Below are 72,089 nucleotides of genomic sequence, written 5' to 3' on the forward strand. Positions count from 1 at the left end.
TATTATGAGTGGGACTCCTAACCAACTGGGTGAGTTTCAACGAAGCAAGATCAGAGAGGAGATTATTGGCTGCAGCATTATTAATATAATCAACATGAATGTTAAAATCCCCAAGAAGAGTGAAATGAGGTGTGCTAAGAACTAAATGAGGTGTGCTAAGAACTAGACATGCTACTAAATCAGGGAGAGCCTGAATAAAGTGATCCTAAGGGCCAGGTGGTCTGTATACGAGGATTCCAGACAATGTAAAGGTTTGATTTAATGTTACAGCAAAGGACATGCTTTCACAGCCTGGAATGTTAAAGAACTTGGAAGAACATTAGATTGCATCCTTATAGATAATGGCTATACCACCACCTCTTGCATCCACCCTATCTAGCCTAGTTATAAGATAGCTTGGGGGTAATGCTAGTGCAATGTCAGGGGCAGACTCCTTATAGAGCCAGGCTTCCGTTAGGAATAGAACCTCTGGTGCCAATTCGCTTAAGAGACATTGAATATCCAATTTATGAGTGGCTAAGGACCGGAAATTGACGAAGAACATCTGCCTTACTGACACTTTACAGATCTCCTGAGGCTGGCTGAAACCAAACACGGGAGACAACTTACAACTATTGCAACTACAACGTGATGTAGTAAGATCGATAGAATGGAAGCAGGCCTCCAATGGAGAGCTTCTAGGTGAGTGCAGTTGACTAGGGGTGTGTTGGAAAATGGGTTATTGGTAGGGCAGGTAGGTACCTACACCTAGCAACAAGCCACTAACCTCCACCTAGGTACAGTTAGGTCTCAGTAAATTAATCCCAGCTCAACCCTTGGTAGCTTGGCAACGAGCGTCAAGGCTTAACTTAGGAGACAAAGTGTAAAGCATTCAAATATCACAAAACAGTAATTAAATAAAACACAGGAAACAGCTTAAAAATCCAAAACCAATTTATAAAAATAGTTTATATCTTTAAAATGACACAAAAACGATTAAAATCGGTTCAGGGGAACCGGAGATATGAATTTTTAAAGTATTATTATTTTTCTAGCGCTTAGAAACAAAAAGCGCCAATCGGGTCATCTGGTTGCACCAGGACCGGGACAAAGTCAAAGTTTCAGGCCGACCGCGATGGAGCCCTGCTCGGCTACAAGTCGCGGGAGGCCTCGGTTAAAAAGTTACCTTCTGACTTAGTCTTTATTTTGAAGTTTTTCTTCACCGGGACGAACCTGCCAGTTGAATCCGACCTCCTGGAGCCCTTGTCCGGATACGCGATGTGGGTTTCCTCAGTGGAGACTTTTACCTTCGGACTTAGTCGTTTTTTCGAGATGAAAATCCTTCGACCGGGGTAAACCTGGATCTTGATCCAACGTCCATGGAGCCCTTCTCGGATACGATGGCTGGGAGGTCCCGGTCAACTTTTAACGTTCGGACTTAGTCTCTTTTTTGGATGTTTTTCTTTACCGGGACGAACCACGAAGTCAGGCCGGGTCGCGGTTGAGGCAAGCCGGCTAGAATTTCCACGGCGGGTCGGTCCCTCTCTGGAGCTTTTTTCCAAAAATTCTCAAATCTTTTCCAAACTTCTGGGGCTTCACCCAGATGTTCTTTTAAGGTTCTTTTGGGGTCCACAGCTCACCCCAAGGGTCCAGAAGTTCTGTGATGGTCCTTGGGGGGTGCGGAATTCAACTCCCAGAATGCACCTGGCGCAAACTCCTTTTTGGCCACTGGACAGTGGTCAGCTGGTCGCTTTCTTCAGGAGTTGGTGCAGGGGACTCTGGTTTAGCAATTTTTCACCTGTAGCAAACAGGGAGTCCCTCCTTGAACCAGTTGAAGCCAGGCAAAGTCCTTCTTGTGGTGAAGCCCAAGTGTGCAGCTGGTGCAGTCCTTCTGAGTGCAGGGTCCAGGTGCAGGCCAGGGGTCCAGCAGGGCAGTCCTTCTTCTTCTTTAGTTCCTTTCTTGTTGAATTCTGGAGGGGATCTGAGGTGTGGGGGCAGGTCTGCCAGTTTTATTCTTGCTCCTGGGTGAAAAGCAGGGGGGCCCTGGTTCTCCAATCAGGTACAGGGTCGTCCCCCTGTGATGACCACTTCCTGGGAAGTGTGGCAAAAATCCATCCCAAAAGGCAACAGTCTCTAAAAATCCAACATGGCTGAATCTGATTTTTGGAGGTTACATCTGGCTGAGCCCACCCACTGGTGTGGCTAAAAATCATAAACACACCCCTCTCCTGCCCTCTCCTAATCTAATCAAGGGGGCACCTAATTGTCTGGGGTTGCAGGATGTGGGGGTGTTGCTGGGTGCTCCAAATGTCCTTCTCTGCCTTTGAAGACCAGTTTGGCAGCCCTCCCCCTTCCTGCCTCACCATCTGCTGAGGGGAGATTCTCTCCCCAAGCACATTCCTTTGTGTGAAGCCTGGCCACTTCACACCTCATCAAGGCAGCCTGGCAGAAGCTGCTGCAGGCTGGCCAATCAGAGCACAGCAGCAAAAACGATGCAGAGCTGAAATTGGCAACTTTTTAGGTAAAGTCTAAACTTTTTACCTGAACAAGTTATATTAAATCCCACAACTGGAAGTTGTGGGATTTATTACAACAATTAATTTGATACCAAATTCTTGGTATGTAACATTTAAGGAGACTTTAAAATTTAAAATAAAGTCTGCCCATTCTAGCCTATGAAGGCCATTTACTTCAATGAGGGAAAAACGAATTTGGCTGTTTTTACCTCACCAGGGCTTATAAATCTATTTTTATAAAGTCCCTGCTTATAGTTACATGGCACCCAGCCCTAGGGGCACATAGGGCACACCTTAGGGGTGACTTATATGTAAAAATAAGGTAGTTTAAGACTTTGGAAGTACCTTTAATTCCAAAGTCGAATTTGCATATAACTTTAATTTAAAAGCAGCCAGCAAGGCAGGCTTGCTTTTAAAATGACACTGGGCACCTCAGCAATGCACCTAGGTGTGCACCACCTATGCTGTGGTCCCTAAACCTACATGCCCTACCATATACTAGGGACTTATAGGTAGGTTAACTTAGCCACTTATAATTAGCCTAATTTGCATATCCATTTTACACAGAGTATAGGCCCTGGGACTGGTTAGCAGTACCCAGGGCACCTTTAAAGTCAGGAAAACACCAGCAAAAAGTGGAAAATAGGGGCAAAAAGTTATGGGGCCTCTGCAATCAGCCCTGTTTTCTCACAGGGTGTAGTTTAACTTATTTTGGATGTGGTTGGCAAAATCTCTGGCCCCTGGTCCTGTCCCGGAGCAGAAGGGCACAGATGGGCTCATCATTTGTTAAGCTGTAATTTCCAAATGGGAACAGGTAGCCAGTTCGTGTTTGGTATCTTTGGAATTGTAATGAAAAAATCCCTGTCATATCAAAGTCGGATTTTAAATTATAATTTTGAAAATGCTACTTTAAGAAAGCTGCCATTTTCCTGCGTTATCCCTTTAGCGCCTTGGTCACATGACTGGGTATACCGGACAGTTGGGCTTTGTGTATTCCTCCTAGAGAGCCATACGCAATAGAGAGCTTAAGTGTGCCTGGATGGTCCATCACTTTCAGAATGGAAGGGTGGAGCATGGCACATTCTTACTTACACTTGAAACGGATGTGTCCTGCCTCCACCTAAAGGGCTGCATACCCTCTATAGTTAGTCTGGAGCCAGGACAGGGAAGGCAGGATGCCTGGGGACATCAAAGGGAAACTCCTAGAATCTTCTCCCACCTTGCAGAGGAAGGGCAACAGGTATGAATTTTGGATCTCAGACATCACCTCTTCACTACACTTCTGGACCTGTAAATACTATGCCAGAAAAGGGTCTGCTGAGCTTCTGAAATGACTGCCACTCTGCTGGACTGCTGCTTTGAAGGACTGCTGCCCTCCTGTGCTGACCTGCTACCTGCTGCCCTATTGCCTGGGTGATAAGGACTGAATCTGGAACTGTTGAACCCAGGATTTCAGAGTGACTCCAAGGGCTAGCTGGCTAGAGCCTCAGGGGCAGAAGACTCCCACAAGCTTGAACCCAGCACCTGGACTCTGTCACCTGAGTCTATCCTGCAAAGTAGTGCCACCCCCAGTCCTGAACCCTTAGAAGTGGGCCTGAGGGGCTCTGCCAGGCTCTGTGAATCCAGCAGAACTGGCACATCTCCTCCACTGCACGGCACAACCCCGAGCAGAACCGACGCATTGCTGTTGCTGCATGGATTGGCTCTGTTGCAAAGACCTGCATTGCATCGCAGCCTGTCGCCTCACCTGAACCACAACTGTGTGATGTGTCCTCGGTCCAGGCCTTCGAATCCCTCATTGATGGCAGCCTTGACGACGATGCCTGACTCTGCATCACAGCCTTGCAGCTCCTCAGAACCAACACATTTCCCTGTCTGCGCAAAGCCTCTTGGACTTCGCATTGCAAGTCCTTGCTGTGATCCTCTATGGTAATGAAGGATCCCACACCACAGCCTCAATTCATCTCGGAACAAACATATTGCTTTGGCTGCATGAGGCATCTTCGCTGCAGGCCCTCACAAAGCTCCACTAACCAGGATTTAAGGTACTTTGTTCAGTGGGCTTAACTGAGTCCCTGTAGCCGTTCCGCAATCTATTGTTGTCAGCCTGTACTTGTGGCTGTGTCCCAGTCCAGTGCAACCATATGTCTCCAGTTGGCGCTTTGTGCTATTGGACGCTATTTTTAATGAAATGTTTAAACCAGAATCTCGCCAGTTCTATTGATTGGATTTTTGTCTCTTTGGTCTTGTTTTATTTATTAAAAATTACTATATTTTTCAAAACTGTTGCGGAATCCTTTTGTGGTGTGCTTTCACTGTGTTGCTCTTTAAAGTGTTGCACAAATACTTTGCGCATTGCCGCTGAGTTAAGCCTGACTACTCTGTGCCAAGCTACCCGAGGGTTTAGCACAGGTTAATTTAGGGACTGCTTGTGACTTAACCCTGACATGGACCGTATTTCCTGCTTGAGTAGGGTTCAACTCCCCTCAATCAGTAACCCAATTTCTCACATATATTGCGATGTACTGAAGGCAAAACATAGATTAGACTCAAGATATTCGCAAAAAAATATATAATTTTGCAGTCTTTCTTTTGATACCAGTCAATGTATGTTGAGCAAAAATACATAAAAATAAAATATTGTCTGAATGTCTTTACTAATGGCAGGGAGAATAAATGATTGGAGCAAGGTCCACTGTCTGCTGGATGGTTTCTCATTGGCCTATGTGCAATTCTCCATGCCCATGCACTTTCAGGGTGCTATTTTAGTAGATACGGTGTGTTGCCTGGAGCTTCCAGTCAAAACTTCTTTTGATATTAAAGTTAGCAACATTTTCAAAAGCATTCAAGATGACATCAAATGCAGACCCCAGGTTACAATGTCTCACAGGGAGCCTGCAGCTCAGTGGACACGCAGATGGTTATTGCTTTTCATTCGGTTTCAATATCTTATAGGCAGGTTTTTCATGACAGATCAAATCTTTGAGTTGAATTTAGTGAGGCTTTCACAACGGCAAGCAATGCATCACGTCAGCACAAAGTTGTTTCCCTTCCTATGGGAAGCAATTAAACAGATAGAGGGGCTTCTTCTGAGAAAGATGGTGTCAACTAGCACATAGACTAACATGAAAGATTAGACATGGGGTTAAAGAGTGATTCTTTGATTTCAATGACTCTTCTATATTTTACAGCCGTAAGATATGAGCAAAAGGATCATACATCTAGACCTCAGTCACGACTGCTGTGCTCAATTATTGGAACTATACAACCTCCTGTTTGCAAGGTTTTCGTAATTACGATTGGTTCAGAGTTTTCCGATCCCTCAGAGTTTTCCCTAAGTAAATATCTGAAGGCTTAACCTACGGATGTCTATCAGGCGAAAAGGGTTTGTAAGTACCAGGTAATGTGGATTTGGGAGCTGGAAGTACCAATTTCCGAACCTTATTGTCACCTTAGATGAAGAAATTTGTAATATTTGTTATTTATCGCACATTACATTCCAAACCCCAGTGTATCGTTATTTATTGGGTGCAATAAATTGCTCCTGTTCCGTTCAAGCAAGGCCCTAGGGGCACATGTTCAAATTTCCTTATGTCGGGGCATAGGTAAATTGCACATTTGCACGTGCTTGCTAATCAGAATCATATGTGCCAAGATTTTGTGACCACACTATGTGAGAGGGTACGCCCACTAGCGTGGTTTTCAGTCTCCCTCGGATTGCTGGTTCCTCTTCTGTCTGCCGTCACTGTCTCCGCATATAACGCACTGTTTTTATGACAGCTCATCCTTTTCGGAACTATGGGTCTCAATAGTGGCCAAATTTACATCACAGAGGTGTGCAGGGAGTGAACGGCCATTGGAGCGAAAGATTAATTTGATGGGCCAATCTGATGGAATTGTTAATTGGAAGGTAGGATTTCAGTTCAGCAGAGTATTACACTTAAAAGTACTGCCACCTTCAAAAAAGTGTACATCAGGCGGAACTTAGGCAATAATAGAATGTTCTGACTCATGTTGCTGGAACAATTAAAGGGTCAAGGGCTGATGTGGGTATTCTAGGCTAGGATGCCCTACTGTACTTAAGTAAACCAACATGAACTTATTTCACCCTCCCATGGTGAGCATCCTTCTGGACGCTAGCAGAGCCTTGGATGGTATGTTCTTTTGTGCACTTACGATGGTAGCTGGTGTGCCACCAAACATTAAACACTAAAGAGGGGAAGGGTCAACCTCTAGATGTCGCCTACATACTATAAAATCTATGGTCCTAAGGGCCAAAGAGGATCCACACAGGGCCCGAGCTTGACATGCTGTACTGCATTTGGAAAGTAGCATAGTGTTTTCCAGCATGCATATAACAGCTGATCAGTAATTTTGTCGGCCATAAAAGAAGACACCCACAATACAATCCACGTGCATTTTTACACGTTGTGTTGCACTGCCCCTGTTGTGACAGCAACTCACGATCATCGTCTGTCGCAGTTCAAAACTAACTTGATAGTATGATATTTTAGTGTCAAACTAAGTGAGGTAATGCGAAACTAACCCAAAGTAGAAGCATGGGACCTTTAGGGATTTTGTACCAGTACTTTAAGCAAAGGAGCTACTTTAACGTAGTGTCCTGGGCACTTGTCCTTCTTCCAGAGGGCTTACCTTTACAGCAGGGCGTAGATTTCATTGGTGCAGCTTGTGCAGTGGCACTATGGCCTAGTTACACCCAGGACCTTGGTCTCTGTGTCTTTCCTTTTTTATGATGTAGGCCTGTTCGACCTGCCAAAACAACCCCTTTTGGCTGGTGTAGACCCTCCCTTTAAATATTAATAATTCTCTACTTAGCGGGCCTTAATGCCCGTAAGGCAGGGTCCATGGTATTTAAAAGTGGGGCAGGTAAACGTTTAATGTTAAACATGTCTTTGAAGTGAGAAGGCCCCAAACGTCATTTTCACTGTACTAGGGTTCGCTATTTCATAGGAAAGCATTTGGATACAAAATTAAATTTAATAATGTGTGCTCCAGTTAGGAAACAGCTAAAAAAGTAATTTTGGACTTTTCAAAATATTTATTAAAAGCCCAATTAACTGATGAAGTCGTACATGTGATAAATATTTTGGAAAAGGTACTTCTAGAAAGTAGCATTTTCCCTCCCTACTGCCTCGAGAAGCCCATTTACCTCTGCTTCATCTACCACCTGACAGCTGAATAGCCCCCTTGGTGAGGTGTGAACTTGCTCTCAGATCTGAGGCAAAAGCCTTGAATGTGGGGAGGGGAGTTATGTTCCTCTGGCAGGATGGGCTGTGCCCAGGAACATAATTAACTTCAAAGAAGCCTAACCTGTCACAGGCAAATGTTAGCTGATATCTAAGAAGGGCCCTCTTTTGTCCAGCTAGTGACAGAGGATCTGCCTCCAGAACTGGTCTGAAGTGACCAGAGAGTAGTGGTTGCTCATGTCTATGACCAAAGCTGTGGGGAAAGGAGCTCTGCTCCTGGGAAGACAGTTTCAGACATTTTGATTTTGGTAGAGAAGAGCACTGTGGGCCAGCAGTTTTCTTTGCTGCCGACATAAGAGCCGTCATCGCTCTTCACCCCTGCCTGCTCCATGTGGGTATGATGTTCCTTTTTGTTCGGTGGCCACTCTGCGTCCCTACACATAGGTACAGGGAGCGGGTGCAAGGCCACTGCAGTTAGGGCTCGGAGATGGGGTCAGGGCCCTTTCTAGTCTGCTGTCAGAGTACCTTGATTTGATTTCCTCAGAAGCATAAGATATATCCTCAGACCCAATCCAGACTACTCACAACAAATTAGAATCTCCGCATTGAGCACCTGGAAGGGGAAAGGGGAATGGGATTCAGAGAGACCACCTCAGAGATTATGTTTCGTCAAATACTCAGTCTTCCACCGCATGTCTTTTTTGACTGGATAACGGCACCTGAAAAATCACATTCGCCATTACTAGGGGTTAGAAATGGGGTCTTTGGTTGTCAGGTTACCCCCTGTTCAAGCAAGGACCCTCACTGTAGTCAGGGTAAAAGAGAATCACCGTCAGCTAACCCCTGCTTACCCCCTTGGTAGCTTGGCAGAGCGGTAGGCTTCACTTCAGAGTGCTAGGTGTAAAGTATCTGTACCAACACACACAGTAACTTAATGAAAACACTACAAAATGACACAACACCACTTTAGAAAAATAGGAAATATTTATCTAAACAAAACAAGACCAAAACGACAAAAATCAACAATACACAAGTCAAGTTATCAATTAAAAATTACAAAGAGTCTTTAAGTAGTTTTAAACACACACTAACGCTGTCAGCGTGAAAAAGTAAGTTAGGCGTGTCAAAAATAACCCTGCACGGGTGAGTGCGCATCAAAAAGGGCTTGCGAGGCATTGATTCCACTCATGAGCGGGACCGTGCGTCGTTTCTTCTCTCGACGGGTCGGGCGCATTGTTTCTTCTCTTTGCAGGAGAGCGTTACGTCGATCCGGTCAGCACTCTCAGGTCCGGGCAGGCCTTGATTTGTTTTTCCACGCACAGCGGTACCTAAGTCGGAAATCCAGCCGCACGATGATCCGAAAAACCCCGCAGCCCGGGTTGTGATCTCCCAGCCTCCGTCAGGGATGCTGCGCGTAGTTTCTCCTGCTCCGTGCATCGTTTCTTCAGTCGCGTTTCCTGCGAGCGCCATTTCTCAACTGCGGAGCTGGCGGCGTACCATTTCTTCAGCCGCAGATCAGAGTCACGTCAATCTTTTCCCCGCACGGTGCTCTGTGCGTGGATTTCCTTGTCTTTAGGCTGCCAGCTTCTCCTTTCAGGGTCCGAGGAACTGGATGGGCACCACAGGGCAGAGTTGGAGTCTCTCCAGAGACTCCAGGTGCTGGCAGAGAGAAGTCTCTGTTGTCCCTGAGACTTCAAACAACAGGAGGCAAGCTCTAAATCAAGCCCTTGGAGGTTTCTTCTCAAGATGGAAGGCACACAAGGTCCAGTCTTTGCCCTCTTACTCTGGCAGAAGCAGCAACGGCAGGATAGCTCCACAAAGCACAGTCACAGACAGGGCAGCTCTTCTTCCTCAGCTCTTCAGCTCTTCTCCAGGCAGAGGTTCTTCTTGTTTCCAGAAGTGTTCCAAAGTCTGTGGTTTTGGGTGCCCTTCTTATACCCAATTTCTCCTTTGACGTAGGCCTACTTCAAAGTAAAGTCTCTTTTGAATGTGAAATCCTGCTTTGCCCAGGCCAGGCCCCAGACACTCACCAGGGGTCGCAGACTGCATTGTCTGAGGACAGGCACAGCCCTTTCAGGTGTAAGGGACCACTCCTCCCCTCCCTCCTAGCACAGATGACTCATCAGGAAAGGCAGACTACACCCCAGCACCCTTTGTGTCATTGTCTAGTGTGAGGTGCAACCAGCCCAACTGTCAAACTGACCCAGACAGGGAATCCACAAACAGGCAGAGTCACAGAAATGGTATAAGCAAGAAAATGCTCACTTTCTAAAAGTGGCATTTTCAAACACACAATCTTAAAATCAACTTTATTAAAATATGTATTTTTAAATTGTGAGCTCAAAGACCCCAAACTCCACATGTCCATCTGCTCACAAACAGAATGTACACTTCAATCAGATTTAAAGGTAGCCCCCCATGTTAATCTATGAGAGGGAGAGACCTTGCAACAGTGAAAAACGATTTTAGCAATATGTCACTGTCAGGACATGTAAAACACATTTCTATATGTCCTACCTTAACCATACACTGCACCCTGCCGTTGGGGCTACCTAGGGCCTACCTTATGGGTGTCTGACATGTAAGAAAAGGGAAGGTATAGGCCTGACAAGTGGGTACACTTGCCAAGTCGAATTTACAGTTACAACTGCACACACAGACACTGCAGTGGCAGGTCTGAGACATGATTACAGAGCTACTTATGTGGGTGGCACAACCAGTGCTGCAGGCCCACTAGTAGCATTTGATTTCCAGGCCCTGGCACCTCTAGTGAACCTTACTAGGGACTTACTAGTAAATCAAATATGCCAATCATGGATAAACCAATTACATACAATCATACACAGAGAGCATATGCACTTTAGCACTGGTTAGCAGTGGTAAAGTGCTCAGAGTTCAAAAACCAACAGCAAAAGGTCAGAAAAAATAGGAGGCAGGAGGCAAAAAGATTGGGGATGACCCTGCATAAGCAAGAAAAGTCCAACACTAGGGACGCACTATTATCTGTTACTATACTTTCTTATTAATTAACATTTAATTCTCTCTGACATTTAATGTTATACTCACTCACCCTGAGCTCCCTGAGGTCTTGCTTCTCTCTGCCTGTGTAATTGATTATTATGAATAAGATAATGAACTTCGTGGAATAGTTCTCAAAATAACACAAAGAGTTGTTTGCTTCTTTACTCATGTGATGGGATTTTCAGTTCTGAATGCGTTTCTCTACATGTTCTAAATTATTCTGTTTGTTTCATTCATATATATATATATATGTATATATATATATATACAGTTATTTATGGTTGAATTAGGTGAGGTAACGATTTCCTCTTGACTGTCTTTTCAGTGCCTTTGTTATAAACTAATGACTGGTGTGCCTTGATAATAAGCAATGCGTTTTGAACTTCCAGTTGTAGTTTTTTCTTAAGTTTGTTATTGTATATTGGTAACTAAATAATTTGGTGTGTTGTTTAATTGTCTTTGTATTCTTTAAATGTTTTTAGTAGTTCATTCCTCCCGTCAACTCTTTAGAGCACTCAAAAAACGTTCTGTATCTATAACTGCTTGTTCTCCATGAATTATTATTATCTGCAGTTAACTCATTATCAATGAAAATACATGCAACGTCTAGTTTTCCTCACAAAAACGTTTACCTCAAAAGGCGCGCTCTCTCAGCACATCTGGACTCCTGTCAGACCACTGTTGAAGTGTAAAGCTCCCAAGTGGCGCACGCGCGTATCCTAGCAACTAAACTGAATGCAACACTAGAACTACAACTTAACCTTCCAGCTTCTTGTTGGCCATCTTGGATTCCTTTCTTTGGCCTCTTCTTTGTAACAAACGCAACACAACTCGACAAACCTTCTTCCAAATAGGCCGTCACTGTCTCCACTGTGGATACTTCTTTGCCTGCATTCTTATTGCTTTTCTTATACTTTTTACCGTTACAGCATGGCAGGTTTGAGGGGTCATGACATCTTCTTGGTGGGGTGCAGCTGCACTCCCCTTTCAACAGCATTGGGGGCCCAGGAATGGGGTCCTGAACCCCTTTCCTTGCTTCTTTGGGGGGTGGTTCCCCATTCTTTTTGCTGGTGGGGCCCAGATACAGTGTCCCAGACCCCTTTGTTCTTCCTTGGGGAGGGCACAATGGTGCTTCCCCAATTTCTTGGTGACAAGGACCCGGAGATGGGTCCCAGGCTCAAACAACATGAAGTGGCCTTGGGGATGGGATCCCTGGACCTCCAGAACTCTGGCCAGGGCCTCCCAAGGTTCTTAACTTCAATAAGCTTCCTGCAGTGGGCCCTGGCATCTGGCACACCCCAGAGGCGGTTTGCAAACTCAGGCAACAGGGCTCCACATGCTCCGATCATCAGCTTTGGGGGGGTCAAAGGTCATAAGCCCTAGCCACCTGGAGCCTTTTCCTTAGGCCGCCTGGCCTCTAAGGTGGTACACTCTGCAGGGAACTGGTTCCACTGGCTCCCATGCCAGCCTTTTTCCTTTTTTCCTCTGGTGCTTCTCTCCCCCTCAGTGCAGAAGTCAAATTCTTCCCCCAGCTGGTCCTTAGGGACCTAAGGGGATTGTTTCCCTAGCCCTGGAGTCAGAGACCCACTGGTACTGGGTCAACTGTAGTCAAAGTCCTTGGTCCAAGAGGGATCGGGGGGTTGCTCCTTCCAACAGTACATTGCTGTGACTGTCCACTGCAAGTGTCTAGCTCGAACAAAAAGCACTCCCTCCCCACCTGTGCACAAGTTTTTAAGTGGGTGTGGAAAGTTCTAGAAGCCAAGCCTGTCTGAGGGTGCCACAGTACCCCCCCACCCCTACACCAACCCTCCTGCACAGCATGCAGGCACAATTCAACACAGCACCACCCAGGAGTCACTGGTCACATCTCCTCTGGGAGCCTCAGCTTTGCCTCACACTAACATCAATGCCAGGGACTCTAATACCAAAACCTCAAAGAGGAGTCCCCTCCTTGGTTGGCTCCAGAGGTAATGGTTCCCTCTTTTGTTCAGTTGGCTGCCCCATTCCTAGAACAGTGTGATAGCTAATTTATGGATGCTTATTTTCTTACACACCACTTCCTCCTCATGAGCTGAGTGAAGCACTGTTAATTGGTCCCTTTGTGTGGGGAGGCCATTTTTCCTTCTGCTGGAAAGCAATGTAATTAATGTGGCCCAGCAGGGTGACAAAAGGCCTGGGCTGTGGCCATGAGCTAGCCAATGAAATATGACAATTCTAGATGACCCATTAAGTGCACAGATACTTTCTTTGAACTTGCAGATTTGATTGTGGAGCATATCTTTCATCCCACTTTAATACCACATTGTACTTTGTAGGCCAAAAGGAAACAAAACTGTATGCTAAGGCAGATTCCCCCCTATGTATATAATAAAGTGTATCTGCAGACAAAACAGTAAACCACACTGACTTTTCCAAAGAGCATCCCCTAATATTATAAGGCCTACCCAGGTCAATATCTAATGTTCAGAGTCCCTTCTGTGCCAGTCTACCTGTGCACAGTTATCGGGTTGTGCACAACAGTAGTCTCAAACATGGGCACCTCACACATGTAACCAGCCAAGTGCCCCTTACCTTTGCTGCGTCACACTGACCTTATCTTAAAAGACAGACACTAGCGGTAAACACAGGTTGTCCATTTACCATAAGTTTACCATGGGTGAGTGATAAGTTGTTAAGCTCACCCACAGTAAAATGTCTAAAACCAGGTGGTGCAAAAGTGAAAAGTCCAGGCAGATTAAATGAGCAGAATCCATTTGTTACACTCCTGTTTTAGTTATGTTTTTGTGGGCCTCTCTGAAGCACTTTGAGCATTTTATCTATACTGACACTTGTGGGGTGCCACAGCTGCAATAAAGCCACCACCAAAACCCTTATGCAGCAATATCATAGAGAGAGTCTGAAATTCAGTGCCAGAGACACTGTCATTAAGAGAAGACTACAAATGAGGAAAAGTGGGGAGATATAGGGAAAAACTGAGAGTTGCTGGGTTGCAGAGAGAGCTTTTGCAATGTGGAGTAGAGAGGTACAAGAGAGAATGGAAAGCAAATGAATTAGAATGGACAGATACAAGGGTACAAAAAGTATAGATTGTGGGATACAGGGCAGAAAATAGATAGAGGGTAAGCTAATTGGGTGAATGGAGATACATTGAGAGAGTGTAGATAATGAAGAGGAGCCTTAATGCAGGGGGTAAGGAAAATAGAAGGGTGGAGATACAAGGAAGGATAGAGAGAATACAGAGATACATCAGAGAATAAAAATCTACTGGGGGTATAGTACAATACAAGGGAAAGTAGGGAGTAAATCAAGAGGAGTAGAAAAATACAGGACAGAAACTGACAGAGTAGCATTCACATAAAGGGGAGAATGGAAAACAAGTAGAATAATGACTGAAACAGGGAGTAAGAAAAAGGGAGGGTAGAGAGATTCAAGGCAGAATAAAATGGAAAGATACAGGCAATAGTTAAAAGGGGAGGAAAAGGGGAAGTGAAATAGAAAAATATAGGATAAAAGGCAGTGAAGCGAAACAATATAGGATAAAAGGCAGTGAAGTGAAACAACAGTATAGAAAGATATGAGAGAATATGAAGAGCGGAAGAAGAATGGAGAGGTACGGGGAGTGAATGGAGGATGAAAAGTTGAAAGAAGCATCACAGAGAGGAAGTGAGAAGAAGGGAACGTAGAAATATACAAGAAAAGATGCAAAGATGCAGGGACGATGATGAGAGAACAACAGGATTCTAAAGCCATAAGGGGAGCTTGGGAGAGAGTGAAAGGTTGAAGGTAACTAGATGCATACAGATGCAGAGGCCCAAGGTTGAATGGAGGAAGTGGGAGAGACTAAAAGAAGGCGAGAAAGAAGATGGAAAAAAAGGACTGAAGTGACGCAAGAGTAAAAGTAGCAGAAGGACTAACACAGGGCTGACTGCGAACATCAGTGTAAAATAAAATGAGTGGAAGGGGAAAGTGGAGAGCTACAGGTGGGAATCACTTACATGCCAATAGACCCGAGTCAGGCGGGAGACTCACGAATTTTAATGCCAAGATTACTTTATTTTAGTTGTGTCCAGCCTGCAATAGACTCTGCTTCAACAGAATACAACTGTGAAAATACATACACTGGGTTTTCAAAATCACCCATTTTCCTGTTCTAAATTTTGGCATGTATGGAATTTTGAGACAGTTGAAGGTTGAAGTAAAGTTGCGAGATACAGAGAAAGCACAAGCAATGGAGCATGGACTTATACTAGGAAGGCTGTAGTGGAAGAAACAATATGAGTATGGAAAAATGAATATATATGGGGCAGACAAGAGAGTGTGAAAGATCTAAGAGAGGAGAAAAGGATAGAAGGCTATGGAGACATACGAGAGGATAGAAGCATTATCAGCGCATGCAGACGGGAAGAGAACTGTATAGGTAGAAAGGGCTTGGGGAGAGTGAATGTAGCGCAATATGAAGGAAAATTAGAAGAACGATGTTGAAATGTTAGGTACAGTGCAAAGAGGTACATGGAGGTAGGGACATAGCTATAATTAGTGCAACAGATCCAGCGGAACTATGGTGTGACAGGCCCACTTTATCCCAATTATGGCTGATTTTAGTACCGAACCAAAGTGGTAGGTGGCAATTTCTTTTTACCAGGGCACAAGTTCTAAACAAGCATTTGCAAAGCACTAGGGTCTCGCATTTGTCTGAGTTACAGCAATTACCAGTTGTAAACTCCCAACCGGATTTTTCTTATCAGATTGAAAGTAAAAAACAGCGTGATCATGCTGCTACAGTTCACTCGTAATGAAACCTATCGGCAAAAGTGCAATTATCTACGTAATCTGCAAAAGTGCAATTAACTATGTACCAGGGTCGATATTATGCAAAGCGCTCGACTTCTGCCATGCGAGATCGCGCTGCGAAAACAGAAAAAAGTACTCCACAAACCCAGCGAGCCTCGCATGTTTTCAGTACTTGGTCGCTGCGCTCGAGGAGGGCTAACCACCGGAAAAGGCATTACATATGAGTGCCTTCCACTAATGAAAGCAAGAAGATATTAACAGGCAAGACCATGAACCATTGAAAGACACTGACGTTACGTGGACGGGGCTCCGAGCCCTTTTCTAACTCCTAAAGCATCTTGCAATCGATACGCATGCGCAAGCGCATGCGACGCAGGCTCGACCCTAAAAAGAAATGGGGGGACTAACCAAGTTAGACAGTATACGAGTGACAACATGGCGTGTGATATCACAGCGTGTGACATCATGGCGTGTGACATCGTAAGTGACATCACAGGAAGTGGCATTACAACCCACAACGTCACAGGAAGTGACATCACAAGGAGTGACATCTGATCTTAAGACCTCAGACATATGTTTATCAGGTCTATACGGAGTACATTTGACAGAATTACCAGCTTTAACAAAGGAGGTTTTTGCATTTGGGGTTTTGCCAAAAAAGGGACACAACCATGATGCAAAATCTGGGCCACAATTTCAACATTTATTATTTAAAATCTCTGCCACAAAGATATTGACACAAGGATAAACTTTGCAATAAATCTGTTTGGCTTAATTAGTTGCAATGACTGCATTGCAGGAGAGCTTTGTATGTTCTGTAAATCTCAGAGCAATAAATATAACAATGGTAAGACAACTCTAGTGGTTAACACATTGGCTGGAAAGATGTGCGTTGTGTCTAGTCCCTGTTTTGAATCACAATAGCATAGAGTGTTAACGCATCTCCTGCAAAGCACATCATGACAGATTTTTATTTTATGTAGATAACTAAGAGGGATACTGCTTTTAACATGGAGATCCTTTTGTTAATTTCAGTTGATAAATTGTAATCCTTCTAATATAGCACAGTGAGCTATAAAGGAAATGTGACTCTTACACTGTGTAACCCTCTTATTCTATGTAACAAATCCTTTACATAGATTTACACTTTTATGATTTATTGTCAATGTATAATGTGCACATGTGACGTAAAGCGCTCTGACACCCTGCACTGGGATAAGTACCTCTATAAAAGAAATAAAACAAGTTTAGTGATATTTAAATTGCTGTTTGTGTAACTACAGGAACAGACCAGCATATCTGACAATCTTACTGTGCTTTCATGTCTCATATTTAGGCAGGTCCGGCTTTAGGGCAGTGCGCCCGCATCGGGTGCTGACCACAGGGGGGCGCTGTGTTTAGCAATAACTTATGAAACTTGCCATTTAAAAGCACCTGCTGAAAACTTTTTTGTGCGTCCAGCCTTCAGGAAATAATTATAGTGTCAAGATACCACTTGTGAGTTATGTTTCTGCTAGGAAGAGAGATGGAAGTTTTGTCTAGCAGCAGCTTTGACTCCATGTAACGTAGCATGGAGGGTTAATATGCCTGCTGCAAAGAACAGAACTATATTTTATATGGCTAGCTGAGTGGATTAGCAAAGCCAGCCTTTACAAGCGCTTTAAAACCAAGCATTGAACGCAAGAGTGGGGCTATGGAGAAAAGAGAGGTGCATTTGCAGGGTGGTAGTAAGTGAATCCGAGGAGGTGGTCATGAGGTGGGGCGGTACCAAAAAAGACTTTTGCACAGGGACTGACCAAAGTCAAAATCATGCCTCTCTTAAGTACCTGTGAAATCACAACAGTGTACCTTTGTTTTCCTTCCATTGTATTTGCAGGGAAGTGTGAAGATCCAGATAGCTTCAACGAGAACATAAGGAGGACTGTTGGCCACTTAACTTCCGACTTTTTTTTTTCCATGGATCGAATTTAAAATAAAAAAGCCCCCTCCTCGCCGCCTGCACATTGCTGTTCAGAAGGAAAGCAGACAACATGCAGGCGCAGCTGAATACGTCGATGAGTTCAGCATATTATAGGGCAGCACAAAAACTTGGCAGGGTCCACCTTGTAAAAATTGTGGGTCGACGCTGTGTACCCGCATGTATCCTCGACTTGTGCCCTGGTCTTTACTTGTATTAGTGAATGGCACCTTTGCTAGGCCACTGAGCCTTGAAAATCTCAAGAAACAGGAGAGAGGGCAGTTTTCGTATCATGCAGAAGCTAAGACTTGCTAAACGTTAACGCTACAAAATAAATTGTAGGCTCTTGAAGTTAAAGTAACAGCACAGGAAACGCAGTTACGAATGGTTGAAAAGAAAGTTAAGGGAGGGTGTACGTGCGTGCGTTTTTTTTATGTGTGCCTGTGTGTGCGTTTTCCTTTTAGGCTTTTAGGTGGAGGCGGTTTTCCAGAGTATTTAATCCTGCTCTTCTGTGGCCCAGCCAGCTTGGAATAGCTGGAATAGCTGGGGTTTCTTGCCTGTGATCACTAATGACTTGCTAAAACATGGCAAGTGTTAACAGTCTCATTAATGACATCATTAACAGATTCATTTTTAAGTCAAGCAATTTTACAAGGGTGTTTTGTCCAATCTGGGTTCTCTACTTGGATTGGAATGAGGATATCAATAGCGCAGTCATACAGACATCAGTCCATTGCTACACTCCTCAAAACCAGCCTGTAAAAAGGGTCAGATGGGCAGGAGTAGGTAGGAACAAAGCGGACTTCCGCCAACGTGTATTTTTCCATTCTTCCCAATGTTTCTTCCTCCCATTGCCTACATCGGTTCTTTTCTCCCTCTCCCAATTGTGGTCATTCTGACATCCGTACCTTTGAAAGAGTTCTTTTTTATTCAACTCATTTACAATCTCAGAGGCACGCTTTTGCCATTGCACTATTCACACCAATATGCAATCATCTCCAACAGTGCCTCGGTTAGGCATTTCTTAAAAATCCAATTGTTTCTGTCGGCAGACCAGCAATTTAGGAACCTAACTCCTTCAATTAATGACAATTCCAGCAGTATCAAAAGCCTCGGTCTGTCTTCTTACAGTAAACAGTTCGGCTGTTGAAATAAAAGGAAAATGCAATTTCTGAGCTTTGTGCATTGTAACAGAGAGATATGCCATCTATATTATCTACATTCATGATTGCATACGCATTTCATCAGAATGTAACTGAATTTAAATTTTTCTTAGAAAATGAATTCAGTAACTTTTGGTACCTCTTTGAACCATAGATATAGAAAAGGAAAGACAGCGACGCAACACTTTCAGTAACAGATTGTCTCCTTGCTCTTTCCCACTCTTCTTCATCTCCTGCCATCTCACAGGCAGGAGATTTGCTGTTCCAAACCTGAAATCTTTTACACAACTCTGTCCTCTGTGCTTGCTTCATCGCCCATACTGCCCTGCAGCTGTGACCTGGGAGAGAGAAGGCAGGAGGCTCCTCAGAGTGCCTGAGTGGTGCCCGGGCAAAGATCGGGCCCTTCTGCACCCATCAGAGCCCGGATGAGGCTGGTTGAGGCCTCCTTGCCTCGAGGCAGATGGGTAAGAATAACAAAAGTTTTTTCATGTAGATAGGCTTACCTTCCCCTCCAGAGTCATAATGGGCAAGAGAAAAGCTAGTAATTCCAATGGTGAAAGTAGTTCAAAGACTTTTGCTGCTCCTTTTAACACGAATTACCTTTGCCTGTAATGGTGGCAATTAACGAGCTTGGTTTGGTGCAGGGTCAACCTAAGGACTTAAATATAATATCCACCTGAGACTCGTTTATAACACATGGGTTCTTCAAAGAGCTTGCTTCACACTGAGGTACCACACTGTCAGTTTTATTAATAAAAGCGGTGTAGGAGGCTGGACTGGCTTGTAGTGAGTACCAAGGGGTACTTGCACTTTGCACCAGGCCCAGTTATCCCTTATTAGTGTATAGGGTGTCTAGCAGCTTAGGCTGATAGATAATGGTAGCTTAGCAGAGCAGCTTAGGCTGAACTAGGAGACGTGTGAAGCTACTACAGTACCACTTAGTGTCATATGTACAATATCATAAGAAAACACAATACACAGTTATACTAAAAATAAAGGTACTTTATTTTTATGACAATATGCCAAAGTATCTTAGAGTGTACCCTCAGTGAGAGGATAGGAAATATACACAAGATATATATACACAATAGCAAAAATATGCAGTATAGTCTTAGAAAACAGTGCAAACAATGTATAGTTACAATAGGATGCAATGGGGAAACATAGGGATAGGGGCAACACAAACCATATACTCCAGAAGTGGAATGCGAACCACGAATGGACCCCAAACCTATGTGACCTTGTAGAGGGTCGCTGGGACTATTAGAAAATAGTGAGAGTTAGCAAAATAACCCTCCCCAAGACCCTGAAAAGTGAGTGCAAAGTGCACCAAAGTTCCCCTAAGGACAAAATAGTCGTGTTAGAGGGAAAATGCAAGGAAAACACAAATCAGCAATGCAACAACGATGGATTCCTGACTGAGGGTACCTGTGGAACAAGGGGACCAAGTCCAAAAGTCACAAGCAGCTCGGAGATGGGCAGATGCCCAAGAAATGCCAGCGGTTGGTGCAAAGAAGCTCTTACTAGGCTGAAGAACTGTGAATACTGCAGGAACGACAAGAGCTAGAGACTTCCCCTTTGGAGGATGGATCCCCCACGCCTTGGAGAGTCGTGCAGAAGTGTTTTCCCACCGGATGGACGCCAACAAGCCTTGCTACACGCAAATCGTGCGTTTGGCATTTTTGGACCCTGCTGGGGCCCAGGAGGGACCAGGAGGTCGCAAATTGGACCTGCAGAGAGAGGGGACGTCGAGCAAGACAAAGAGCCCTCACTGGAGCAGGTAGCACCCGGCGAAGTGCCAGAAACAGGCACTACGAGGATGCATGAAACGGTGCTCACCGAAGTTGCACAAAGGAGTCCCACGTCGCCGGAGACCAACTTAGAAAGTCGTGCAATGCAGGTTAGAGTGCCGTGGACCCAGGCTTGGCTGTGCACGAAGGATTTCCGCCGGAAGTGCACAGGGGCCGGAGTAGCTTGCAAAGTCGCGGTTCCCAGCAATGCAGCCCAGCGAGGTGAGGCAAGGACTTACCTCCACCAAACTTGGGCTGAAGAGTCACTGGACTGTGGGGGTCACTTGGACGGTGTCGCTGGATTCGAGGGACCTCGCTCGTCGTGCTGAGAGGAGACCCAAGGGACCGGTAATGCAGCTTTTTGGTGCCTGCGGTTGCAGGGGGAAGATTCTGTCGACCCACGGGAGATTTCTTCGGAGCTTCTGGTGCAGAGAGGAGGCAGACTACCCCCACAGCATGCACAAGCAGGAAAACAGTCGAGAAGGCGGCAGGATCAGCGTTACAGAGTTGCAGTAGTCGTCTTTGCTACTATGTTGCAGGTTTGCAGGCTTCCAGCGCGGTCAGCGGTCGATTCCTTATCAGAAGGTGAAGAGGGAGATGCAGAGGAACTCGGCTGAGCTCATGCATTCGTTATCTGAAGTTTCCCCAGAGACAGAGACCCTAAATAGCCAGAAAAGAGGGTTTGGCTACCTAGGAGAGAGGAAAGGCTACTAACACCTGAAGGAGCCTATCAGCAGGAGTCTCTGACGTCACCTGGTGGCACTGGCCACTCAGAGCAGTCCAGTGTGCCAGCAGCACCTCTGTTTCCAAGATGGCAGAGGTCTGGAGCACACTGGAGGAGCTCTGGACACCTCCCAGGGGAGGTGCAGGTCAGGGGAGTGGTCACTCCCCTTTCCTTTGTCCAGTTTCGCGCCAGAGCAGGGGCTAAGGGGTCCCTGAACCGGTGTAGACTGGCTTATGCAGAATTGGGCACATCTGTGCCCAACAAAGCATTTCCAGAGGCTGGGGGAGGCTACTCCTCCCCTGCCTTCACACCATTTTCCAAAGGGAGAGGGTGTCACACCCTCTCTCAGAGGAAATTCTTTGTTCTGCCATCCTGGGCCAGGCCTGGCTGGACCCCAGGAGGGCAGCTGCCTGTCTGAGGGGTTGGCAGCAGCAGCAGCTGCAGTGAAACCCCAGGAAGGGCAGTCTGGCAGTACCAGGGTCTGTGCTACAGACCACTGGGATCATGGAATTGTACCAACAATGCCAGGATGGCATAGAGGGGGCAATTCCATGATCATAGACATGTTACATGGCCATATTCAGAGTTACCATGGTGAAGCTACATATAGGTAGTGACCTATATGTAGTGCACGCGTGTAATGGTGTCCCCGCACTCACAAAGTTCAGTGAATTGGCTCTGAACAATGTGGGGGCACCTTGGCTAGTGCCAGGGTGCCCTCACACTAAGTAACTTTGCACCTAACCTTTACCAGGTAAAGGTTAGACATATAGGTGACTTATAAGTTACTTAAGTGCAGTGTAAAATGGCTGTGAAATAACGTGGACGTTATTTCACTCAGGCTGCAGTGGCAGGCCTGTGTAAGAATTGTCAGAGCTCCCTATGGGTGGCAAAAGAAATGCTGCAGCCCATAGGGATCTCCTGGAACCCCAATACCCTGGGTACCTCAGTACCATATACTAGGGAATTATAAGGGTGTTCCAGTAAGCCAATGTAAATTGGTAAAAATGGTCACTAGCCTGTTAGTGACAATTTGAAAGTAATGAGAGAGCATAACCACTGAGGTTCTGGTTAGCAGAGCCTCAGTGAGACAGTTAGGCACCACACAGGGAACATATACATGCACACCTATGAGCACTGGGGCCCTGTGTGACAGGGTCCCAGTGACACATACATATAGGCCACAAACCTATGAGCACTGGGGTCCTGCCAAGCAGGATCCCAGTGACACATAACAAACATACTGAAAACATAGTGTTTTCACTATGAGCACTGAGGCCTGGCTATCAGGATCCCAGTGAGACAGTGAAAACAGTGACAAACACCCTGACATACACTCACAAACAGGCCAAAAGTGGGGGTAACAAGGCTAGAAAGAGGCTACCTTCTCACAAGCGGCATCTTCGTTGTGCGGGGGAGTAGAGATTCTACAGGGCACATGGGACCCTGAAACGGAGGACAAGTCCTTAGGTTGACCCTGCACCAAACCAAGCTCGTTAATTGCCCCCATTACAGGCAAAGGTAATTCACTAAAATTAATGTACAAGGGCGTCACAAATCTAACGAGTTAGAGGATTTAAATTATTCAGCTAAGAAAGGTCTATTGATTAAATGGAATACTATTAACCCCAACAATTGCATTAGAGAGTCAATTAAGAATAATGAGGATATTTTCCAGGCATGTTTAACACCTGAAGCTGAGCCAAATATAGTTGTTAATGAACATGCTGCTTAATGCTTCAACATGTCACAAATGTTAATAGCTAGGAACCCCTAAAAGGATGCCCTAGTTTGAAGATGGTTTGATACTGCATGTTCTGCCGCCCACAGTCACTTTAAAGCCACTCTTAGAGATAAGGCACAAGTTAAACTTGCTTGAAGGGCATATAAAGAAGCTCTCTACCTAATGAAAGATCAAATCAGGTGGGAGGCATGGGATAATTTAGACGTCAGTGGCAGAATAAATGATTATAGAAGATTCTGGGAAGTGGTGAACCTTTCTATATTTACCAACTACACTGTCCTCAAGACAGATTGTTTACTTTTGGCTGAGACATGGCTGACCCACTTTTCCAGTCTTTGACTCAGATACTGTTTGTATGAAACCTAGGGAAGAGTGGACTTTAGAAACCAATGCTTTGGCAGCAACCCTAGCCCCGAGCCTCACAATAGATTCAAAGGATCACGGACTGTGGCTGTGTACAAGTGGTGCGCACTTCCAATGTATGCGCTACAATGCTGGGTCCAAAGGTGATTGGTATCCAAAGTCCATATAGTGTTCGAGAGAGTGCCCAGGAGGTTTAACACCCAGCCACAAGGTGCATATACGTTTGAAGTGCGCACCACTTGTACACAGCCACAGTCTGTGATCCTTTTAATGTATAATTTGTGCACGGAGGTGCACCCCTAGCTAACTATTTGTGTGTTATATGTTTGATTTGACTTAAAATTGATCTTTCTCTGCTTTTTGTTCCAACATGTCGAACTTCAATGATAATAGAGAGGCACTACTAGTAGACCTCTTTAGTACCAATACATGTACAGAAGCATCTAGCGGCAACAGTAATACTAATAAGGAAGGACTCAGGATCAAATTTGTGAAATTAGAACAGGAACTATCCAGATGGTGGGATCTCACCATTCTGCAAAAATATCTACAGATTAAGCAAATTCCCAGGGGTCTACATGTGGTGCTCTTTCCATCATTTGGGGACCTTAACCCACTACTTTTACAAGAATGGGAACAACTGCTAATTAAGTCCTCATACGGCATCATGGACATCCTAATCAGAGATGCCAGGGAGAAAAGGGAAAAATTACTCCTAGACATCAGTATTTTAGAAAAGGAGATACAGGATACCAACCTCCCCGAAGTCATTGAGAAAAACTATGGCATTAAAAGATGTACTTCGCAAACATCAAGAGTATGTCAAAGACAAAAAAATGTGTAAACTAAAACGTGACGCCAATGAATATGCCACAGGGAGGGTATTTACTTACTCTCGTAAGTTTGACGATATTAATGTAGACAGACAGGGTGACAGGATTTTTAGACAACAATCCTCCACACCTCCCAATGCCACAACCAGTGACACAGATCTGTCCAGTTGCTCCAGTTTTGCTAGTGATGACACTGGCAGCTCTACACAAGATAATAGTAACGCTACTAACATGAAATTGACTTTTTTGTTGGAACTGGAAAGATTCCGCAAGGGCCAAAAACAAAACAGAATGGGACAGGTTACTCACCAAAGAGAACCAGAAGGGGCAAGAGAAAAAACACTAGAACCAGTAGGAGGCAAGACAGGTTACCACGAGATCAGTCACACTCAGCATGAAGAGCTAGGCCCCAAGGCTGTCGATGTTTTAATGCTACAAATAGTCTCAACTTGGCAACGTCTTTCCGAAAAATAAACTTGCTGATGCTACATCTCTTTGATTGTGTATACTGACTTACCATGGAGATTTAAAAGACACCAATATGAAAATCAGGATGTGCCGTGGTTTTATATGTACCCTCACAGTAGATGTTAACAAAGTTAAAATAACAATTAAAGATAGTACACTTGGCAAGGCCCCAGGTCCAGATGGAGTACTGATGGATTTTATATATATCCAATTGTGGGTTCCTTTAGTTACTAATGTTTTGCAAACAGCAATAGTTGGTCCTGTTACAGAGTCTTGGAAGGAGGAAATAATAGTACCCATTTTTAAGAAAGGGGAGGGACTTCAAATGAGTTATTGAGCCATTTCCTTATTGGACTCCACTACTAAGATTCTTAGTATGGTCCTACGTTCTTGGGTAGAGGCCTGGGCAGAATCCAACAATGTTCTATCACCTGTCCATTTTGGGTTTCTGGCTGGTATTGGTACTGTCGCCCAATGTTCGAATTTATCAATGTGATGTAGCAGAACCTTTAGTGGTGTCCCTCATGTCACAGTGATCATCTGTATGTGACAGTTCATGCATTATATTAATCAAAGTACTTATAGTTTGACTATAGAGAAGCCATTTTAGGGTGCATTCATTTAGACTAATGACTTAAACATAGGTGGTAACAAAGTTTCAATGTTTGAAGGATTAAACTGATATTATGTTTTAGTTTAGAGTCTGAACAAATATATTATGGTACAAGGAATGCTGGAACCATGCATGACTGAACAACGTAGTTGGAACAACGACTGAGTTGTTACCACAAATTACTTTACCACGCATGCCTCGCTGTTCCCCTGAAGGCTCCAGGTACATCTGGAATCAATGCACATTCATTAAATGTTCTGACAGTTCCTGATACACCAGTTACAATCCACTGAGATATCACCAATTGGTATGCAGAGATCAGTATATTGTAACAACTCAGAGATGGAGAGAACAGGATCTCTTGTGAGACCGTTAACTCCTACACAAACCCCAGATCCAAACCCAATGACAAGTCAGACATGATTTATCTCTGATGCAAGGTCTCGTCATAGAGCCTCACGTTAGTTTGTGCCCGGATCAGATTCCGAATATTAATTGCCACACCACTCAAGAATGAGTACCCTTTCGCAAAGCTGAAAAATGTTACATTTTAATACACTGATTCAGCAGACTAAAGGTTCTTTAAGAGCAGAAGTATTACAGAATAGTAATATAAGCTTGTGAAGTTTCACTGCACAGCAGTTGAATGACTGGTTGAACAATTTGAGTCCTGAAGGTGCAACAGGTATAACAAACTGCAATGCTAGAACAGAAGAGACACAAGAGTGAGATAGATCAGTGAATGTGTCCAGATTGAAAATGGAATTAAATTAAATATTAGGAACATAAGACACAGCCACATTGGAAACGTACGTAGAAGATGAACTACGGTTCATGTGCAAAGACATTACTCAATGTGCAGGATAAGCTTATGAGAGATTAGCTGCAGTGAAATATGATGTGGATATAGATTCGAGTTCAGCGTGGAGCTAGAGAAATCAAAGCCCTTAAAGAGAAGCTACAGAATTGCACTCAGGACAAAAGATAGAGTTAACATGAGATCCCCTCGAATGAAAACACACATACATTGAGGAATTTTTACATACTTTCAGAAATTTGGACCTTTACATAAGTGGGAAGGTAGATGGGTGAAGAAAAGAGATCAGCAAAGTCAAATGGGTCCCCGGCAGGAGCAAATCAAGCTGAGGACAATGTAAAACTGATGCCCATGAGAAACATACGAGGTGAAGGTTATGTCCATCTGCCCTGGAGTAGGAGTGATATTTTGTCCTTCACAAATAATTACCAGAGGTTGAGAGAGGAGCCAGTGGAGTGGTACAAGCACACAGAAAGACTTGTGAAACTTTCAAAATGCATGTGGGAAGATTTTATGTTTGACATTGTGGTTCAAATTGATTTGTGGACTGAATGCAAGGTGAATGTTGATTGGCCTAATTGTGAACCCAGAAGAGACCCATCAGTAACAGGTGCTCCATCTGATGAAAAAATGAGAAAGTATTATAAAGGGACTGAGGGGCATATTTATACTCCGTTTGCGCTGAATTTGCGTCGTTTTTTTCGACGCAAATTCGACGCAAAACTAACTCCATATTTATACTTTGGCGTTAGACGCGTCTAGCGCCAAAGTTCATGGAGTTAGCGTAATTTTTTTGCGTGAACACCTACTTTGCATTAATGATATGCAAGGTAGGCGTTCCCGTCTTAAAAAATGACTCTGATGCATATGCGTCGTATTTATACTCCCGGGCAAAAATGACGCCCGGGAGTGGGCGGGTCTAAAAAACCCGCATTAGTGACAGATTTTAACGCCTGGGTCAGGGCAGGCGTTAAGGGACCTGTGGGCTCAGAATGAGCCCAGAAGTGCCCTCCCCTGCCCCCAGGGACACCCCCTGCCACCCTTGCCCACCCCAGGAGGACACCCAAGGATGGAGGGACCCACCCCAGGGACATTAAGGTAAGTTCAGGTAAGTATTTTTTTGGTATTTTTTTTTGTGGCATAGGGGGGCCTGATTTGTGCCCGCCTACATGCCACTATGCCCAGGGGACAGAAGTCCCCTGGTCATGGCCATTGGGCAAGGGGGCATGACTCCTGTCTTTGCTAAGACAGGAGTCATTTCAATGGGGGTTGGGAGTGAGAAAAAAAATGGCGCAAATCGGGTTGAGGCGATTTTTTTGCCTCAGCCTGACTTGCACCATTTTTGGATGCCCATACTCCATTTTCCCCCTACGCCGGCGCTGCCTTGTGTACGTTAGCGCAGTTTTGCGTCAAAAAGTATAAATATGGGCCTGAGTTCTTGAAAACAAGGTGGCTCTGAAAGATATTGATTGGCAAAGGATTGCCAGGGCGGCACAGGAATCAAAGGAGTTGATTCATGCTTATTATCAAAGATTGCTGCAGGCTTTCAAACAACATAGTGGTACAGAAACAATAGAAGCAAAAGATATGGGTCATTTTGTGTTCAGATCTGAGCGGAGATTGAAGCCAGACATAAGTGAAAAGATTCAACAGCATTTGATTTGCTGCCAGAATAAACCAATTAACAAAATCTTGCGTTATGAAAAGTACTGAAAAGGTTGTGGTCATGCAATAGAAAACTGCACAGAGAGCTAGTCAGAGCCCACAAATGTTAGTGAATTCTGTGGTATGCAAAGAGTGCCACAACAGGTAACAAATGTTGCCCAGCCTAGAGGCAGAGGATGTGGTGTTCAAGTAGTCGAGGTATGCTAGATGTCCAGGCTTTGAAGAGAACTAATCCATGTCATGCATCAGAAATTTGGGTCATTGGCAGAGGGAGTGCCCCATTAATAATGTGAATTATACTGGAGTTGCTGAAGTACAAAGCAATAATCAGGTTTAAATTCAAAGAGTGCAAAGATGCCAAATGCAAAATGTGAATGTGTGCTCAGGACAACAGATGCAGGTACCACATGCCCGATGACTCAGCAGCAAGTGGTTGTTCCCCAAGAGAATGGAAATCAATTTACAAATGCAAACATGAATCAGATAGCATTGCAGTTTCCCTTAATGGACTTGATTGATAAGGAATTTTCTGAAATTCTTCAAGCAGATAGCTTGGATGATGAGGATTGCATAAGAAGTAGATCAATGTGGTCCCTTTGTAAACGCTAACGTTATGAGTCATGATGTGTCATTTCTGGTTGACACTGAGGCTACATGCTCCACTGTCAGAACAGCAGAAGTGCCAAATTTGCCTCTTTCAGAAAAGAGAACCAAGTCATAGGAGTTGCAAATAAACAGTTGACCAACCCCGTAACAGAATATGTCCCTGTAAAAATAGGTTCATTTCAAGATGAGCAACAATTTGTGGTGTATGATTCAAGTCAAGGTTACTGGACGCAAGATACTGTGCAAACTAAGGTGGTCATTACAACCCTGGCGGTCGGTGTTAAAGCGGCGGTAAAAACGCCAACAGGCCGGCGGGAAAAAAAATGGAATCACGACCGTGGCGGAAATCGCCAACATAGACAGACACTTTAACACTCCGACCGCCAAGGCGGTACAAACAAACACCGCGGCGGTAACCTCCAACAGACAGGCTGAGGACAATGTACCGCCCACAGAATTACAACAGTCCAATCCGCCACCTTTTCCGGGGTGGATTCACCGCGAACAAAAACACGGCGGAAACAGGACTTGGAAGGGGAAACGCTCACCACTACACACCCCACGAGGAACCAGGACGCCATAGAACCAGAGCTCCAATCCTGGGGAATGCAAAGCCACAGTCTCTCAAGTCTCTACAGTGGGTGGTTTGCCCACTGTTCAATCCTGGGGAGTGCAAAGCCACAGTCTCTCAAGTCTCTACAGTGGGTGGTTTGCCCACTGGTTAATCCGGGCGAGTGCAAAGCCACAGTCTCTCAAGTGGATAACATTCTCCACTGGTTCTGGAGGGGGCTTTGTGCCCAGAGTGCTTCATTCTGCTGAGGACAGAGGTAGTGGATGTGATACTCCACTGGTTCTGGAGGGGATTTTGTGCCCAGAGTGCTTCATCCTGCCAAGGACAGAGGTAGTGGATGCCTTTCTCCACTGGTTCTGGAGGGGGCTTTGTGCCCAGAGTGCTTCATCCTGCCAAGGACTGAGGTAGTGGATGCCTTTCTCCACTGGTTCTGGAGGGGGCTTTGTGCCCAGAGTGCTTCATCCTGCCAAGGACAGAGGTAGTGGATGTGATACTCCACTGGTTCTGGGGGGGGGGGCGCTTTGTGCCCAGACTGCTTCATCCTGCCAAGGACTGAGGTAGTGGACGCCTTTCTCCACTGGTTCTGGAGGGAGCTTTGTGCCCAGAGTGCTTCATCCTGCCAAGGACAGAGGTAGAGGATGTGATACTCCACTGGTTCTGGAGGGGGCTTTGTGCCCAGACTGCTTCATCCTGCCAAGGAATGAGGTAGTGGATGTGATACTCCACTGGTTCTGGAGGGGGCTTTGTGCCCAGAGTGCTTCATCCTGCTCGTGGCGGCCTCGGTAGCGTCGGAATCTTTGGCGCTCACTGGCCTGCGGTGCTTGTTGCAGCGGTGTCCTGGGCAGCGGTGCTGGTGGCGGCGCTGTCCTGGGCAGCGGTGCAGGTGGCGGCGGTGTCCTGGGCAGCGGTGCTGGTGGCGGTAGTGTCCTGGGCAGCAGGGCTGCTGGCGGCAGTGTCCTGGGCAGCAGTGCTGGTGGCGGCGGTGTCCTGGGCAGTGGGGCTGGTAGCGGTGGTGTCCTGGGCAGCAGGGCTGGTGGCGGCGGTGTCCTGGGCAGTGGGGCTGGTGGCGGCGGTGTCCTGGGCAGCGGGGCTGGTGGCGGTCTTGTCCGCCGTGCAGATTTTCCCAGACTTGCCAGTTTTACTGTGTCCCTTCCCCACCTTGGATGGTGACGCAGCTGTCCCCACACTCCCAACTGTACCCCTAGGAGCGGCTTTGGTAGCTGATTTCTTTCCTATCTCCCTCCGGGCACTGGCCAACTTTTTGTGCTTTACAGATGGGGGACTGTCAGTGCTCTGGCTCCTTGCCACACTGGCTGCCCTGGTGCCTGGCGCATTCAAGAAGCCGGTTACTACTGCCACCACTGGTCCCGCAGATGTTGTGGCTGAGGTGCTGGGTTGGGATCTGGAGAGGCGGGCCCTAGGAGACTGAAGGGGTGGGGAAGGTGAGGGGAAGAGGTCAAGGTTGGACAGGAAAAAAAATTTGTGAACACTGGGACGGGTAGATGGAGGGGTTTGGGAGTGGAGGAAGAGATTGTGGTTGTAGGAGGTGTCCGTTTGGTGGCTTTTGGTGAAGGTGCATGGGCTGGAGGCTGTCGTGAGGTGGATGGCTGTTGGGTGGGTGTGTGGCTGCGTTTGTGTACCTTGGGAGGTGGCGTCACAGACACACTGGGAGAGGACACAGGGGATGTGTGAATGGTAGTGGGGGTGGTGACTGCACGTGAGCGGGGTGTGGTGGTGGGTGTGCTGGTGATGGACATAGTGGCTGAGGATGTAGTGCATGCAGGTGTGAGTGGAGACGAGACTGGGAGGGAGGAGGGAGACGAGGAGGAGTGTGTGATGCTTGCGTGAGTGCCTGTGGGATGTGTGGTGCTTATGTTTGCCTGAGCTTCCTTTGTGTGTTGAGGTGTGTGCATTCTGGTTTGATGGTGTGCTTGGGATAGGCTGAGGTACAGGGGGGTCTGGGTGGAGGAAGTTGGAGGGGGGAGGCTAGGGACAGGGACAATGGCTGCCATCAGTGCTGGGGCCAGAGTCTGAAAAGCTCGCTGAAGGGCTGCCTGACCAGAATGAATGCCCTCCAGGAATGCATTGGTTTGTTGCAACTGCCTCTCTACACCCTGGATGGCATTCAAAATGGTAGACTGCCTACAGTGAGGGACCTGAGGAGGTCAATGGCCTCCTCAGTGAGGGCAGCAGGGGTGACTGGGGCAGGGCCTGAGGTGCCTGGGATGAAGGAGATGCCCACCCTCCTGGGTGAGCAGGCACGGGGCAAAGGCTGAGGGGCTGCTGGGAGGGCGGTGCTGGAGGGAAGGGGGCCGCTGTACCTGTAGATGCGGGGGCACAGATTGACCCGCCACCACAAGGGAGCTCCCATCAGAGGACGAGTCCGTATCACTGGTGTCAGCTCCTGTCCCTGCCGTGGAGCTCCCCTCGCCCTCCTTCCCACTGGTGAAATCGGACTCTGTAGTGTTGCCCTCCAGGGCCATGTGGGATGCAGCTCCCTCCTGCTCCGGTGCCATTGCTCCTCCGCCTGATGATGCTATTGCACACAGGTACAGGGAGACCACAAAAAGGGGGGGAGACAGAAGAAAGACATGTTGAGTGCATGCATTACCGCTACCGTTGGTGGACACGACAGACACAGAATCCACCTGCACTACGCTGCACACTTGGGGTCCACTATTCAATCCCTGGGACATGGCCTACAAGGCTATGGCCGATATCTGCACACATGGATGTCACAGGAGCCTGACTAGGTGTAGTGGTACTGTACCCAGGTGGGGTCGGGTGCCACAGGGTCTGCCTGAAAAAGGGGACTTAACTAGCACACTCGCCCTGGCCTAGGGAAACCCATAGCCCACCTCCCCCACCCAGACACCTCCACTGCGTGCTGAATCAGCAGAATGAGAGTGTACTCACCCCCTTGTTGCTGTTGTGATGCCCTCAAGCGCCCATCCAAGTCCGGATACACCACCGCCAGGATCCTGAACATCAGGGGGGTCATGGTGCGACGGGCACCCCTCCCACATTGGGATGCCTGGGGGAGGACCCCATCCACAGGTTTCTCCAACTCCTCCGTGCTGAAGGCAGGGGCCCTTTCCCCAGACACACAAGCCATTGTCTCGTCCAAACTGAGGTCACAGCAGCACTTGCAGTGTAGGTCCTCTCCTGTCGAAGATCAGGTATCGAGTGATTGAACAGATAGAAAATGGCAGTCACGTTCGAGGCGTGCGTACCGTCACCGCCGGTGTACATCGTCATTGGCTCCTGGGACCCATAAGGTTAAATGTTAACCAATGCAGAATTGCGCGGCGGTCTTCGACCGCCTACCGCGACGGTGTACAAAGCCAGCGCAGTTACCTCACATCCCATTGTCCCACTTTACAGGTCAGGCAGCTGCCATTTCAGGGGCCCACATGGCTTTATTTTTAACTGCGTCACACATACCTAGGCCTTGGCTCAACACTCATACCAGCAAAATTCAGGTTATGAATGGTTGAGTTGGTTGACTCTGTGCTCGCTGTTGTCCTCCATAGGCACCATCCGCTGGGACATGTGAGGAGATGGCGGCATCCTCCGGTGTACAGACCGCTGGTGGACCTGTCGACAATGGAGGAAAGACATGTAATCATCAAATACAGGCTTGATCGTGCCACAATCCTGGAACTGTGTACCCAGTTGGAGCCAGACCTGATGTCAGCTATTCGCCATCCCACAGGAATCCCCCCTCAAGTACAGGTGCTGTCAGTACTCCATTTCCTTGCAAGTGGGTCTTTTCAAACAACAGTGGTCATAGCATCAGGGATGTCCCAGCCTATGTTTTCCAACGTGTTGTCTAGAGTGTTGTCTGCCCTGCTGAAACACATGCGGAGCTACATTGTTTTCCCTCAGGTGGAGGATTTGCCTACAGTGAAAGGTGACTTCTATGCCCTGGGACATATCCCCAACATCATAGGTGCCATTGATGGGACACATGTGGCATGGGTCCCCCCATGCAGGAGTGAACAGGTGTACAGAAACTGGAAGAGTTACTATTTGATGAATGTGCAGATGGTATGTTTGGCAGACCAGTACATCTCCCATGTTAATGCCAAATTCCCTGGCTCAGTGCATGACGCTTACATCCTGAGGAATAGCAGCATCCCTTATGTGATGGGGCAACTCCAGAGGCACCTGGTGTGGCTATTAGGTGAGCACCTGGACCCAAATCAGTGGGAATAGTTGTCTGGGTCTGGGGATATCCCTAAGAGTTAGTGTATGTCTAACAGTTGTCCCTCGACATTTGCAGGTGACTCTGGTTACCCCAACCTGTCATGGCTACTGACCCCAGTGAGGAATTCCAGGACAAGGGCAGAGGAACACTACAATGAGGCCCATGGGCGAACTAGGAGGATTATAGAGTGGACCTTCGGCCTCCTGAAGGCCAGGTTCCGGTGCCTCCATATGACAGGTGGTTCCCTATTCTACTCACCAAAGAAGGTGTGCCAGATCATCGTGGCCTGCTATAGGCTTCACAACTTGGCTTTGCGACGACAGGTGCCTTTTCTGCAGGAGCATGGTTCAGATGGAGGTGTTGTGGCAGCTGTGGAGCCTGTGGACAGCGAAGACGAGGAAGCAGAAGAAGAGGACATCGACAACAGGAACACGATGATCCTGCAGTACTTCCAGTGAGACACAGGTAAGAAGACAACACTGCCTGCTACATCTGATATAATTCTACTACCTCTCATCTGTCTGTCATTTTCACCCAGTGTATGGTCAATGAGTTGTCACTTTCCCTTACGATTTCACAGATGTGGGTCCCACTGTGTGACATCTGCTTTGTTTCCTCATGGACTAGAGCTGTGTGACATAGGTATGTTGACATTACAATTGAAAGAGCATTTTGTCACTGTAATTGAAATACACATTTTTGAAATCACAGACAGACTCCAGATTGTTTTGACTTTAAGGGTGTTTATTTAAGTGCTCAATATTGGAGGGGGTAGTAAAATGGTGAGGGGTATAGGAAGTGGAGCTGGGGCAGTTTGAGGATGGACAGGGTGATAAGGTGGGACAAAAGGATGACATTCAGGGTGGTCTCATTTCTTGGCGGGGGTCTTGGCATCGTTCTCTGTCTTTGTCCTGGACCTCAGGGACCATTTGCGGGGTGGTTGTCCCTCTGCAGGGGGTGGGGTGCTGGTGTGGTGGTCCTGTGGCAGTGCCTCCTGTCCACTGGCACCGGTGGAGGTGGTGGGCAGTTCATCAGCCAGGCTAGTGTCAGGGGCCCCTTATTGTGCCACAGTGTCCCTCCTGGTGTTGAGTACTTCCTTCAGCACCCCTACAATGGTGCCCAGGGTGGAATTGATGGATCTGAGTTCCTCCCTGAAGCCCAAATAATGTTCCTCTTGCAGGCGCTGGGTCTCCTGAAACTTGGACAGTACCGTTGCCATCGTCTCCTGGGAGTGGTGATAGGCTCCCATGATGTTGGAGAGGGCCTCGTGGAGAGTGGGTTCCCTGGGCCTGTCCTCCCCCTGTCGCACAGCAGCCCTCCCAGTTCCCCTGTGTTCCTGGGCCTCTGTCCCCTGAACCGTGCGCCCACTACCACTGCCCCCAGGTCCCTGCTGTTCTTGGGGTGGTGGGTTAGCCTGGGTTCCCTGTAGTGGTGGACACACTGCTGCTTGACGTGTCCTGGGGACAGAGGTATGGGCCCGCTGGGTGGGTGCTGTGCTGGTGTTTCCAAAGGGGGGAAGCTCTGTGGTGGCCTGTGACTATGTGAGGGGAACCAACTGTCCTGAGGTCCCAGATGGGCCGGGCTGGTCGTCTAGATCCAGTTGGACAGAGCTGCTGTCATCACTGTGGGTCTCTTCTGTTGGTGGTGTGGACATGTCTGGACCCTCCTGTGCGGTGACTTTGGGTAGGGGTCCTGCAGGGGTGTAAAAGCATGATTACTGCATCTGTGTGTGCCATGGTGTGCAATGGGTGGGTGACTGTGTACCCCAGTGCTTGCATTCCTGTGTGGGACCTTGTGTGATGATGGTTTAGGGGGGTGTATGGGTATGTGCAGTGGCCATGCATTGGTGATGGGTGTCCATGCTTTGTTGTTGCATGCAGGGCTTGGTGTTGGGATGTGTGGTTTGTGATATTGGGACATTTGTGAGGAGTTGGAGTGATGGGGGTGTGGGCGAGGGTGGGGGTATGTGATGGCATGCAGGTAGGGTGGTGGATATAGTAGTAAAGATTTGACTTACCAGAGTCCATTCCTCCATTTACTCCTGTGAGGCCCTCAGGATGCAGAATAGCCAAGACTTGCTCCTCCCATGTTGTTAGTTGTGGGGGAGGAGGTGGGGGTCCGCCGCCAGTCCTCTGAACCGCAAGGTGGTGTCTTGAGACCAAGGGATGCACCTTCCCCCGTAGGTCGTTCCACCTCTTCCTGATGTCATCCCTATTTCTTGGGTGCTGTCCCACTGCGTTGACCCTGTCCACTATTCTTCGCCAAAGCTCCATCTGCTGCACCTGTGATCCGAATAGCTGTGGCTCTACCCAAATGATTTCCTCCACCATGACCCTGAGCTCCTCCTCAGAGAACCTGGGGTGTCTTTGCCATGCCATGGGGTGGTGTGGGTGATGTGTGGGGTGGTGTGTGTTGTGATGTGTGGGGTGATATTTAGGGGTGTGTGTTTTTTTGTGCGTGGATGTGTATGTGTGATGGTGTTGTATGCCTCTGTATGGTGGGGTTGTCTTTGCTGTGCAGTATCTCTGGCCTTCGTCTACATTTCTAGTCGTAAGGGTTTGTGGGTGATGTGGGTGTGTGCTTTATAGTGGTATGGGTGTGTGGGAGTGGTGTGTGTATGTGTACCAGATGTGTGTATTTCGATTTGTCCAATGTGGTTGTGTTTTGTAAATGTGTGTGTATTTTGTGAGCGGCGGTGTGTACCGCCAATGGAATACCGCGGTTGAAAGACCGATGCTTGGATTCGTGGGTCGTGATAGTGTGGGCGTATTTCTGTTGGCGTGATGGTGGAGGTGTTGTTTGTGTGGGTGTCTAAATTTTGGCGGATTCCAAGCAGTGGGTCATAATGACCGTGGTGGAATTCCGCTGCCGCGGCGATGTGTTGGCGGTCTTCTGCACAGCGGTAATCCAATGTTATAATGAGGGCCATAGTGTCATGAGACAGGCTGCCACAAATCACCTTTCCTTTTTAGGTTTGGGTGAGGTGCTGATAGCTAGCCGAAAGGGTTATACCAACAGCTACCAGATGGTGTCAGGTTCACTCAGTTTCCCACACACTGTGGTGCTGCCACCCGAAAGCAGCAGTCTTGCCTCCATGGTAAGAGTCCTACGACATGGCGTCACCAAAGTTGGTAGGGCACTAATTTTACAGGTCTCCTGAGTATCTCTTTCTCACACATGCTAAAGGTACCCTAATTACCTTATACTGAGATGTCTGTGGTATTAGGGAAAATCTTCCTCAGCTAAACAGGGAGTACCTAGTTAAGTCTGTAGGTTGTTCAAGCTTCAACCCAGATTCAAACACATTTCAAGCATACACAATAGCGAATGTACAACAAAAATACAGAAAATACCACTTCATAGAGATACCTCTAACTTATCAAAAATACCATGATTAGTTTAATGGCGCTCTTCCAAGTGTAGAACAACCAGTTAGGTTAGGTTCTTCAAGCAATGATGGACCTACAGGGCCAGCATTGGCTACATTTACACCACATTCCAATGTACAAGCTATGCAAGCAGCTGAAGTATGTACATTATACAATGATCGCATAGCTATATATGGACGTTTAATACAATTTGTAAAGTGGACCTTAAACACTGCCCCAGTGAGGGCCGCTCCACCTATAAATTAATTGGTCATCACAGAAATAAATCCACAAACTGTCCATTCAATAATGGGAAAAGCACCCACTGAGGGAAGAAGAGTCCGTTCTGGGTTGCACAAAAAGCAGATGAAGTAGTGCTTCCCCGTAGAGGACTCCAGATAAATAGAATTCTCAAAATGTGCTTGCCTTTTGGAAAGGTTCCCTCTTTAGGGGATTGTGCCACTTGGGGCACAGTCTTTGCTGCAATATATACCATATCACATGGTTAACCAACAGTTGTGAATCTTCCGGAAGTGTTAAAAAAAGAAATGAAAACTTAACACAGGGCAGACTCTGCCCTGGACTTGGGGATGAAACTGATGCTCAATTTTGACACAGTGTCCTCAATTATTTTAAGTAACATTAAAGGGAAAGCAGCAGCATTGGCAATTTGCTAGCAGCTTCAGGAGATTCCTCAATAGGATCAGGAACGGTAGCTGCCAAGATAATTTCCGAAACGTATACTAGTATAGGGTAGTCTGGGGGCCAGACTAGCTAAATCACAATTACAGCATAATTCTGGTAAGGAAGGTATTAAGCAGGCACAAGTGAGCTCTCAAAAATGCTGACATTAACAAAAATCTAATAAAGGTAGAAGAAGCCAAAAAGGAGAATCTACGCAACCAGACAACCTTAGAAATAGGGAAACTTTAAAGACTCCTGACAGATACCAACATACTGACAGACACCCATCTTGACACACCATATAAACGGAGTGAGAGAGGAGGGTGGTCAGAACCCTGAAGTAACTATGTGAAGCCAAAAAAGAAATCACAGAATTCTTCAGAGACTTTCAAGAAAAAGGGAAAATAAACTTCCACAACAAAACCCTAATTCAAAATGAAAAAGGATAAAGCTATTTCGGCCAAACCTGCCAAAAATATTGAGAACACTACAGAAAAACAGGACCTGGGCAGTGACTCTTCTAGACGGCGCAACAGAAGTCACGAAATGTCACCAGAATCTTATTGAATTTCTGGATGTGACGCCAACTAATGACTTCCTTGAAGTTAAAACCGTGGACAGGCGTGTCTCCCTGCTTGACAGGGTCTGGAAATTAAGAATACAGATTGAGGGAGCCATAGAACGCACCATTAAAGTAATTTTCTGATACATTATTGGCAGAAAAGTATTGGCCACCTGAATTTGTCCGCATGCCATGATGTCATTTTGCCTTTGTTCTCAGTCCCAGATTTGGCATTGGCACAAGTGCCAGTGCTGTACCGCAAACGCATAGGGTGGGATAGAGATTCCCCCTACCACGTTATTCCAATAAGATTCACACCACAGATCTAGCCTCAATACCTATCAAACATGAGGCAAAAGCACTAGAGAAATGCTCTCACAACTCAAGTACCAGAAAGTAATCAAATCCTGTGTCTCTTCAATGAATAGATCTCTATTCATGTAGAATAATCTTAGGTTACAGCCATCTAAGCAGTCACACACACACACATTAGCAATACAAAATGCACACAACGCAGCACTTATTATTAACATAGTGCACAAAAAGTACAAAACAACCTTGGATATTTGTAATGTTTTTTTTCTGCCACAAGCTACCACCTGAAACCAGAAACATAAGCTCCTTCATAGATCTTGGCTCACAAAGGAAATGTTGCCATTTGCCCCAGGGATATAAGAACAGTTCAGGATTGGCTTTTGCCTGTGTGACATCAATATTGCATGATATCAATTCCAAGGTGTTATCCTATGTAGATGATATCTATATCACAGATGATGACCACAATGCACACTTAGCCAGGGGGAATTGCACTGTTTTGGGATTTGCCACCCAGGGCTACAAATTTATCTTCAAGAAAACCAAAATTGCTTTTACTAGTGTCCTATTTTTAGGATACAAATTATCTGATGAGGGCAAGAGCCTAGCCCTATGCTTTCTAGAAAAATGTGTGCAATTACAACCTCCAAATACCATCAGAATGCTACAGTCATTTCTGGGCTTTTTCAACTTTGGCAGAATTTACATTCCTGAATTTGCCCAACTCATAAAATCCCTTTATGACTTAATTCATCTAGATTTCTCAATGAAACATTGTACACCGGAACATACATGCATTCACAGAACATTTAGAATTACACATGCTTCAAGCTAAACACATACATACATATGACAACAAAACAAGCTTGGTGATCAGAGTAATTCCTGGTGCCATCGGGTTCACCTATGTCACATTTAAGTAGAGTGACATGGTACCCACAGCATACAAATCATATTTGTTCCCCATGCAGAACATTTCGCACAAGCAGAAAAAATACTGACTGCTATTCAGGTGGCTGTCATTAAGGGGAAGGGTCGTAGCCTGGATGGGGGGTCAGGTCTTATTGTGCTCTGGTCCCCCCAACTGAAAGGGCAGGACCTTTGAGTTTCTGGTATTTAAAAACAGTTAAGTTTCCCAACTGAAACAGTGCACGTGATCTGCTGCCTCCTCTCTGCCTGCATTACCAATTGAGAAACTGAAAGGACCTTCGATTGTCTCCAGGCAGGGGGAGAGGCCGAGGCAAGGGGGCTGCACACAGAATTATGCTAATATGACTCAAGAGTGCCTGGGCTCAAAACGGATAGCTGCAACTTGAAGCCTCACTGCATTAAGGATTGCACGACAGCAAGCTGACATGCAGCTTGAGCATACTGTCTAGGCTTCTCATCAAGCTTATCTGCGCGGGATAGAAGTACTAAGAACCTCATTACAACCCTGGAGGTAAATCCCGCTTAACGCTGTGCAGAAGACCGCCGACATACCGATGCGGCATTCCGCTACAGGTATTATGACCCACAGCCTGGAATCCGCCACAATACAGACACCCACACAAGTCCGCCACACCAAAGGTCAGTGATAAACTGGCGAAAACAAAACCGCCACTGTCACGCCAACAAGAATACGCCCACACTATCACAACCCACGAATCAACGCGGCGGTCTTTCAACTGCGGTAATCCATTGGCGGTACACACTGCTGCGCTCAAAATACACACACATATACAAAACACAACCACATTGGACAATATGAAATACACACACCTGGTACACATACACATACCACACCCACACACCCAATCCAATATAAAACACACACCCACATTACCCACCAATCCTTACTACCAAAAATTTGAAAGCAGGCTAGAGAGAGACACTACCTAAAACAACAGCAGCATCCACAGACACACAACACCATCACTTACACCACATCCACACACCTCAAACAACACACATCAACACATCCCCTCACACATCACAACAGACACCACCTCACACATCACCCACACCACATCATGGCACCTCAACAACACCCCAGGTTCTCTGAGAAGGAGCTCAGGGTCATGGTGGAGGAAATTGACCGGGTAGAGCCACAGCTATTCGGATCACAGGTGCAGCAGACATCCATTGCAAGGAAGATGGAGCTATGGCGCAGAATCGTCGACAGGGTCAACGTAGTGGGACAGCATCCAAGAACACGGGATGACATCAGGAAAAGGTGGTAGGACCTACGGGGGAAGGTGCGTTCCGTGGTCTCCAGACACTAGATTGCTGAACAAAGGACTGGCGGTGGACCCCCACCTCCTCCCCCACAACTAACAACATGGGAGGAGCAAGTCTTGGCAATACTGCATCCTGAGGGCCTCGCAGGAGTAGCAGGAGGACTGGACTCTGGTAAGTCAAAGCTTTACTACCTTATCCCCCCCACCCCACCTGCATGCCATCACATACTCCCACCCTTACCCTCACACCCATCACTCCAACAACCCACAGATACCCCACCAACACAACCCACACATCCCAAAACCAAGCCCTGCATGTAACACCAATGCATGGAAACCCATCACCCAAGCATGTCCAGTACAGAGATTCACTCATGCCCCAAAATCACCAATCTCGCAAGGACCAAGCCCATAATGCAAGCCCTGGAGTAGAGGGTCACTCACCCATTGCACACGATGGCACACACAGATACAATATGCAGTTACACCCCAACAGGACACCTACCCAACTTCACCGGACAGGAGGTGCCAGCCATATCCAGTCCCCCCACAGCAGAGGCCCACAGTGATGACAGCAGCTCTGCACGCCTAGATCAAGATGACCAGCCCGGCCCATTGGGACCTCGGACAGCGGTTCTCCTGCCACTGTCAAAAGCCACCACAGAGCCTCCCCCCTCAGGAAACACCAGCACTGCACCCACCCAGCAGGCCCATCCCTCTGTCCCCAGGACACATCAATCAGCAGTGTGTCCACCACTACAGGGAACCCAGTCAACGCCACTAACACAGGACGATCAGGGACCTGGCGGCAGTGGCAGTGGGCACACAGTTCAGGGGACAGAGGCACAGGATAACAGCGAAACTGGGAGGACTGCTGTGCGACAGGGGGAGGACAGGCCCAGGGAACCCACTCTCCACGAGGCACTCTCCAACATCATGGGAGCGTACCATCATTCCCAGGAGACAATGGCAACAGTACTGGCCAAGTTTGAGGAGACCCAGCGGCTGCAGGAGGAACACTACCTTGGGATCAGGGAGGACTTGAAGTCCTTTAACACCACCCTGGTCACCATTGCAGGGGTGCTGGCAGACCTTCTCAACACCAGGAGGGACACAGTGGCACAACAAGGGGCCCCTAACACTAGCCTGGACGATGAACAGCACTCCACCTCTGCCGGTGCTAGTGGACAGGAGGCACCGCCACAGGAAGAACAGGACACCAGCACCCCACCCCCTGCAGATGGAGAACCACCCCGCAAAAGGTCCCTGAGATCCATGAACAAGACAGAGAACATTGCCAAGACCCCTGCCAGGAACTGAGACCCCCCTGAATGTCACCCTTCTGTCCCACTATGTCATCCTGTCCATCCTTAAACTGCCATTGCTCCACTTCCTATGCCCCTTTGGACAATGCACCTGTGAAACAAATAGACTGGACTCTGCCATGGGGATTCCTCCACCATCACCCCAGCCCATTTTACAACCCCCATCCACTTATTAGCACAGGAATAAACACACTTCAATGACAAAACAATCTGGAATCAGTCTGTGCTTTCACAAATGTGTAATTGCAATAACTATGGAATGTAGCAATGTCAATTTACTTGTTCACATACCAATGTAACACAGCTGTAGGCCAGAAGTAAACATAGCAGAGGGCACAAAGTGGGACCCAGATCTGTGAAATGGAAAGTCAAAGTGTCAAGTCAGGGTTCATACACTAAATGAAAATGACAGACTTATGCTAACTCAAACAATAGTATGAGATGTGTGAAGAAGTGACATCTTCTTACCTGTGTCTCACTAGAAGCATTGCATGATGATGTTGTTTCGGTTGTCGATATCCTCTTCTTCTGCCTCCTCTTCTTCACTGTCCACAGGCTCCACTGCTGCCACAAGACCACCATCTGGCCCATACTCCTGCAGAAAAGGCACCTGGCGCCCCAAAGCCAGGTTGTGCAGCATACAGCAGGCCACGATTATCTGGCACACCTTCTTCGGTGAGTAGTATAGGGAGCCACCTGTCAGATGGAGGCACCGGAATCTGGCCTTCAGGAGGCCGAAGGTGCGTTCGATCACCCTCCTAGTTCGCCCATGTGCCTCATTGTAGAGTTCCTCTGACCTTGTCCTGGGATTCCTCACTGGGGTCAGTAGCCATGACAGGTTGGGGTAACCAGAGTCACCTGCAAATGTCGAGGGACAACTGTTAGACACACACGAACCCTTAGGGACAGCCCCATACCCAGACACCTATTCACACTGTATTGGGTCCTTGGTCTCACCTATTAGCCACACACGTTCCTCAGGAGTTGCCCCATCACATAAGGGATGCTGCTATTCCTCAAAATGTAAGCATCATGCACAGAGCCAGGATACTTGGCATTGACATGGGAGATGTACTGGTCTGCCAAACACACCATCTGCACATTCATAGAATGGTAGCTCTTCCGGTTTCTGTACACCTGTTCATTCCTGCAGGGGGGTACAAATGCCACATGTGTCCCATCCATGCCACCAATGATGTTGGGCATATGTCCCAGGGCATAGAAGTCACCTTTCTCTGTGGGCAAATCCTCCACCTGAGGGAACACGATGTAGCAGCGCATGTGTTTCAGCAGGGCAGACAACACTCTTTACAATACGTTAGAGAACATTGGCTGGGACATCCCTGATGCCATGGCCACTGTTGTTTGTAAAGACCCACCAGCCAGGAAATGGACTACAGACAGGACCTGCACTAGAGGGGGTATCCCTGTGTAGCTGACATCAGGTCTGGCTCCAACTGGGCACACAGTTCCTGGATAGTTGCAAGATCAAGTCTGTATGTGACTAGGATGTGTCTCTCTTCCATTTTCGACCGGTCCACCAGGGGTCTGTACACCGGAGGATGCCGCCCTCTCATCAACTGCCCTAGCAGACGTGCCCTATGGAGGAGAACAGCAAGCAGAGAGTAATATAACACAGAGGTATCACAATGTGTTATTTGGAGAAACATTATAAATCCACAATGTGCCGGTATCTGTCTATATTCCCGGCCTAGATAGGTGTGACGCAGTTAACATCGATCCCTTTTGGCCTCCTGAAATGGCGGCTGCCTGACCTGTAAGGTGGGACAAGGGGATATGAGGTAACTGCGCTGGCGTTCTACACTGTTGCGGTGGGCGGTCGAAGACCGCAGCGCAATTCAGCATTGGTTAATATTGGGCCCTATGGGTCCCAGGAGCCAATGACGATGTACGCCAGTGGTGACGGTACGCACCGCCGCAGACGTGACTGCCATTTTCTGTCTGTTCACTCACTTGACACCTGACCCTCAACAGGAGAGGACCTACACTGCAAATGCTGCTGTGACCTGTGTCTGGAAGCGACAATGGCTCATGTGTCTGGGGAAAGGGCCCCTGCCTTCACTTCGGAGGAGTTGGAGAAACTTGTCACGCCGCGGCCGCCGTGGCTCCTACGCGGCCGCAGGCTCGGGTCGCAGCATCGCGGCATTCCCTTCATGCCGCGGCCTGTGTGCGAGCCTCGGGAGAGGCCGCGGCTGGCGCACAGGCCGCGGGAGAAGCCGCGGCTTGCACGCAAGCCGCGGTAAGATCAAGAGGCCTGGTCAGGGGTCGCGGCACTCGCCGCGCCCCTTTCTTTAAGTTCTGCCACAAAGGCAGACGCGGCAGGGCTTGAGACCCCGAGTGGGTTTCAGGCCTGACCGCGCATAGCGCATTTAGTGCGCTTTACATCAAGTCTTCCTGTACTAATGAATTAAACATCTGCTCACCACTTACCAATGTCTCCAGGCAAAAGCCGAACCCTTGCACATGGTGGTGTTTTTATGCCTGCCTTTTCCTTTCCCAGCATGCTGCCCACTTCCTCTCTTCCCAGCATGCATTGTTTTTCTTTGTTTAGACGCATGTACCTGATTCACTATTATACTCTTTTCCCCAATCCAAGATGGTGGTGTTTCTACTTCCTGTTTCCTACTTCCTGTCTAGAGGTATATAAGGGGAATTCAGCTGCTTGTTCATTGCGTTGCAACACTCCTTGGCGGTAGTCACGCTCTGACTGGTTTCTTCCTGTGAATCCAGTATTTCCTGACCTGTCTTCGTTTCCAGTCTTCCTGTACTCCGGATCTTCAGCTCTAACGCCTTGGTGTCCTCCTTCTGTTTCAGGGAGTTCCTATTGGAGGTTTTTTACCCTACTGGGGTTTTTCCTCTGGGACTCCTTCTGGAGGGCACGGACTGTAGTGGCTTGCTATTGTCAAACAGCAACGTGGCTACCGGAAGGGGTCGCCCCTACCTCGGCCAGAGCAGAACCTGCCGGAACCGGGGTCGTTCCCCAACTCTTCTCAACTTCAACGGTAAGCCCATTGAAAACTGTGACAAAACTAGTGGATGGGGTCCTCCCCCAGTACACGCAACTGTACGGTCCTCCAGACAAACAGGTGAGTACACTGTGAGTATGCTGCATGGGCAATGCCTGTTTTGAGTGGTGTGGATGGAAGATACGTGGGGGGGCTGAGGCCTGCAGGTGCGGATGGGGAGTATATGTGCGCCAGGGCATGGGTGGGAACTGGCGGCCAATGAGTATGACGTCCGGACAGGTAAGTAATTTCCTTTCCCCCTGTACCATTCCTCTAGGTCAGCGCCCACCAGAAGAAGGGCATTAGGCGTGCCATCGCCAAGGATGTCCGAACCCTGGGGGTCTACCGCAGACGGAGTACCCACTGCCGTAAAAGATGGGAGGACCTGCGCCACTGGAGCAAGAAGATGGCGGAGGCCCAGCTGGGGATGGCATCCCAACGTGGAAGGCGTGCCCGTCGCACCATGACCCCCCTGATGTTCCGGATCCTGGCGGTGGCCTATCCGGAGTTGGATGGGTGCTTGAGGGCATCACAGCAGCCACAAGGGGGTGAGTACACTCTCATTCAGCTGACTCTGCGCGCATTACAAGGTGTCTGGGTGGGGGAGGTGGGCAGTGGGTTCCAATAGGCCAGGGCGAACTTGGTAGGCAAGGTCCCTTGTGAGGCAGGCCATGTGGCACCCCAAACCCACCAGTGGTAAGAGCCATCTACACCTAGTCAGGCTCCTGTGACTTCCAGGTGTGCAGCAATTGTTCTTAGGCATCGTACCCCATGGTCAGCTGAAATTTCTAGGAACTGTCAGTGCATGGCGTAGTGCAGAGGGCTGCTCCCTGGGTGTTGTGTCCGCCAACAGTAGTGGTGTTGCATGCACTGAACATGTCTTTCTTCTGTCTTTCCCCCCCTTTTTGTGGTCTCCTTGTTCTTGTGTGCAATAGCATCATCAGGCGGAGCAGCACTGGCACCGGAGCAGGAGGGAGCTGCAACCCACTTGGCCCTGGAGGGCGAAACAACAGAGTCTGAAGCCACCAGTGGGACAGAGGGCGAGGGGAGCTCCACGACGGGGACAGGAGCAGACAGTAGTGACAGCGACTCCTCCTCTGATGGAAGCTCCCTTGCAGTGGCGGGCACCTCTGTGCCCACTGCATCAACAGGTACAGCCGCCACCCCCCCTACCAGCACCGCCCTCCCAGCAGCCCCTCAGCATGTGTTCCGTGCCCGCTCAACCAGGAGGGTGGGCATCTTCTTCGCCCCAGGCCCAACAGGCCCTGCCCCAGCCAACCCTGCTGCCCTCAGTGAGGAGGCTATTGACCTCCTGAGATCCCTCACTGTTGGGCTATCTACCATTGTGAATGCCATCCAGGGTGTAGAGAGGCATTTGCAACAAACAAATGCATACCTGGAGGGCATTCATTCTGGGCAGGCAGCCCAACAGAGAGCATTTCAGGCTCGGCTTCAGCACTGATGGCAGCCATTGTCCCTGTGTCCAGCCTCCCCCCTCCAACTTCCTCCACCCAGACCCAATCCCCTGTACCTCAGCCTATTCCAAGCACACCATCAGACAAGCATGCACACTCATCAACACACAAGAATGGCTCAGGCAAACATAAGCACCACACATCCCACAGGCACTCACACAAGCACCATCCCCATGCAGACACAGCAACATCCACTGCCTCCACTGTGTCCCCCTCCTCCACGTCCTACTCCTCCCTCCCTGTCTCGTCTCCACTCACACCTGCATACACTACATCCTCAGCCACTGCCTCTATCACCAGCACGCCCATCACCACACACCGCTCACGTGCACTCACCACCCCCACTACCATTCACACATCTCCAGTGTCCTCTCCCAGTGTGTCAGTGAGCCCTCCTCCCAAAGTACACAAACGCAGGCACACACCCACCCAACAGCCATCCATCTCACAACAGCCTCCGGCCCATGCACCTTCACCCAAATTCAGCAGACGTACACCTCCTACAACCACTACCTCTACCTCCACTCCCAAATCCCCTCCATCTTCCCATCCCAGTGTGTCTAAAAAACTTTTTCTGGCTAACATTGACTTCTTTTTTCCTACACCTTCCCCCATCCTTACCCTAGGATCAGGCTTTCCAGGTCCCAGCCCAGCACCTCAGCTACCACATCCCCAGGCACAGTGGTGCCAGCAACTGCGGGCTCATCGAGTGCTCCACCCATCAGGGCTGCCAGTGTGCCACGTAGCGAGGGCAAGGACATTCCGCCACCTGCCAAGGTGAAAAAGGTGCCCACATCCCAGAGGGAGAAGCCAAAACTACCAGCCACCAAGGGCTCAGCAAACACCAAAGGGGATAGTGGCAAGACAAGTGTGGCACCATCAAAGGTGGGGAAGGGCCAAAAGCTGAAGAGCAGGTCAGGAAAGGGCATGGTGGCACTGACTGAGGGACTAGTGTCACACTTTCTGTCCACGACCACGACAACCTGTACGGCGGCGAACAGAGCTAGCTGCCCCGCTACCACAACCGCCACCTGCACCGCCCCCGGCATGTCTACAGCCTCAACGACAGTCCCCAGCCTCTTCCCCAGTGGGCAGCTGTCCGAGGCTGCAGGAGACATCCTACTGTGTCCCTCAGCAGGTGTTGACCCATGCACCGCCGCAAGCACAGCCACCAGCACCGCCGCCACAGACACCGCCGCAAGCACCACCGCTACAGACACCGCCACAAGCACCGCCACCTGCACCGCCCTCAGCACGTCTACAGCCTCAGCGACAGTCCCCAGCCTCTTCCCCAGTGGGTAGCCAACGAGGCTGCAGGAGACGTCCTGCTGTGTCCCTCAGCAGGTGCTGACCCATGCATCACCGCAAAAACCACCGCCACAGACACCGCCGCAAGCATCGCCGTGACAGACACCGCCACCAGCCCTGCGGCATCCTCGGACACAGGCACCACCGTTGACATGGCTACCATCCCCAGTGGTCAGTCGTCTGAGGCTGGAGGAGAGTTCCTGGACACTGGGCAGCTTCCATGAGGCATGACTTCCATCACTGTTTGCACCTGCAGGTGGAAGGCGCAGCCGCAGCAGTGTGGGGTATGTCACTGCCTCCATGGCGTATCATGCTACCTGAAACTCGCAAATCTCGTGGCACGCACACCCAGGTGAGGGAATTGTACCGGACACACTGCACGTGGAGCACTCTGGGCACCATGCCCCCTCCAGAACCAGTGGAGACATACATCCACCACCTCAGTCCTTGGCAGGATGAAGCGCTCTGGGCACCATGCCCCCTCCAGAACCAGTGGAGAGATACATCCACTACCTTAGTCCTTGGCTGGATGAAGCACTCTGGGCACCAGGCCCCCTCCAGAACCAGTGGCGACAGTTATCCACTTGAGAGACTGTGGCTTTGCACTCCCCAGGATAAAGCAGTGGGCAAACCACCCACTGGAGAGACTTCAGAGACTGTGGTTTTGCACTCCCCAGGATACAGCAGTGAGCAAACCACCCACTGGAGAAACTTGAGAGACTGCAGCTTTGCACTCCCCAGGATACAGAGATGGGCATGGAGCCCCCTTGTGTAGCAGTGGCGTTGTGCGTTCATCAGGCTGAGGTGCCCCCCTTCTCCCTCCCCCTGAGGTGCCTGTATATTTTTGATCGGATGCCCCAGCAGTGTTCTCTCCGTTTCCAGTCAGGTATCATGTGTGTGCCTCGCCCATGCATTTTGGACCCAGTGGTCCACGGACAATGATTAGTACACTATCCGGACTTGTGTAGTTGGTGTGCATATACTGAATTTGGAGTTTTGACTAATGGATTTTTAATGATTACACTTGTTACAATAATTTCCTTTTGTCCTTGTGTTCTTCCAGGGGGTGGTGGGGGGGTACGTAATGTTGCTGCATGTATTTGTGTGTATGTTGTGTGTGAGGGTGAGGGTGGAGGTGTTGCGTGTTGCGTGTGTGTGTCACTCTCTTTCCTCCCCTCCTCCCCTGTGTTGTAGGTGCAGTATTCACCATGGTCGCCGCCACCGCCGTTCGTACTCCTGATAGAAAAGGAGGTAAACCAACATGGGTAACACCTGACGTTCAGGCTCCATGGCGTCCTGGGTGCTCGTTGGGTGTCGAGAGGTGAGTGTTTTCCCTTCTGTGTACTGTTTCCGCCGCGCTTTTGATAGCGTTGGTTCTGCCTCGGAAAAGGTGGTGAATAGACCTCTTGTAATACAGTGGGCAGTACTTTGTCTTTCACCAATCTATCTTGGCGGTTTCCGCCACAGTCGTAATCCCATTTTTTTTTCCACCAACCTGTTTGCGGTATTACCGCCGCTTTAACACCCACCGCCAGGGTTGTAATGAGGGCCTAACTGCGGGGTCACGATGGTAGGTATGGCAAGCATGGGCAAAATGTACACATGCTCAGAGCCCACACCTTCCTGGTGCCACCTTACATCTGATCAAGAGAGTCCCACAGCACCAGCTTTCTATTTAACATCTGTGCTTAAAAAAAGAGCTTTTCGTACAAGACAAATAAAATACTGTCACTGATAGTCTCAGCTAGAGGCTTGCATTGCTGCTAGAGCGTGGTATGGGTTAACAAATTGGTCCAGGCATGTGCACTAGACTTCTATTGGTATCATTCTGACTGCCCTGCCATAAAATGGTGCAGCAGGGCATTCTAGGCCAGCAGTAGAGTGCCAGTCGGGTCAGGCTGGTGGATAGGGGCACGGGACTCGGCTCAATATGCTCTACCAGCCTGACCAAGGGCTGTGCAAGACATCTCTTAATTCTACATTTTTATCTCGTATGGAACCTCCGTAAACATTCCATGCGGAGTCTGTGGATTGGTGTTCATTTAAAGAGCGATATGGAGTAAGAAGATATCAGTCTGTGATTCTGCATTCTTTCTTAATGCTGTAATGCTAAATTCTGTAATCTCTCTGCCCCAACATATCCTGATTGTCTTTCCATGCTGCTTTTTCTGACGCTTGCTCCACCTCATTCCGCTCCAGTCTGCAGCCCCCTTTACCAGGGTGAATTCAGACCTGGATGAAATCATGAGAAGTGAAAGTTCCATTAACAATGCTTTTGCAGTTATGTCTTTTACATGTGTAAGAAAGTAAAGCCAAGAAGAATACCCAATTCCACCTGTTCTCTACCCATGACATAACAAGCGTGACAAGTCAAGAGGCCAGGCTTGTATAACATATGTACACATTAGAACACAGCATACGGAAACACACATACAGCCCACAAAACTGCATAAAATGACATCTCTAGAAACACAGGTTATTATAGGCACACACCAAGAAAAGGAGAAATATGGGCAGCCATGCACACAGACATACAGAGACCCATCTAACAGAACCACAAACATAAATCCATACATGCAAAAAGCCAAACATGCAGTGTCTGTAGTCACCAATACCACCCATACAGACGGACTAACATACATGCGCCCATGCATACCTGCTAACAGTATGATTGATGTGTGTCTGTATGGCTGCATGTTGTGTGCCTCTATTAGTAATGCCTATACAAAGTCAATACTTTCAGGAGCTAGAAGTGGTATTTTTAAACCTTTGCTAGTTGTTATTTTGAAAGAATGACCTACTGCGAAAGGGACGTATTCGTTTACAGTTAGAGGTCGCTCTGCCCTTCTATAGATTTTGATCTCACAAACACCTAGAGCTAAATTCTCTTCTCTGTTAAACTCTAACAGATGTCATGGATGGGAGGTGCAGTCAGTGAGAGGTGGTTTTATGCTTCCTCTTAATGAACAAATATACACTCATAGATCAGAAGCGACACCGTTAGCAGCCCGAGAACACCAACTCTGCTCCTTATTGAGCTCAGACTTATCATGGTCTTCGGATAATTGTTCTATCTCATGCCATGTCACTTCGTAAACAGCATTGACCTTTGGACTTCCACTATGCAATTTGTTATTCTGAATAGTTAGAGCCTTGAAAAAGTCAAGTTTGCCGAAACACGTGTCGGCTGTTGTTTTTCAAACATGGGAAATGTATTGGCTATTTGATAGCATGCACATTTATACCCTACTGGAACAAGTGATGTGTTCTTCCGAGACACCATAGAGGAATACATTGAAATCTCTACAGATTGTTGATGTGCCATGGTTTCTTTTCTTCTTATACTTGGACTGTGGCCTTTTCAGCCGACAACCTACGCACCCTGTGGCTGGGTGACCAACCACTTGGGCACTCCTGCCTTCAACATAGACTTTACCACCATGGACTCTTTATTTATATACTAGCGTAAAACTTTGGAAGTGCGCACCACATTTACACAGCCACTCTGTTTGTTGTTATACATACAATCATAGATGCAGGGGAACAGACACACAGGCTCCCATGTGCATAGACCAACACCCATACATACTCTTGTGCTACAGAGGGCTTTGAAATCACCATGTGCTCATCTACTAATGAACATCAAAAAAGTGCAAATGAGCCTATGCTCACTGCTGCACATCACACTATTTCCGCTAATGCACAAGGGCAAGTATCCCACTGTGCACCACTCTGAACCCCTTGCTGTATATCACCCTGTTCTCCCAGATGCACAACATTAAATGCTCCTGATGTACATCGGTCTGCCTGTATGTCTCTAAACTGAAGCACATTATCTTACACTTCCTTCCTGTCAAACACCACCCAGTCCATTGCTGCATATCATCTTTGAACCTTGTGTTGCGCGCCATCCTACGCTTCCCTGATGCACATAACTTTTGCGCCTTGATGTCTATCACTCATACTCTTGGATGCACTCACGTTTCATGTCATTGTATGATTAACTGAGCAGTTCTGATCTTTATTGGATTTATGGTACTTGTTGAAGAACCGTTTTAAGGTATGGGCATAGTGGGAAATTGCCCAAGACACCCAACATCCAACTGCCCCACAGCTAAAGTGATCAAGATAGCCAGAAGGCCTACCATAAAACATTTTGCATACAAATCAGTTTCTTTTTTTGTTTGTTTGGAATGCACACTTTGCAGAATCTTAAGAGGACATACTTACCTGCCTACACGTAACCCTCATGCTCTCAGGAATTTTATGACCATTAAATTAAAGAATAAACTTTCTGTCTCCTTCCATCATCACTTCACCTCTTCTATCTCATCACTTTCTCTTTACCTCTCTACCAATCTCTACGGATTTATGTACAGATCACAGATCTCACTCTATTTGAACACTCCACATCATCTAGACTTACCTAACTTCACTATCAGTACACCTCTGTTACCCCCACATCTGTTTACCTCTCTTTCATAACCTCGCCTCTATCTCTCTACCAATCCCAATCCCTACCGCTACATCTTTACCTCCTTACCCTTCTATCTTACTCAACTGGGTATCTCGACCAGCTCTCTGTAGGTACTGTTCTGTTTCCATCTCACATCCTATCTCTCTCCTCAATTTACTTGGTCCTGCTCAACCATATCATTCTCTTTACCTACCCTCTGTCACTCTCTGTCTCTATATATGAAACCTGTTTTGACCTCACTCTTAACCCACTTACTTTTTCAGCCCTCTGACTCTAACTCATTTCTGCCCCACATTTCTCACCATCTCATCTATCTCTATATAAATGCACACTGTCTTTCACTACAAAACCTCACAATTTGATACCGGCCATCTCCACCTCTTCTCTTTCTTCCTAGCCCTGTTCCCTCTATTTTCTTTCTCAATACCTTTCCTTCTCTATCTTTTTTCTCTATCAGCATCTCCTCTCTGCCTCATCTCTTTCTCTGCACCTTCTCTCTTTTTCAGTTCACTCTCCCTACTTCGCTCTCTCTACCGCACTTTGTACATTTCTATAACACACATCTCTCTCGCTGCCTCTTTTATCACACAACACACTCTATTTCTCACCCTCTGTTTCTCTCACTCTCTTGCTATCATTGTATAAACCTCACCTCACTTCCGTGCCTCTCCAATGTCTTCCTACTTTACCTCTTTTATCCCAACACCTCAGCTCACTTTCTACCCTTCACACCTTCACACCTTTCCTTTCCTTTCTTCCTTTCTCTCTCTATCTCGCTCTCTGCTCTCTTTACCTGGCCTGTCTTTCCATAAACCTCTTAACATTTTGCCCCTCTCTTTTTCTCATGGCTGTCCTTGATTTGCATCTCCTTATACATCTCTCACTACCTCATGAATTATCTACCTTTAGCTCTCTTTATGCATTTATGTGAAACTCATCTTTACTTTTTCATTCAGTCACTCTCGGTCACCCCTTGATGTAAGCCACCCCTTTGCATCTCTCCAATTTTCCCTTTCACTATCTCCCCGATACTACTTTACCATGCTTTAAAACCATGCCTATCGCTCTACCTCTCATTCTGTACATTCTGTACCCACCTCTTTTTACCTTTTTGCATCTTTCTGGCTACCCATCCTTTCTCTTTTTAACTTATATTTCTCTCTACCTAACTACTTCCCTATGTTGTGTTTCTGTCTTCTTCTCCCTACAATTTGCCCCTCTTGCTACACCATTCTTCTAGCTCTATCTTTTTTCTTTCTCCCACCCCTCTTTCATATCTCCTTCTCACCAGAGGTGAAGGTCTCTGTTTACCTATAGAAAGTAACACAGATAAAGAGGACAGGAAGGGAAGAGATTTAAGGAGAAAATTATCAGATTTCATTCAATGGAATAGGGAACATACTCAAAGCAGTGTTGTGATAGAATCTGTTGCAGCGATAATGCTAATTGAGGAGGTGGATTTAATTGTGATTATGTATAGCTGGCATGTCTTGTGCATGTATAGCTGGCATGTCTTGTGCACGTCTTATTTTAACAGTGTTCAATAGTCCCTTAAATATCCTCCACATCAACAATTTATGCGTGTTGTTGGTGTGAATTTTATGCAGATTCTTTTTGTAAGACAACAAATCTAAAATCCATCTGCAAAAATAAATGCTTGTTAAAGCTTTCCTTTTGTAATATTTAGATGATGGGCTCTTGGTGCTGTGTTTGCATACCTCAGTTTCCGAAAATTAACATATAATTCAGAATGTTTTGGTTAATGTTAGTTAAAATGGCAATACATTCTACTTTGTTTTCAGAGAGAGCCCCAAAATATTGCTAGCCTGGGGCACAAAACAAATCCTTAAAATGGTTCTGAGGTGAGTGGTGCAGCCACCAGCAGCTGACTGCAATGTAATCAAAATATTTTATAACTTCCTTTTGAAACAGCTTACTTTTAAACAATGTATTTCAAATACATTGTTGCAGAATACACCAATTAGACCCACTTATTAAATTAAAGTTCAAGCACTAGGCTGTCTTGAATTCCCTGCAAATCTATAAAGAATTCGAGTCTGTATACCTTTCTGAAGTTGGTAGGTCTTTTAAAGGGTTCCACATTTGATTTAATCCCACCCTCCTGTCGCCAGCTCAGCTTTAGGTGTTTCCTCTGCTTTTTATTCTCTTTCAGCCCTCTCCAGTCTTAGTCCTAGTTTAGTATCCCCCTTCTTTGCCTTTAGCACATTTTGAGGGTTCTTGCCTCCTTTCCTCTACAGAGCAAGGACTCTTATTCAGTAAAACAGGAAATCATTGTCAGGTAAGAAAGGTCCAATACCACCCGCAGCCATGAATTCAAGTTGCACATTTCTAAACTAGTGGAGGTGGGGGGGTCTGATCTATGGTAAGTGACGTGAAAAGGGGAAAAGAAAGACGGCAAAGAACTTAAGAATTTGTAGGAACAATGTAAACATAAGGAAAGGAAGAAGTTAAAGGATTGAATGAGAACGATAGAAAGGGGGAGGATGGAGTCTGGTGCAAGATTTTCCAATTAACTTTATTGCCCTTTCGGTAAAGCAGTGATCTTCAGGTCCTGGTGTTGAATCCCTGCAGGGTCATTCAACCTTTCAGCTTTTGGAGGTTGATAAATTGAGTATTATTAATTTAGGTGATAGTAACACATCTTTTTCACAATACTTCTAAACTACAAACTGTGGTATTAGACCCTAAATATAAAAAAGTTGTTATCTTGGAGAGGCTCCTAGTGTGATAGTTCAGCCCACTAATATGTCCACTAATAGAGCCTCTGTCTAGCTGTATGGTCACATTCCAGTGAGCCTACTCAATCTTTCAGCAGACTGGATAGCAATTACGTTTCTTTGCTGAAATTAAACAAAATTATGCACAATGCTGATCCAGACTTTTGTGCTATTTTTGGCATGAAATGCACCCTTAAATTCATTTTAAATGTGAGGGTCCAATATCCACTCATGTTCTATTCGTTCACATTGTTCCAGTGCTCCTACAAACACATTTTTACATAAAGGAAATCTGAATTACACAACATGAAATAACACTGTACACTTATGCATTTTGTATTAGAAGAGGTAATGCAAAATGTAGAAAATTATGTGAGAGTAGTTTGTTGTCACCTAAACAAACCTAAATGTTGCCTGGGCATAGCCTTTATCTATCCCAAGTCTATAAAATGAGCAGTCCTGAGATTATTAACAATACACCTTGTCATCAGCATCAAGAAACAGCCTTCGGAGTGGGTGCACACTTCATAAAGCAGATATTTCCACACTTTCCTTGTTGAGACACTCCAACCACAAGTTCTAACACAGAGATGGCTGGGTTCATGGAGGTCAATGCAGTGCATCATTAGAATTCTTTCCATATTACTCTCATTGTCTAGATTTGTGTAGAACATCTCCAGCACCACACCCTCAGCGTGACAAGAAACAAACTACATCTGTGAATGGCTCGGGGTCTATCCTCAGTCTATCACACAAGCATTATTTGTGTTGTATAGATCGCTGACATTGCAAAGATCCCTTGTGAGTGACCCTCAATTCTCCTGTGTAAGGTTGATAGCTAGTGTGTTTAAGTTGTAAATAAGACTAGGCACAAATGTTTTCAGCAATCTTTCGGAATATCTCCAGCCCACAGTTAAAGTCTCTTTTCATTATCTTCTGTTTTGACTAGCATGTTTTAAAACTAACAATTTGTCACCCAATTCCTCCAAATATTGTCCGGGATGATACTGTAGCCAAATATACAAAATACAAATAAACAAAATAAGTAAACTGTCTTGAAATATCATCAAAATTAAAGACTTTTTTTCAAACAGATTCTGTAGATAGAAACTATTACTGTCCAATTGTAGTGCTTCACTACTTATCTCGTTTTTAGCACTTACATAACATATCAAGAATGCACTTCTGAGTTCAAAGAAGACTTTCATTGTTGTTAATTCTTCCCCAACCGCTATTTCGTAACTGACGAATCAGTAGATTTCAAGCACACGTTAATGCACAGTTTGCAATATACACAGCAGGTTATATTTATAAGGTATTGAATGCAAAGCAAAACAAATACTTCACCGTGTGAGAAACTATTTACAGCTTCATCTTTCTAGGGTCTGCAAGTTGATGACTCCTTGTCAACTGCGAGAAAGAGATATATCTACCCACACGGGATGCTGGCAACTGGCGCCAAGTTCCAGCACGAAGTCAGGCAGATTCGAATCTAATTCTCTGAAGCCTGTGACATCCGTTACAAAGGTGTGCCCCCTCCTCTCAGACTCGGGAAAACTACAAAGCCTTTGGAGACTGGCCAGATCTCCTAGACTGCTCCTCTTCCCAAGCTCAAGCGGAGAGAAAAACACCCAGTGTACCCTCTCTTATCAGGTCTAGTCTACTGTGAGAAGAAAACATCTTGGTTCATCTTGTGCAAAAACACAGCTTGGAAAAATACAGCTTGGATTCTCAACTGCAATGTCTAACTCCACGTTAAAGGCAATAGGCAGCTAACCTAAATATCAAATGCAATGTCTAGTGTCATGTCAAAGCCAATAGGCAGCTGAGCTGAATACAAAATGCAATGTATAATATCATGTCAAAGCCAATAGGCAGCTGAGCTGAGTATAAAATGCAATGTCTAATATCATGTCAAAACCAATAGGCAGCTGAGCTGAATACAAAATGTAATATATAATATCATGTCAAAGCCAATAGGCAGCTAAGCTGGATACAAAATGCAATGTCTAATATCATGTCAAAGCCAATAGGCAGAATACAGAATATAATGGCTAATGCAATGTCAAAGCCCATAGGCGGCTAAACTGAATACATCATGTCAAAGCCAATAGGCAGAATACAGAATGTAATGGCTAATGCAATGTCAAAGCCCATAGGCGGCTAAACTGAATACAGAAAGACATGGCTAATGCCATGTCAAAGCCAATAGGCGGCTCAACTGAACAAAACATACAATGTGCTACTGGTGAACATTGAGTAACTAATATGCGCAGTAGTGAAACACAAAGTCATTGGTCAAACTCCATTAATGGCATAACACCAATCCGACCCACCACTAGTCATCATGTGGGGGCAACACCCCCAAAGCTCATACTTCTGGCTTTGGCCCTGTTAAGGGGAGACCATTTGCCCACGGCAAACACATCATTGTTGTTACTTCAATACCAGCCCTTGAGGCTGTTACCAAGGCTAGCGTCCCGAACGCAAAAGCATTACATCCACGTTTGATTCAATGGGCAACGTCTCTGATAGCCACTGATGTTGATTATGTTTTTGATCCAAAACTTCAGACCCAAGAACTCCTTCAATATGAACTAGAATACCCCATGTCCACTAACATCTTGCCTCTTGATCAATACTGAATCATCATTTACGCTGATGGTTCAGCACATCCAGCCTTAGGTACCAAACACCAATACTTCGCTGCTTTTGCAGCTGTCACTGGAGTAGTGAGGGATTGTAAATTCTGCCCTCTGCATACCTACATGCAGACCCTAGGGCACTGCACAGCACAACCTGCAGAGCTTAAGGCTCTAAGGGCCAGATGTAGCGACCCTTTTGCGAGTCGCAAACGGCGAAAATCGCCGTTTGCGACTCGCAAACGTGGGTTTGCAATGCACAAATGCATATTGCGAGTCGTTACCGACTCGCAATATGCATGTGCGACTCGCAAATAGGAAGGGGTGTTCCCTTCCTATTTGCGACTCGCAATGGTATGCAATACCATTTGCGACCGCATATGCGGTCGCAAATGGCATCACAGTTACCATCCACTTCAAGTGGATGGTAACACAATCGCAAATTGGAAGGGGTCCCCACGGGACCCCTTCCAGTTTGTGATTGCACCCAAAAATAGTTTTTCAGGGCAGGGAGTGGTCCAAGGGACCACTCCCTGTCCTGAAAAAACCGAAACAAAAGGTTTCGGATTTTTTTAAAATGCAGCTCGTTTTCCCTTAGGGAAAACGGGCTACATTTAAAAAAAAAAAAACCTGCTTTATTGAGCAGCAGGTCGCTAACATGGAGGCCTGCTGACGTCAGCAGGCCTCCATGTTAGCGAGTGCCCATAGTCGCTATGGGGCCGCAATTTGCGACCCACCTCATTAATATTAATGAGGTGGGTCTTTGCGACCCCATAGCGACTTGCAGAAGGTGTCTGAGACACCTTTCTGCATTCCAAATTGCGACTTGCAATTTGCGAGTCGCAGAGACTCGCAAATTGCAAATCGCAATTTGGTTTTTTCGTACATCTGGCCCTAAATTTGGCACTGGAACACACGGATCCTGAACTTTCAACTTTGATTGTATGTGATTCATACTATTGTGAGCAGTCCTTCAATGAATACTTACATTACTGGTGCCTTAATGGATTCAGAGATTCTAAAGGCAACACCCTTAAACACAAATTTTATTGGGGGAAGGTAGCTGATCTAGAAGAGATGTTGCCTTGGGCCAATGCAGTTCAAACATTGGGTCATCAATGTGTTGGAATACACGTTATAGGTAACAGTTTGGCTGATGAGGCTGCTAAATCTGCAATTGCTACAGCTTCTGTTGCTGTGACTACTTATTCTCAGATGAGAATGGATGATGAAACATTGGCTGCCATGAAAGCTTTGGCTGACGGTAAACCCTTACTAAAAGCATAACCTGCAAAATATTTCTACCACCTAAGTGCCTATAAAATTGCTTTTACAACAATTTCAGGGGTGAGTGATTGTGTAATCCCCAAACAAGATCAGAGATGAGATCTCATCAAAGCAGCGCATAAGGGTGTTGCTTCTGCCCATGCTGGTGTGGCGGCTTATAGCTCCCTACTGCATAAATGCTATTGGTGGCCAGGTCTATACAAACAGACCAAACAGTATGTCCTTTGCGGTGACACCTGCCAACAGAAGAAAGGGTCTACCATCGAAAACCCACTGCAGACACCCCTCCTAATTTCCAACAAACCACTACAGTGTGTGTACTTGGATCATTGTGGACCTTCCAACCAGATGGTGCATAAAAATACATTCTAGTCGCTGTTGATTCATGCTCCAGATTTCTATGGGTATGGCCACAACAATTGGCTGACATCCAAACTGGTATTAAAGATTTGCAAGTCATAAACTGGGACATATGCAGTCACAGCATTCCACTCGGACCAGGGTCCTTTGCCTCCAGGGCATTTAGGGGCACCATGGCAACGTTGGGTATTGAAGTGTATTATTCCTCACCGTACAGTCACAAAGGATAAACGGTTGTGGAGAGGAAGATCCAAGACTTAAGAAAATCCTTAACAGCAAGGTTATTAGGTACTGGTCATAGTTGACTCCATCACCTATATGGAGTCAAGACAGCAATAAACACTCTGCCCAGAAGGTCCTTGGGAAGATGTGCCCCTTATGAGGTCTTGTTTGGGATACCTATGTATGTACCAAATCTTGATGGCCCTGGCCTAGTAATAGCAGATACAAATTTTGACATAAATGAATGTGTCGATGTTTTGCAGGAAACACAACATTTCTGTGATGAAAATTCATCTGCATATGCCGCCACTTTGGGAATGAGGGATTTTCCACCATCCAAAGGCTGGATTCCTAAAGATGGGGATCTAGTGTGCGAAAACATTGCTGTAAAGAAGGAGTTTGCACCATCATATCAAGCACTGGTACCAGTTTTGGGAATGCACTGTACTATAACTGTCAATCTACCACAGGTGCATAGTTATAAAGAAAACAGCTTTTTTTAAATTCACAACATCAAATTGCACCATGTGGCCGGTCCTGCACCGTAGACCAAGAAGACTTGAGGGTAGTATCCTTGCCGCTTTTACTACCCCACAGGATATACCTCTTCAAGCACTCAACAATGCTACAATGCTACAATTGTCTCCCCGAGCTTGAGGAGGGTGGAGAATGAACGTTTGTTAATTCCTGTCACCACTTCACCAAGAAGAAATGTCCAAGATGTAGATCTCTACAATTCCAATGCAACACAAACAGATGGCATAATTTATTTTGAACCACCAACATCAGGTATAACTACCAGTTCTGTATCTGCTCCAGTTTTTGCACAGGCTGCTTCTGGGTACTTTGCCGACTTCAAATTCTTCGGTTTCACCAACTGCACCTGTATCAAAGGCACGTAAGCTTTAGAACTGGCTTTAAAGAATTTACTGGGTTCGTCCGTGGTGCTTTCTGTGGATACTACTGACACTGCTTGCCTTTCTGCTTTGGATTGGTTTTGTCATCATTTTCTTCCTGCTGATACAGAGTCATTATCTCCCTGAATATCCTGCTGTTAAACAGGTGGATGAGGTTTTAACACAATACCTATCATCACATAAAGTCTGAAGAGACTTGCCCCGTGTGAACAGTTTAGCGGTTACAATTCCCGATGTATTGTTTGGGATAATGTACTGTATGATATATTTGGTCCTACTGAAGTAATTCAAATTCCATTTGTTTTCAAAGTATTTATGGATTATATTCTTACACAGTGGGGTTGTTTCTGATGACAGGGATGTCAAAACAGTTGAGTCTATGCTTTCTGAATATTACACTGTATTTGAAATTGAAGATGTTTATAAGTAAACTACAAATTATGGGGAAATGTTCTGTTATCACCATTACAGACATCATTTTCTGCACCAGCCTAGTACCCCAAGATTAGTCTTTAATTACACACAGTGGAACCAATGACCAACTCCACCAGTGGGAAGTTCCAAAACATATGGAGACACGTATGCATATTTTACTGGGCATGATGCTAAGAATGCTGAAACATATAATTTTAAATTACCTCCCTCTAAATCAAGGAAAGTATAGCTAGCCAACTCCAAATTGATTTATTCTGTTTACTTTGTTTCCCAGCTGGCCGTTGAAGGCTATGAGTTTTGTAAAAATGGATTGATTTAAAGAGTGTGTTGGGAACACTAGATGGGCAAAATCAGGGTAGGGAAGCTTTATTTAAAGCATGCCTTATTTCTTTACAATTTTTTTTTTTTATTCCACTGTGCAGTAAACAACTTGCCTTTGGTTAGCAAAAATAAAAGACTGAACACGGCCAGTATTCTCATTTGACATTTGGCAAAAGCTTTTAAATGTCACAGAAGAACAGCTCAATAGTTGGGTCCAGAATGGTACCTTTAATTCATCACTTTCAGGTCCCAATGGGTGGTTATTGGGGCCAGTGGACACAAATGGTTGTCATGCACGTTTTTTAAACTCCACATGGGGTTGTGTGGTTTCGACACAACACTCACGGATTGTCATAACATACAGCGTGGATAAATTGTGCCAACAATCTATACTATCATCCACATTGCCAGCTGTAAAAGAACACCTTAGGATGTCGACTTACAAGATTTCTTGTTAGGTCCTAGAAAGTCCAGCTCAAAATGTTTCTTATATGTGATATATAATGAATTGTGGAAGCTTTCACAAATGGAAGCAGCCTCACATTAAAGGCAGATTGATAAGGAAAACTTGGAAAAGGCTCTAGCCATTGTCGATAATGGTATGAGCACATTATCCAACCACATATACACACTAAACAACATTGTCTCATTTGCGATAGACATCATTCAAAATGACTTGTCACTTTTACATCATGGACAGAGTCAGCTTAGGTCCATTATACAGTTGGGTTGGACGTTACAAGTTCTCAAAAGTGGTTGCGTGCCCTGACAGCACGTTAACTCCAAAGAGTTATTCACTGCATTTAATCTAACGCAACAGATAATGGCTAAGATAGAGGCTAGTTACATCAAGCTTAACATCAAAAAGCTGGAAAAGTTGCCTTTTTAGTGGCGGAAATTCCATCGTCAGTATGGTTAATAGATTTAGGGGGTCATTACAACCCTGGCGGTACAAGACCGCCAGGGCTGAAATGACGGAAACACCGCCAACAGGCTGGCGGTGCTTCCCTGGTCATTACAACCGCGGTGGAAGCGCCGCGGTCGCACCGCCGGGGCCGGCGGTTTCCCACCCGCTAGCAGCGCTGCCCAGGGGATTACGAGTCCCCCTACCGCCAGCCTTTTCCTGGCGGTTTGAACCGCCAGGAAAAGGCTGGTGGCACAGGGAGTCGCGGGGCCCCCTGACAGGGCCCCGTGCAGCTTTTCACTGTCTGCGTAGCAGACAGTGAAAAGCGCGACGGGTGCAACTGCACCCGTCGCACGGCCGCAACACAGCTGGCTCCATTTGGAGCTGGCTCCTGTGTTGCGGCCCAGCGGGGATTTCCAAATGGCCGCGGCGGGGTGCGGCTGCATTGGCGGCCGCCCGGCGGTCCGATCTTGGCGGGCGGCTTCAGCCACCCGCCAATGTCGTAATGCGGGCCAGAGTGATTAATCTGCCCATTTTAACATCTGAATTCACTTTGTGTTTAAAACACTTCCTGGTAGGCAGATTTGAGTGGTTAGGAGACAGTTACATCCACGAGGTGTGGAAGTTACCTTTGATTACAGATGTCTGAACGGGAAGACAGAGGTCTTTCTCAGTGGAAGTAAATGTGAGACTTCTGTAAGTCACTCTATGATTTGTAAACATGTGTCCTTGCACGGCACATGCGATGCAGCCGTGACAAACTTGGCTTGCTATCTGAAGGGTACTCCTTTTTCTTTGATTCACCCAGTGTTTCAGATACTTTCAAGTGGAAGTTATTAAATACTGAGTGATGAAGGCTGACATGGTACGAAACCTGGAATCACTTACATGATTTCAGTTTCTCAAATTGTACCTTGCTGTGGCAATGTGTTATTCCACCGCATGCATGAGATGAAATTAGCAGAATTGTGGCCTCACATCGCTACTTCAAATTAAAATTTTGACAAGCAGAGCAGACTGAAGGCTCTTCTGTTTAAAAAAACTTGTGGCTCTGACATCAGCCCAAGACACCTATGACCTCCAAATAGCAAGGCCCTCTGCAGAGATACAGTCCCTATTAAATACCAACTTCCCCAAACATTTTGAAGAACTGGTGACCAGGATTTGAATGCATCTAACACTGCTGGAATTGTGCACTTTTTTAAAGGTGTTGGTTCTGGATTCATTAGCACTTTGCATTCCATGTGCAGAGTTATTCCTTCAGCCATCCACTCACTATTTTCAACTGTCTTTGGCAGATTCACAATAACTTGCACTGATCAGCGGTATTCTGCTGTTGCTTTTTTCGATTTGCAATGGCTGTTCCATCTCAACAAAGAGGAGTGATGGAGCTCCCACCGCTCACCTGTGTCATCACCGCATGATGCAGTATTTCAGAGCATCACTGCTGGAGGAACTTGGATTGAATTGATCGCTGTGATTCAGACCAGATCTCACGTGTGTGCAGTCAATTTCCATTGCGTGTGGTGCTTCTTCAAATGCACAAGAAAAAAGTTCCTTGCTGTGCAGCCAATACCTTCTTTGGACACTGATATGTTAATGTCTTTGATGAGGGTTTTTTCACAGACATACCCATTGAAATTACAGTTGTTACATGAGGTATCCTATGATCTGCCCCTTGTGAATGTCATGGTTCTTCTACATCTGGCACTGCCCCCTCCGCTGGACCTATAGCTGAGGCACTTGCATATGTATGTTCCGTAGATCTTGCGTCTGACGAGCTGGTCACCTTATCGCCTGCCAAAGTGGGGTCCTTCCTGGCTTCCATCTCCATTGATGACCTCAGAAATTTTCTGCAGGGTTATGACTGTTACTAAATTCGACTTTTGGCATTTTTTCATTTAAATTCTAAATTATCCGTTTTAATTTGAACTGCCTTTTGGCCTGATTCACTTGTCAACTTTGACATTTTTATCTCTTTTATCTCTATTTTAATATGCTTTTAGTATCTTACGTCTAAGTGTAGTTTATTTTAGGTCTTGGACCCTGCACTCTTGTCTCGACACAGGGGAGCGTGTTGTGGGTTAATTTTAGCACCTTGCTTGGGCACACTTATTTTAGCTTATGCCTGCGGCCTGTGACCTTTTACCTAGTTACATGATATATTTTTCATTTATTCATTTTAATTCATTTTAGCACGGCTTGCTTTTAGCGAGGATGTTTTATTTGTCTAATCAGCTGCTGTTCTGCGAAAGTGTTGTTATTACTTTATTTGCACGACATTCCACGATATACCCTTGCCCAAGGCTACACATGATAATCTATCTAGTATTGCTGCTACAAGAGTACACATCCAACCTTGACACTTAGACACATTACCACGTCAGGTCTGTTTCTCAGAACAGACCACGTCTTGTTATAAAAACATCACACAGACAAAGAAGGTTCGAGAGCTCATTCTAGCCGGAGGAGCCATCCTATGCAGTGTGCCACTTCATTGCCACCTCAGCCTAGTCTCTAGAACCAGCGGATGGGGATGGCGGCAGAACCCTGTTTTTCAGGTATGGGTCGGTGTTCTTTCTATGGACTTGTACGGCAAAGACGAGCTATCAATGCTCTGCTCTCATTTAAACACAAGAATTATAGGTAGGGATTTGTAGGTGCTTGTTTATTGCAATATGCTGGGATTGGTTATTTGTTTTACACTCATGGTTACAATTCTAACTGTGATATTTTTCATCATCCCAATTATCGCACCTCATATATTTTATCATAGATTGACGTCTTTTCAATAAATGCATTGAAAACTGGCCTGCATCTCTTTGTCCACCCATGCTTGTGTGAGACTTGTACTAATGAGAGAAAGGGGCTGAATCTGCCAACCGCAACTTCCCTAAGGAGTCAAAGTGTCCTGTGTCAGGCTTCCACAAATCACCTTTACCTTTTAGATTTGGGTGAGGTGCTGCTAGCTACCCGAAGGGGTTAGGCTGACAGCTACCAAACGGTGTGGGATCGACTCAGTCCCCCCGCGGTAGTGATGCTACCCAAAACCAGCAGTTTTGCCTCCATGGTAAGAGTCCTACGACAGGGTACAGCATTACAAATTGAGCAATGATTACACTGCATCTACAGACGTGAGGTGTCTGAACTTGTCGAACAGATAAATGACACCCTAAAGTATAGACTGGTAAAAGAATGTGCATACACCACTCTGAAGTGGCCAGACTTGTTGCCTTTTGTCTTGATGAGTATGCGCAGTATACCCTACAGAAGGACTGGGTAGTCCCCTCATGAAATTATCATGGGAAGGATCATAAGATTTTTATCATGGGAAGGATCATGAGATTGCCAGCAGTGCCTGAGAATTCGCTTGTCAACATTACAGATGACTTGATGCTGGATTATAGCAAAGGACTGCCCGATGTGGTTTGTTCATAAGTCTCATCAGGTTGGAGGAGCTACAATACAGCTGCAGCAGGAGCTTTGCAATGACCTAAGTCCAGGCGACTGGGTCATAGTGAAAAAGCATGTAAGGAAACGATGCTTGGAGCCACATTAGATAGACCCTCATCAGGTGGTTTTGGTAACAACTACAGCTGTGAAGTGTTCAGTTCTAGATGATACAGCACCTGTTATAGAAGTGTCAGTTACAGTGAGCTGGAAGGATCAAGTTAGTGAAGTTGTCAGAGCTAGACAAGTGGATGCTACAGCACACATATGGTCTGAGGAGGGTCTGAGCGAGTCAACAACAGTGGTTGGGTTAGAAGGGTTAAGACAGAATCAGCTGACTCACGTGAGCTTGGATGCTGATGAAGGGCCAGTTGCTGTAGGTAAAAGAGGTATACCAGCAGACAGTTGGCCAAGTGAGCACTCAGTGCCAGTTGTACAAGAGCCTCTGACTATTGCTGAAGTGACTGAAGAGTCGACTCAAAGGCCCTCATTACAACCCTGGCTGTAGGTGTTAAAGCGGCAGTAATACCGCAAACAGGCCAGCGGAAAAAAAAATGGAATCATGACCATGGTGGAAAATGCCAACATAGACAGCCACTTTAACACTCCGACCGCCACGGTGGTACAAACAAACACCGCGGCGGTAACCGCCAACAGACAGGCGGAACACAATGTACCGCCCACCCTATCACAAGAGGCCTATCCGCCACATTTTCCAGGGTAGAACCAACACAAACAAAAACACGGAGGAAACAGTACACAGAAGGGAAACAACTCATCCCACGAGGAACCAGGACGCCATGGAGCATGAATTGCAGATACTGCCGATGATGGTCTTCCTTCTCTTCTATCAGGAGCACCAAAGACAGCAGCGATGACCACAGTGAGTACTGCACCTACAACACAGGGGAGGGGGGAGGAAAAAGAGAGAGACACACACATACAACACCCCCACCCTCACCCACAACACCATACACACAAATACATGCAGCAACATTACATATACACTCACCCCACCCCCTGGAAGAACGCAAGGACAAAAGGAAATGAGCTGAACAAATGTAATCATGTGAAATCTCATTATCAAAAGTCAAAATACAGTATATACAAATATGTACACCAACTACACAAGTCCGGATAGTGCCCACACATGATACCTGACTGGAAACAGAGAGAACACTGCAGAGGCATCAGCTCGAAATGAAACATGCACCTCAGGGGGATGGGGAGGGGGGCACCTCAGGCAGATGAACGCACAACGCCACTGCTGAACGAGGGGGCTCCATGCCCATTGCAGTACCCTGGGGAGTGTAAAGCCATAGTCTCTCAAGTCTCTCCATTGGGTGGTTTGCCCACTGCATTTTCCTGGGGAGTGCAAAGCCACAGTCTCTCAAGTCTTTCCAGTGGGTGGTTTGCCCAGTGCATTATCCTGGGGAGTGCAAAGCCAGAGTCTCTCAAGTGGATAACAGTCTCCACTGGTTCTGGAGGGGGCGTGGTGCCCAGAGTGCTTCATCCTGCCAAGGACAGAGGTAGTGGATGTGATACTCCACTGGTTCTGGATGGGGCCTGGTGCCCAGAGTGCTTCATCCTGCCAAGGACTGAGGTAGTGGATGTGATACTCCATTGGTTCTGGAGGGGGCCTGGTGTCCAGGGTGCTTCATCCTGCCAAGGGCTGAGGTAGAAGATGTATCTCTCCACTGGTTCTGGAGGGGGCCTGGTGCCCAGTGTGCTCCACGTGCAGTGTGGCTTCGCCTTCCACCTGCAGGTGCCAACAATGATGACAGTAATGCTTCATAGAAGCTGCCCAGGGTCCTGGAACTCTCCTCCAGCCTCCGACGACTGACCACTGGGGATGGTAGGCATTTCAGCGGTGGTGCCACTGTCTGAAGACATCGCGGAGCCACTGGCGGGGCTTGCGGCGGTGTCTGTGGTGGCGGTGCTGGCGGCGGGGTCTGAGGCGGTGGCGCTTGCGGCGGTGTCTGTGGTGGCTGTGCTGGCGGCGGGGTTTATGGCGGCGGAGCTGGCGGTGGTGCATGTGTCAGCACCTGCTGAGGGAGAAAACAGGATGTCTCCTGCAGCCCCGGACGGCTGCCCACCGGGGAAGAGGCTGGGGACTGTTGCAGCGGCTGTAGACGTGCCGGAGGCGGTGCAGGTGGCGGTGTTCGCCGCCGTACAGGTTGGCGTGGATGTGGACAGAAGGTGTGACACTGGTCCCTCAGTCGGTGCCACCATGCCCTCTCCTGACCTGCCCTTCTGTTTTTGGTCCTTCCCCTTTCGTTTTCACTGACCCCTTGGTTGCTGGTGGTTTCGGCGTCTCCCTCCAGGATGTGGGCATCTTTTTCACCTTGGCAGGTGGTGGAATGTCCTTGCCCTCGCTACGTGGCACACTGGCAGCCCTGATAGTTGGTGCACTCCATGACCCTGCAGTTGCTGGCACCACTGTGCCTGGGGATGTGGTGGCTGAGGTGCTGGGCTGGGACCTGGAAAGCCTGGCCCTAGGGGAAGGACAGGGGGGGAGGTGGTGTAGGGAAGAGGTCAATGTTAGCCAGGAAAAGTTTTTTAGACACACTGGGACGGGTAGATAGAGGGGGTTTGGGAGTGGAGGAAGAGTTAGTGGTTGTAGGAGGTGGACGTCTGCTGAATTTGGGTGAAGGTGCATGTGCTGGAGGTTGTTGTGAGGTGGATGGCTGTTGGGTGGGTGTGTGCCAGCGTTTGTGTACTTTGGGAAGAGGTCTCACAGACACACAGGGAGAGGACACTGGGGATGTGTGAATGGTAGTGGGGGTGGTGATTGCATGTGAGCGGTATGTGGTGATGGGCGTGATGGTGATGGAGGTAGTGGCTGAGGATGTAGTGCATGCAGGTGTGAGTGGAGACGAGACTGGGAGGGAGGAGGGAGAAGTGGAGGAGGGGGACACAGTGGAGGAAGTGGGATGTTGGTATGTGTGCATGGGTATGTTGCTTGTGTGAGTGCCTGTGGGATGTGTGGTGCTTATGTTTGCCTGAGCCACTCTTGTGTGTTGATGTGTGTGCATGCTGGTCTGATGGTGTGCTTGGGATAGGCTGAGGTACAGGGGATTGGGTCTGGGGGGAGGAGGTTGGAGGGGGGAGGCTGGACACAGGGACAATGGATGACATCTTTGCTGAGGCCAGAGCCTGAAATGCTCTCTGTTGGGCTGCCTGGCCAGAATGAATGCCCTCCATGTATGCATTTGTTCGTTGCAAATGCCTCTCAACACCCTGGATGACATTCGGAATGGTAGACTGCCCAACAGTGAGGGATCTCAGGAGGTCAATAGCCTCCTCACTGAGGGCAGCAGGGCTGACTGGGGCAGAGCCTGAGGTGCCTGGGGTGAAGGAGATGCCCACCCTCCTGGGTGAGTGGGCACGGGACAGATGCTGAGGGGCTGCTGGGAAGGCGGTGCTGGTAGGGGGGGTGGTGGCTGTACCTGTTGATGAGGTGGGCACCGAGGGGCCCGCCACCACAAGGGAGCTCCCATCAGAGGAGGAGTCGCTGTCGCTGGTCTCTGCTCCTGTCCCCGCCGTGGAGCTCCCCTCGCCCTCCGTCTCACTGGTGGCTTCAGACTCCGTAGCTTCACCCTCCAGGGCCAAGTGGGATGCAGCTCCCTCCTCCTCCGGTGCCAATGCTCCTCCGCTTGATGATGCTATTGCACACAACAACAGGGAGACCACAAAAAGGGGGGGGAAGACAGAAGAAAGACATGTTCAGTGCATGCAACACCACTACCGTTGGCGGACACAACAGACAGTGAGCAGCCTTCTGCACTACGCCATGCACTTATAGGTGGTCATTACAACCCTGGCGGACGGTGTTAAAGCGGCGGTAAAACCGCCAACAGGCCGGCGGTAAACAAATTGGAATGTGGCGGAAACCACCAACAAAGACAGCCACTTTAACACTCAGACCGCCACGGCAGTACAGACAAACAGCACGGCGGTCACCGCCAACAGACAGGCGGAGGACAATGTACCGCCCACAGTATCACAACCTACCAATCAGCCACCTTTTCCGGGGCGGATTCACCGCGGATAAAAACACGGCGGAAACAGCCATTTCAAAGGGAAAACGCTCACCTCTACACACTCCACGAGGAACGAGGGCACCATGGAGCCGGAACTCCATATACTCCCTGCGATAGTCTTCCTGCTCCTATACGAGGATCATCAACGCCGGCGGGGAAGACCACGGTGAGTACTGCACCTACAACATATGGGAGGGGGGAGGCAAAAACACAGGGACACACACAACCAACATCCCAACCGCCACCCTGACCCTCACCCACTACAACACACACACCAATGCATATCTATACATTACAGTAACAACCCCCAACCCCCCCCCCGGAAGAATGCAAAGACAAAAGGAAATGAGTTGAACCATTGTAATATATCAAAATACAGTAAGCAAATATATACATATATATATATATATATACACATTAAACAAAATATACACCACGATTAGTAGTGCAGGTATTTCACCATTCATTGTCCGTGGACCACTGGGCCCAAAATCCATGGGCGAGGCCCACACAAGATACCCGATCAAAACGGAGAGAACACTGCAGGGGCATCAGATAGAAATACAACAGGCACCTCAGGGGGAAGGGAAGGGGGGCACCTCAGCCGGATGAGTGCACCACGCCAGATCCACGAGGGGGCTCCATGCCCATTGATGTATCCTGGGGAGTGCAGAGCCACGGTCTCTCAAGTCTCTGCAGTGGGTGGGTTGCCCACTGTACCATCGTGGGGAGTGCAAAGCCGCAGTCTCTCAAGTCCCTGCAGTGGGTGGGTTGCCCACTGTACCATCCTGGGGAGTGCAAAGCCACAGTCTCGCAAGTCTCTGCAGTGGATGGGTTGCCCACTGTACCATCCTGGGGAGTGCAAAGCCACAGTCTCTCAAGTGGATGCCAGTCTCCACTGGTTCTGGAGGGTGCTTTGTGCCCAGAGTGCTTCATCCTGTGCAGGACAGACGGAGTGGATGCAAGTCTCCACCGGTTCTGGAGGGGGCTTTGTGCCCAGAGTGCTTCATCCTGTGCAGGACAGACAGAGTGGATGCAAGTCTCCACTGGTTCTGGAGGGGGGCTTTGTGCCCAGAGTGCTTCATCCTGCCAAGGACAGACGGAGTGGATGCAAGTCTCCACTGGTTCTGGAGGGGGCTTTGTGCCCAGAATGCTTCATCCTGTGCAGGACAGACGGAGTGGATGCAAGTCTCCACTGGTTCTGGAGGGGGCTTTGTGCCCAGAGTGCTTCATCCTGCCAAGGACAGACGGAGTGGATGCAAGTCTCCACTGGTTCTGGAGGGGGCTTTGTGCCCAGAGTGCTTCATCCTGCCAAGGACAGACGGAGTGGATGCAAGTCTCCATTGGTTCTGGAGGGGGCTTTGTGCCTAGAGTGCTTCATCCTGTGCAGGACAGATGGAGTGGATGCAAGTCTCCACTGGTTCTGGAGGGGTACTGGTGCCCAGAGTGCAGCACACACCCCATGACGGTCCCAGTTGCGTCACTGCCCCTGCCGCAAATCGGCTAGCGGTGCATTCCATGGCGGTCTTTGCCCTGTTCAGCAGTCCCTGGCCTGTTCAGCGGTGCTTGAGTTGGCAGTGTCAGACCTGTTCAGCGGTGCATTCCATGGCGGTCTTTGCCCTGTTCAGCGGTCCCTGGCCTGTTCAGCGGTGCTTGAGTTGGCAGTGTCAGACCTGTTCAGCGGTGCATTCCATGGCGGTCTTTGCCCTGTTCAGCGGTCCCTGGCCTGTTCAGCGGTGCTTGAGTTGCCAGTGTCAGACCTGTTCAGCTGTGCATTCCATGGCGGTCTTTGCCCTGTTCAGCGGTCCCTGGCCTGTTCAGCGGTGCTTGCCAAGGCGGTCCTTCATTGCCCAGCAGGGCTGTGGCTGGCAGTCCTTCATGGGTCAGCTGGGCTGTGGCTTTCGGGGCCCTCCTAGCCAGCTGGGCTGTGGCTGGCGGTGGCCTCCTGGCCAGTGACGATGGGGCTGGCCTCCTGGGCAGTGACTCTGGCGGTGGCCTCCTGGCCAGTGACGATGGGGCTTGCCTCCTGGGCAGTGACTCTGGCGGTGGCCTCCTGGCCAGTGACGATAGGGCTGGCCTCCTGGGCAGTGACTCTGGTGGTGGCCTCCTGGCCAGTGACGATGGGGCTGGCCTCATGGGCAGTGACTCTGGCGGTGGCCTCCTGGCCAGTGACGATGGGGCTGGCGTTGGCCTCCTGGGCAGCGGGGATGATGGCGGTCTTCTCCACCGTGCTGCTCCTCCCAGACTTTGGAGATTTCTTCTGCCACCTTCCCCACCTTGGGAGGAGTCACTGCTGAGTCCACACTCCCCCCGGGACCCTTGTGAGCGGCTTTGCTGGCTGGAGTCTTCCCCCCTCCCGCCGGGCACTCTCCAACTTCTGGTGCTTCACAGGGGGTGGACTGGCTGTGCTGTGGCTCCATGCCACACTGGCTGTCCTGGTGGCGGGTGCACTCCACATACCTGTAACAACAGGCACCACTGGTCCCGGAGATTTTTTGGCTGAGGTGCTAGTACGGGACCTATGAGTTGGAAGGGGGGAAGTAGTAAATAGGTTAAGGGTGGACAGGAAAAGTTGTTTAGAGACACTGGTACGGGTAGATGGAGGGGGTTTGGGAGTGGAGGACGAGGTGGTGGTTGTAGGAGGTGTAACTTTTGTCGATTTGGGTGCAGGTGCATGGGCTGGAGGCTGTCGTGAGGTGGATGGCTGTTGGGTGGGTGTGTGCCTACGTTTGTTTATCTTCGGAGGGGGCATCACAGACACACTGGGAGAGGACACAGGGGACGTGTAAATGTTATTGGGGGTGGTGAGTGCACATGAGCGGGTGTGGTGGTGGGTGTGCTGGTGCGGGACGTACTGGCTGTAGTGGTAGTGCATGCAGGTGTGAGTGTAGACGAGACTGGGAGGGAGGAGGGAGACGAGGAGGAGGGGGACACACTGGAGGCAGTGGATGTTGGTGTGTCTGTATGTGTGTG

This window comes from Pleurodeles waltl, chromosome 3_1, assembly GCF_031143425.1.
Source record: "Pleurodeles waltl isolate 20211129_DDA chromosome 3_1, aPleWal1.hap1.20221129, whole genome shotgun sequence".
NCBI lineage: Eukaryota > Metazoa > Chordata > Amphibia > Caudata > Salamandridae > Pleurodeles > Pleurodeles waltl.